At 40.0% G+C, this 52,975-nt stretch overlaps 4 protein-coding genes across 4 annotated transcripts; 3 read left to right on the top strand and 1 right to left on the bottom strand.

The window, feature by feature from the left end:
- Positions 1-3,767: 3,767 nt before the first annotated feature.
- Positions 3,768-8,875, bottom strand: atcaya (ATCAY kinesin light chain interacting caytaxin a; the record flags this gene model as incomplete). Its single annotated transcript, XM_079221476.1, is given in 9 exon segments — positions 3,768-3,807; positions 4,005-4,103; positions 4,409-4,495; positions 4,820-4,951; positions 5,229-5,331; positions 5,457-5,630; positions 6,328-6,544; positions 6,697-6,754; positions 8,799-8,875. Coding segments are annotated over 9 exon segments (987 nt in total).
- A 3,180-nt stretch (positions 8,876-12,055) lies between these two features.
- zfr2 (zinc finger RNA binding protein 2) lies at positions 12,056-30,212 on the top strand (the record flags this gene model as incomplete). The annotated part of the gene is made up of 19 exons (XM_079220477.1): positions 12,056-12,108; positions 15,402-15,657; positions 16,082-16,196; positions 17,118-17,339; positions 17,973-18,292; positions 18,496-18,684; positions 18,909-19,146; positions 19,538-19,716; positions 20,093-20,212; positions 21,071-21,216; positions 21,829-21,955; positions 22,079-22,284; positions 23,025-23,193; positions 24,442-24,616; positions 27,007-27,095; positions 27,347-27,442; positions 27,783-27,894; positions 28,134-28,231; positions 28,694-30,212. The coding sequence occupies 19 exons, from the start codon at positions 12,056-12,058 to the stop codon at positions 28,865-28,867; spliced, it is 3,084 nt and encodes a 1,027-aa protein (XP_079076603.1). The 3' UTR covers positions 28,868-30,212.
- A 1,367-nt stretch (positions 30,213-31,579) lies between these two features.
- On the top strand, positions 31,580-39,548 carry matk (megakaryocyte-associated tyrosine kinase; the record flags this gene model as incomplete). The annotated part of the gene is made up of 12 exons (XM_079221420.1): positions 31,580-31,684; positions 31,765-31,878; positions 31,972-32,087; positions 32,859-33,078; positions 35,361-35,454; positions 35,568-35,633; positions 35,775-35,874; positions 36,091-36,175; positions 36,737-36,810; positions 36,989-37,184; positions 37,762-37,848; positions 39,327-39,548. The coding sequence occupies exons 2-12, from the start codon at positions 31,765-31,767 to the stop codon at positions 39,546-39,548; spliced, it is 1,374 nt and encodes a 457-aa protein (XP_079077546.1). The 5' UTR covers positions 31,580-31,684.
- An 8,124-nt stretch (positions 39,549-47,672) lies between these two features.
- rx1 (retinal homeobox gene 1) lies at positions 47,673-52,621 on the top strand (the record flags this gene model as incomplete). The annotated part of the gene is made up of 3 exons (XM_079220498.1): positions 47,673-47,982; positions 51,224-51,477; positions 52,142-52,621. The coding sequence occupies 3 exons, from the start codon at positions 47,673-47,675 to the stop codon at positions 52,619-52,621; spliced, it is 1,044 nt and encodes a 347-aa protein (XP_079076624.1).
- Positions 52,622-52,975: the final 354 nt, after the last annotated feature.

The raw sequence follows: 52,975 nt of genomic DNA on the forward strand, positions 1-52,975 counted from the left end.
TGCAGCTGAAAATAGTTGGAAACACATTTTTAAGTTAATATGACAAACCTGTTAGCAAAGGGCTGCCTAATTACACATCCAGGTAAAAACTGAAACAAATTTTGGGAGGAACAGTTTATTCAGATATATGTACAAGGCAGAATCGATCTAAAGCACAGAACCATGAATGATAGATCATCTTTCCCATTTAAATCTGAGCAAATGTTTTACAGCAGACAAATGGTATGCAAAGAATTTGTAATAATATAAATATTGTGCTTTTATAGTCAAAATGAACATTTGGACTTTTGGAAAGGTCACATAATCCATTTCTATGCAAACCGTGCTTATATTACTGGGTGAAATTTGATATAATACACCTGTAAACTACAATAACTATGAATGTAAAGGCTAGACTTTACATCCTGTCACTTTTTCTAGATTTTTTTAAAAATAATTTGGTGCAAAAATAGGCACTCAGTGCAAACAAACCTCAAACACAAAGCATGGCGAGCTGCAGTAACTAAGCTGTTCCATCAGGGATGGTCAATATTTGATGAAACTGCTCATGTTTGGTTTACTGGTTTAAAAACAGCTGAACAGGAATAAAAATGATTGACAAGTTGAATTTAAAAAAATGCAAAATAAGTGAATTGAAATGGCACTTTAGAAACAAACATTTCATGAGACTAGTTTTCTTAAAGAAGCATAAACATGTTCATTCTTTACTAACCGCTACACATGCCATCAGCAACTTCTACTTAATAACACAAAATATTCTTTCGGAGAACTTTTCTCCACCAAAACATAGCAAATCCAATAGTGCAAAAAAGGTAGGCAGGCATTACAATTGATGCAGTTCTTTACAAAAATAAAAAAATCTTACTTCTCTGCCCTCCTGCTACATTACGTTGAACAGATGGAAGACACGAGAGGAAATCAATGTAACCCCAGAGAACATCCGGTCTCTAATGCATAGGGATGTTTGAGAAATGTTAAAACGTCGGTTAAATATGGGAACGTGTGGACATCGTCCCCAATGCTCATCAGACACAACCACATAAAAACATATGGGGATGTCGCTCTGCTGAAATGTACAAAACCTTTGAAATCATAAACAAAATCTTTACATAAGCTACACAAAAATCATGACCACTACTTCATCAAGTTTGTGGTCATGAACATGTTTTCACAGTCTAAGCTGACAGTAAATGTTCCCATCTGAAAGAAATCAATAGGAATTATAGATATGCACAATTTATAACATCATTATATGCAATCATATGTACAATGTTTGTGTATTGTGTCTTGATTATTGCCACTTTCATACAAAATTATTGCAGATGTTTTGTCTACAGTGGGTTAGAATTATATTTGTCATATGTAATATGATTACAGTCTAAATGTTAATATAAAGCGCATGTATTTAATGTTGTATGACATATATTTGCGTGGCCATAACCATGTTTCACAAAATAAACACACATTGTATTTTACAACACACATATGTGTCTTAAAGATTTTGTTATATGGGATTTCCAGCTCACAAATGCAAATATTGATCATGTTCCTGTATTTTCTACACATGAGACGACTGCGGCACACTATTAACACGAGGTACAGTACAGATGTTAGTACATGTGGACATTTTCACAATGTCACTACAGCAAAAGAGAGAGCGTGTGAAGGCCTTATGATACAGCTGGTATGAGGCAAAACAAATAAAGTTGAAGGCATCCGATGCGTTGTTATTTACATCTAACATACATTATATTCACACAAACCAGCATGACTATAAATGTATGTCTGGTCCCGTGATCACAATCCGACCCAAGATCAGTTCCTGCTACATCAATGATGTTTCTGTTAGACATCTCTGGTCTTGCCAAATGTTGAATATTTCATAACATATGTTCACATCAGTTGTGTCAGGCAAAACGCTGATATCAGCAAATGTCAGATTTCAGTTAATTTTGTATATTTATTTAATTATTAACGAAAAGATTTTGAAGGCAAAGGAATTTTGTTTTGCATCGTGAGTTTCTGTCAATGACCTGGTTTTCCAGAGCATCACGTTGATGTAATATTACAATGTGGGCTGTATAACAGGTCCGATCACAAAGCAGGTTAATAAGTCAATGAACCCAGCAATAGTTTCCAGAATGAAACACTTCCTGCAGTCTTTTCCTCTGTACATTTTCAAGTTGTAATATTAAACCCTGTGGAAGAAGGGGTTCCACACAAAGGGTTAATGTTCATCATCTTCACAGCACAAATCTACAGCTGGATGTTGGTAAAATGAGGAAGCAAGACTTGTTGGACCCACTGCTTCATGCGGGTACAAATCCTAAGGTTCATGCTCCAGACGTCTGTCACACTGCATAAAGAGAAGGAAACGCTTGTGGATGACGAAAGCATGACAGGACAAAACATCTGTTGATCCTGACATTTAGAAGTGAACCAAAATCACAACTCCAGTCTTATTTTAATCCTGAAGTTAAATTAGGTTATTGTTACTACCATAGTAACAAGCAGCGTTTTGCTATTTTATCCTGCTTTCTGTTTTCAGCTGTATATATTTAATCTTTTTTCATTTTGTATATACACACACAACCTTTTTCAGAGACAAGCAATTCACATCCCTTTGGCTCTGGAGGGTGTGTTGAACTTTATTTAATACAGGGACATGACATTTTGCTTTGTATTTTAAATCAGTGCAAGCATGAAGCCTACACTAAAATATACAGGACCATCAGTATGAAGATTAACTCATTGGAAAAGGGAACTCCAGAGAAGTATCAATGTATAGGTCAACATCATTATCTCTACACATTGTTGCACACTGCAGTTCTTTGTTGAATACTCAACATGCCCAAGGCCTTTTATTCAGCTAAAAGTACACTTGAATATTCTGTTTGATTATTTCTGTTCAAGAAAGAATTCCCGCAATTAGTTTCCAAAATGGATAAATATGATTGCTTAAAAAAGCATACCAAGGCAATCTAATAGAATAAATAACATTTGGTTTACTTGACAGAAAGTCTGAAGAGGAAGCACATCCTGAAATATCTGACTTTGATCTTAATCTGATTGTCGTACTTAAATATATGAAAACAGTACACTGGAAAGTGGAATTATTGGCCACTATTTAGACATCTGAGTGGAGCTAAAGGGCTTTGTGGCAAATAGAACAGAAAGCCACACCGGGGCTCCTAAAAGATGTACAACAGTGGTTTATATTCCGTTACCTGCGAAGCTGCACTTCTCATTACTTAAGATTTACATACATCGATTTCGGCCTGAAAATGAGAAAAAAAAAACACTGTCAAAAAGTTGGAGGGATGACAACATACATAAATTACTATTTAAAAGTTCGATGTGAAAATCGGATTTTAAAATCCAGAGTGGACCAGTACCTCTCAGATTTTTTTATTGGCTCCTGTGGGACTGGCTGCGGTGGGTCCTGTTGTCTGTCCTGCTCCATCCCACACACACACACACACACACACACACACACACACACACACACACACACACACACACACACACACACACACACACACACACATACACATACACAGAGAGAGAGAGAGAGAGAGAGAGACAGACAGAGAGAGCGACAGAGAGAGACAGAGAGTTATTGTAGGCATTTGGGCTGATGCCCATTTGGTTGTGAATCTAAAGTCTTCTGAAGCCAATTAATGAAATGTAAGTGCTTTAACCACAGTTCAAGTGCATTCTGTATGAGCCATATATATGTATGAGAGGCTGATCTTATCAAATGTATTTTACCTTTCCCTCCTTGCTTTAATCCTCTCCTCGTCAAATCTGAAAATAAGTAACACTGTTAGATCCTTCAGTAAAATCAAGTCCTTTTAAAGAGTAGTACAAATCGTATTTTACTTTTATTCAAACACATTACTCTTATTCTTCGCCAGATGCACATGAACAATCATCTTAAGGCTAGACAGGCTGCTGCCACTGCTACAGTTCTTTTATTCCATCTAGTGATCAGAGATACTTACTGCACCACACACTCGGGGACATGGACATGGTCCATAGGGACGATCTCTGCCAGTTCATCCAGGCTGTGGACATACTGGATCTTATTCATGAACTTCACACTGCAGAGAGACAACAGGAAAACCACAACGACAATATGGCCACCGTTACAGTCGCTGCATCACTGATGTCTCAGTTACAAAATCCTCATGATCAAAAGCTCGGCCTGGTCACCCCATTAGTTCATTACTAGAAAAAGCATTTTAACTTGTGCACCGAGTTTTGTGGATTAAGACATAATTGTTCAGTTGCTGGTGTGTGTGTGTGTGTGTGTGTGTGTGTGTGTGTGTGTGTGTGTGTGTGTGTGTGTGTGTGTGTGTGTGTGTGTGTGTGTGTGTGTGTGTGTGTGTGTGTGTGTGTGTGTTACCTGATAAAGGGCCTGGATATAGCCAGGACGGTGCGTATGAACCAGGTGGGATGAGCGATGACCAAAGACTTCAGGTTCTTCCTCAATCTACCGTCACAATATGTAGAACATTCAGTTAACACAGTTTAGTTAGTGTTTTAAAATATATATAATTATGAAAGTTTTTCTAAGCAGAGTGCTATAAATGTAAACTGTGAGTCATCCTCAGGCTCGTACTGACAGCAAGTGACAACTTCCATTAACCTCCAATTTGTGTCTGTCAGTTTCAATGTCATGCATTTCTGTATATTGACGCAGAGCAATACTCAGCAGCTAATTAATTAGTAGGTTCGGCCTAAATCATATTTTAGTTGTGTTTTATAGACAGTATATCACAAATAATAATATCTGAGTAGTTTCTCCTTTTACCACCTTCTGTCAATCATTTGGTAGCATTTCTTGAGCCAACTGATCCCAGGCATTTTATTCCGAGGAGTGGCTCCGTTCATGTAGATGATCAGGTAGTCTTCAGCCACGAGCATCTCCAGACTGCTCACCACATATCTGGAGGAGAGGAAAGGCTGTCAAGTGTCATATGAAAACATTCAACGACCTCAAAACAGTGACATGAAAGGGTACAGCATTATGCGGATTATGAGATAACAGACACTGGGAACTTAAAAAAAATAACATGATCAAGACATGCCTGCTTTTGACCGAGCCATGTGGCTTTCCTCTCAGACATGATAATACCGAGCCAACTAAGTTCAGACTTAGGCAGTATACACATTCATCTATTTACATTGTCAAAGTATGTTCTTGAAAACTAAGAGTCACTCACAGGAAGAGGTTCTCCATGATGTAGTGGTAGTCTGCACAGCTGCTATCAGGCAGGTAACAGGCAGAGAAAACAATGATGGCATTAAGACCCTCGCCATAATAACCTGATGGGAGAGAGTTTCAGTTAACAGTGAATAATGCTTCTCTGCATACGAGTGAAATGTGAATGACTGAAGCCATCTTCTGGACTCTCATGAGATTGATTTAATTGGTCTGTCCTTTCACTGACCTCCATGTGTGATGACCCGGAGGTAGGGCCTGATGACCTGCATGTCAATACGATGCTCCTGTTCTCCGATGATCACCGTCCTCCAGAGTCGTCCGTTGTTGACATTCCCCTCCTCATCCATGTTTCCTGAACCGCCAGCGGGACCTGCTTTGGCCGAGGCCACCGGCGTGTCGTCTGGACGAACACAGAGACAGATTTTGTTCTGAAATATCTGCCACATTGCATCGCACTGGTTCCCAGAGAGAGTGAAATATGTAGTCTGTGTGTAACCTAATCTTAAGTAAATGTTAGATAGTTTTTTTTACTTTTAGTATGAACAAAACTGCAGTTAAATTTTGTCTTACTGTCTGAAGATGAACATTTATTAAGGATTATGACTCAGGCTTGTGGTTTAATTTAGAATGAGTTATGGTGGAAGATATCCTAACAGTGTCTAAAAATACTCCATTGAAAGTCTTGAATTCAAAATGTAAAAGTAAAACGTACTAGTGTCAAGTATCAACTACTCACAATGTAGAATGGGTAGTTTTACAGTGTTGTATTATTGGAGATTCTTATATTATATTTCTTTGACTGACAAATATATGTAAGAGTATTTTAGTAAAGTAATTTGTCAATGTGGATGGAAACTTTGTATTTAACCGGAAAGAATTAGCAGGATGGGACTGTATCATATCATATATTCTGGAAAATGTAATCAACAACCTCAACAGAAGTGTAAAATAAATGTTGTGGAGTAAAAAATTATTAAATAATTCAATTAATAAAAGGCTATTTTTTAAAGAAAGGTTTCAAGAAGTGATTTAAACATGTCGCTGATTCTGCAAACTTCATATATATATATATATGCATTTGCATTTTAACCAATTACCTTCCCACTCCAACTCGTTGCCATTGGTGATGAACTCCAGCGAGTCTGTCTCGTCAGGCGTATCGATGTCATCAACGTTGATGTCCAGATCATCCGGTGTATCCAGAAAGTCATCCGACAGCAAAGAGCCCTCGCTTTGGTCCAGTGAAAGGTTCATCTCCGGGGCAACCAATGTACGCCGTTTACGGTGGGACGAGGACATCCCGCCTCCTCCTCCTCCTCCAGGTGGGCTTACATTCAAGGAGTTAGGGGGAGCTACAGAGGACAAGGAGAGAAGAGACAGATCAGAAGATGTTAGTGATGTCATAATATAGGGTTATTATGGACCTTCCATTATTGACCAATCAGTGACCCCTGGTATTACTTACAGGCTCTGTTGTCTGTGAGACCACAAGAGGGATCCATGTCTCCGTACTCTGGTAGTGGTCTGGAGGGAAGCATACAACCAGCATGAGCATGAGCAACCAGCACTGAGCTTGTTGAGCATAATATATCATATAAAGCCAGTCATGAATCCGCTGAGAACAGAGGTTCAGCAGGACAAGCATGACTCTTACTGGGTCTTTCATATATGCAACCATAACTTTTGAATGTAGTAAATGTATCTGAAACTTCACTCTGTTCTCCAGCACACAGCAGCCTGTGACAATGCGATTAGGATGGTGTTCAATGGACCAGTACATGCGTGGGTGTTATCACTGATCAAGCTAAGCACTAAAAAGAGGAGCAAGCAAAATATGATGGTAATTAACTTCTCTCTGGGGAGAGAAAGGAGAAAAGAGGATGAATGAAAGATAGAGAATAAGTGGAAGAGAGAGAAGAGCCGAGAAGTATGTGTCAGCATACACAGACAGAAAGGTGCAGCTCTCTTTCCCTTAATGCTACTTGTTATTTACCCTGCGCAGCAGGAGGAGCGAACTGGAGCTGCCGTGCATATGTTTGTGTAGCATCTGCCCATCTGTGTGTTGTTGTTTTTTTAGATTAGGCAAAACTATGCACATTATTAGGACAGACGTGTTTTGCATATGAGCAACAACGCCCAATGCTATCAGGGACCTGGAAACAGGGTTTTACAATGAATTGGTTTGAATGCAGGAGAAGCAGAGACTTACAACGCAGTGTCATTCGGCAGAGAGCATCTTAGCTGCATTCCTGTGAAAGCCAACTGCCTCTTCCTCCCATGTAGAGGAGGACAGTGGGTGCTCCCCAGAGCCAACAACAATGGCTTTAGCTCAGAGAAACAGGGACTGATGAACGGTTCGACCCCCTGAACCCCTGCAGTGATTATAATCCAATGCTTCCTTTGTCAGAAATGAAGCCAATTCTATGAACAGATTCATGGGTATTTCTTCTTTTAACAAAGGCAAGATAATCTCTTTTGTTCCGGTTCATAGCTGCATTGTCCTTCAGCTACAAACAACAATAACAGGACGAATCAATGATGCTTACCTTCTGGAAATAGCACGGGGCTGCTGTTGTCAAGGCGGATTCAAATAGCTTTTTAAGATGACACACCTTTGGATTTAGTTTGCTTACTCATTCCCTGTTTTCTCAGCTAATAACAGACAGTGTAGGGCAGAGCATCTCTCAGACGAAGCCTTGATAATCCATTTGCTGCTGGCTATTCCTGCGTCTCTGTCTGGATTGAACCAAAATCTGCCACCATTTTTCTGGCGACGCTGTGTTGTTGATCGGTGACTGCTCTTGCGTCAAATGACGTAGCCTGAGACCATTTACAGACAGAGCTGCACCTGCTCCTTGGCTTCCTGCCTCCCACTCTGACGGAGGAGGAGGAGGAGAAGGGAGGAGGAGGTGAAGGGAGGAGGAGGGAGCCCAGAACCGACTGTCATCACACTTCTCCCTTGCTCTTTTTATGTCCATCAAGCTCTGCATCTCCATCTCTGAACATCAAATTCACACACTCTCTAAATGCTTTTAAAACTTTTATTTTTTCCACCATTTATCTTCTTTGTTTCTTACCGTGAGCATGAATTTAAACATCAACATTACAGTTAACATCAACACAATACGCTTATGTAGATCCACTGTTGCTTAAACAATATACAGAAACAAGTTGATGGCTATCATATATATAAGTAAGCGTTTTTTAAGTAAAAAAGTGTCAATATAAAAAAACTACAGCACTGCATCTCAATCCACCCAGACAACATTGGGAGCGATATGGTGCAGCTGGCCCATAAAGAAACCCTGTTTGGAAATGAATCCATAATTAACAGCACAATTAATCCTAAATAATGAGATTCCCATCCATAAATGAAAAAGTGCTGCATATTCATTAACTTAACACACACATTCACAAGAATGTGCCGTTAAAGGCACACACACAGCTCTAAGAGATGACATAATGACAGATTTTTGCTCAGCTGTTTCAGAGTTTTCCACTTTCAACATCATCTAATTGACATCAAAAGAACAGTTAATTAGATTAGTAGAAAGTAAAAGAATCCCACCTGGGGAAGTCTTCATCCTGCCACTCGTCTTTAACCTCCAAGTTCTCCATTCGTAGAGTTGCCTCTGTGGTGCCCATCCCTCTGGGAAGAGAGCAGGGGCCTAGAGGTGTGAAGAAAACTGTTTATGATTGAACTCCACAATAGCAAGGGAAAACTGTCACATCAAATGAGTGTACTTACTAGACAGTCAGCTTCATGGCTGCACTGCAGGAACACGTGTGACTGAGAGGGAAAAGGGAAAAGTCAGCATTGTTGGAGGATTTTATTCAAATACTTTTCCATGACTATTTGGGGGCTGTAACCACTAGTTTAGTCAGATGTTCTTTTTATCCCCGACCCCAGAGGAGCTCATGAGAGAGGCATGTGACTGACTCGAACAGAGCCCACTTTGAGCTCAGCTCTCCTCAAAGTCAAATATCAAGTACAAATTTCTTTCTGGGTGGAATTCAAGAGGCCAATGAGGAGGACGACAAGCACATTTAATCCTCCCTCACTGCTCCTTAATCCTTCCGCACTGATGTGACTGCTGCCTTTTATGCTCAGGCCTCATGTCGCCAATAGTATTACCGGAAAAAAAACCGTCTCTTAAGATCTAATATTCATTTCTTTGCGCTCAAGAGTTTAAAGAGAATCTACATTCTGGTGAATGCCTTTACAATGATTTCACACTGACTGTATAATCAACGGTGGCATTAAGATGCACTGCATTCTTCTTAATAACAGGATTTAATGCAATTCATGTGCATTATCACACCATAACAGTGACACATTATTAACAGCAGCACAGGTCTGTTTTGGCTGGTGACCCGCATGAGAGGAGCACTGTGGATATTTAATTGGCCTTAAAGTCCTTTTCTCTTTGTACTTCTCCACTCACGTATATAATCCACAACGTCTGAGCAGGTTTTGCTGAGTGACAGAGCATTCCCAGGTTTGTGTTGGAGGTTATCCTTTCAGATAAAAGGCCCATTATAACTGCTTGTCAGTGTCACATTAATGCAGTTCAGAGCGTGTTAGGAGAGCGCAACAAAAATACTGTTGTGGGAAAATAAAATACAACAAACCCAATGTGAGCCTGACAGTCTTGTCGGCAGTGCATCATGTTGCCATGATATCATTACTAAAAGGAGTGGAGTGGTTTTGGCAGCAATACTTGTGGCTTAACTGGAAGACAGCCATGTCTCACATACAGGACATAATTCATGTTTACAGGCCACATAAGGAACAAAGCAAAGATAATAGATTGGACCATGAAGCAAAATCCACTAACATAAAACCCAAAGAGGAAACACCCCATAAAGAAAGCGGTTCAGCAAGAGGGAGAGCAGAATCAATCATGTATCATCATACAGAAATGTACCTTTAGCTTAAAATACTCTGGTTGTATTATGCTACCCATGTTCAATCATTCTGCTTGCAAATTCCAATATTGCAACAACAACTGTATTAAATGAATTGCCACCAAATGTGCAAAACATCACAGAGTAAAGTGTCCCCACAGCGTTCCTGGGTCATCCCAAATGCAAGCAGTCTGAGGTGTCTGATTTGTGCAGCGAGCAGAATAGAGATGCAAGGAGGTTAATTCTATACTCACATGAGCGGTGTGAGATCCCCTCAAAACCTCTCGCTGGTCTGTGTGTCCTCCCTCCTCCTCAGTCACAGACGCAAAGATTCAAGGGGAGAAAGTCCTGATCCTCCACATCCACAGAGAAGCAGAGGTCAGGCTGAATTTCTCTTCTCACGCTTCCTGCCTTGCACTCATTCACATGCGTGCACACACACTTGTACACAGACACAGTCCTAGTGTCCTCGATGTCAGCCGCTAGCCAGCAGCAGGTGTTTGAAGACAGGGGGCACCTCTGTGGTGGACTCCCCCTCTTCTCCTCCGCCTCTGGCCACCTTTGTTGGGGAAAGATTGGCCGTGAAGAGCGAGCCGACAGCCTCCCTCTCAGCTCGTATACGTCCACACCACCAAGACACAAAATTCTTTTAATCAGAATGCATCTGCTCTGGCATCATGATCTCCCTCCCTACCGCCTTCTTTTCCCTGCTTGTAACTCCAAATACCTTTTTCCTCCCCCAAATATCAATTCAAACCCTCTCCGTGAGGGAAAAATGAGCACCAGTCTCTGTGTCCCTTTACCCCATCAGATAATCCTGCTGTTGTTTTCAGTGGTCCTCTACGTGGCTGCTGTTCCCTGGCAACAGCATCTCTCGCTCTCTCCATCCATAGCTTTCCCCCTCCTTCTCTGTCTCCTAGCCCCACTCTCCTTCATACACCCCAAGTCTTCTCACACATTAATTATTCAGTCCCTTTCTTCACTTTCACCCAACCAATCATATCGCCCCTGCCCAGTTTCCCTGCAAAGTGTGCTGCTGGCTGCCCATAGGCCTCATAGGGCATTTTTCCTTTTTCCTCTGGTCTACTAATCACGTCATATATATAAATATAAATAAATATATATAAATATAAATATATATATATATATATATATATATATATATATATATATATATATATGTATATATATATATATATATATATATATATATATATATATTTATTATATGGAACATTATGGTTCCCAGGATGTTTCATATACATCTGAATATGATGATATGTTGATATTTTTTGTCTACAAACGCAGTGCCTGGTAGTTAGGTTTAGATGAGATATATTGTCTTGATCATAAGTGTGCCTGTCAGCATGACTGACAGGCACACGCGACATTCAGCAGATACAGCAGAACGAGATGAGTCCTTATACGTTACTTCCGTCTTCGCTTGAAACCTGTTTTTTTTACGGTTAGAGTTTATACAGGCTAAGATTAGGTGGCAGGAAAAGAAGTATCTAGGATTTAGCATTTTCTTTTGTAAACCAGGCTCAACGAATTGACTAGATTATTTTTAGTTGTGCTTTTTTTTTTTAATACATTTAAAATAATTTGTATGATCATCCTCTTTATTTGTCCTCTTTTCCCTCTTTATTTATTTCTGTTCTTTGATCCCTTTCACATACTCCTAACTTTACTCGATACATTTACACAACATTTTCTTGCTGAGTTTTCGTTAATATCTCACTCACTGTCTGTAAGATGTGTTTTTATTTGTTATGTTTTGTCTTACGCAGTTCCGGTAAAGCAGAGGGGGCGTTCCCATTGGTGGCAGTAGAGGGGGTGAACTATCTTGACGGATAGTTTCAGGGTTTTACTGCTGGCTGCCAAGTGCCAATACCGTACTGTACTGGAGATGCCAAGATGGCTGCAAGCAATTATTTCGGGTTCACACATGGTGCCGGTCCACAATACAGGTAATTCAAGACACGCAGGTTGATGTCAGTGTGTCTTTTGTGTCACATGCATCGGCCTCCGGGGTATAACGGTCGGTGGTGGGCTCGAAAAGACGGGCCACAGCGCGAGCTCCGCTTGACCCGCTGCTTCGGTGAGCTAACGTCAGCTAGGTTAGGTTAGCTGAGTTTGCAGGCCAGCTCTTACCGACACGCTGCTTGACTCAAGTGAACCCCAGTGCGGTCACCTGCGGGTGTTGACGGGTCAACGCTTCACCACGTGAAAGACTTTAACGGCAGCTGTACTAAGCGTCCCCAAGCTGGTTTAGTTAATCGCTGTGACGGATATTTTGGCCGGTGTTTAGGATTAACAACCCTGGTCTAGCTGTACTGAAGCTGTCTCTCAAACTGTGTACCTGTTAAGAGTTAACGGTAAATAACGACACAGAGGATCATTGAAACAGATTACGTTACTTATGTTCAGGTAGGAAATGAGCACCGGTCACCTGTCAAACTCTTGCTAGGATGGATTGGTGTTTGGCAACTTTGGTTGACAGGTAAATCGTTCAGCTTGTCATCTTGACAGGTACTCTAATATAATTAGCATATCGTGTAATGATCAGGTTTCCTGTTTTGTCTGGTGTTTTTATTTGTTTGTTTATTTTTTGACCAGCAGTCAAGCCAACACACCTGTCAAACAGCAATAGACTAATATTTACAATACAGAGTGCTGCTGTATTCATCTTCTATGTTCACATGTTTCCCTTCGTCCATTCACCAAAGTCTGCATTGGTGACCAGTTTTAACTTGTAATGCTAATTCCTGATTGAACATAAAGCCTCAAACATGGCACTGTGTTGGAGCTGCAGTAAGGCTTTTGTCTTCATGAGACGCACACTCGGTGCAAGGTTCCAGTATTGGGCGATATTGATCAAATCTGCTCACAATGCTGCAAAAGCAATAATTAGTTCAAGACAGTATATTTTCTAAAATTATTAACATGACCTGACAGGAAGGGCTAATCCATCAGACTAGCAAGAAATAAAGGTGCATGATAGCTTTGATGCAAACAACCTAAAACAAGTGTGCCCAGAGATATCTAAGGGATAGCAACAGCAAACAAGTATAGCTAATGAATAAAGAAACCCTGTCAAAGTAAAAAAATTTCTGAATATTCACATTCAATGGAAATGTTTGAAAATGGAAATGACTCCTCAAATACCGTGAACAGTCTTCAGTCTTCTACCTTTGGGTAAAAGACTACGCAGCATCAAGACTAGAGCATCTCGGCTCGCTTCCACAATAGCACTTACCCTGAAGCAATCTGCATCCTAAATGCTTCACCGGTTGTATAAACAAGCACATGTAGTTAAACATGTCACTTTAAGTGCATGAACCATCTGGTTGCACTATAGTTTGCATTGTATAGTTACTGAGTGCTGCAGGGATGAGGTATTTTTGTAGGCCAACCACAGAAGTTGGAATTGCACGGGTTCGATCGGCAAAAAAAAAAGGGATTTCTGTCTGGCTATTGCAGAAAATAACTTCTCTGACAAACACAAACGTATGTTCAGCTTTCATGATTTTTGAAGCGTGAAGGCAATCGGCAGAGGTAAAAAGCTAAATGTTAGGCTATAAACACTACACCACGGTAGCATGTGCGTGAGTATACACAACAAGCACTAGTTGGCGTTATGACATTTTGTTGTCTCATTTTTTGCTTATAGCGACCGCTAAGTTTCAGATTTGACGAGGGCTATTTACTGACACATTTTTAGCGTAGAACATAATGTTAAATTATCTTAAGCTTGTCTGATTTTAGTTATCTAACCAAAAACCCCAAATAAAATGATTGACTCTGCCATATGCAAAATGCCATATGCAAAAATGTCAACAACTTTCCAGTGTTTAGGACTCCTGTGGCACTTTTTTGTTGTGTGTGCTCTGGGATTATATGTTTTGTTGTTGAGCGCATCAAAACAAATTCTGAATCAACTGCGATTGATGTGGCAAATAATAAAATTTACTGTAATGAAAAAGCCTAGGCAAAAAAACATTTCTCCAAAATCCCGTCTTGGTACATTCTGTTTTTTTAAATCTTTTTTATTCAAACTGAGTTTCCTGCATACATTCTATTGTGCAAGTGTTTTTTTTTTTTTATTTTCCCCGGATCCAGTATATTTTTGTGTGATAATATGATGTCTGGATTACTCCCACAGCATTTTGAGTCGATGCTCTTTCGTGACCTTAAGAAGTCATTTAATTTGAGCTCACTCGTGTTTTGTTCATGTAGGCACTGAAAGCTTTAAAAAGATGCTGATATCATCAGTTACTGATGCCGTTGCCAGTAGCTGCTCCGCATCCCAAACCATGCCAACAACAAGGCTGCTGCAGATTTGATCAAAATGAAACCGGTGGTCAATGCTAGGCCGCTTAGTCAATCATTTAATATTCTAAGTGATCACAATTTTGACCTCAATGATTAATTAATCTTGCTTGGATGCACATTTTGCATTTAATTTGTGTCCCTATTTTTAGTGCCTATATTTAGCCATGCTAGCGGCATGACCACGCGGCAACCTCCGGTGCTGAAAAATAAAGTCAGAGAACTGAGTCAGAAACTGCAGTTCTCACATGACTTCCCCATTTACATTCAATATTTTATATATAGTTATACATGGGCATAACTTATATTGGGCTGCTGGTTAGTTAGTTAGTTGGTCTGTTCACTATTTTAGTCCAGACTGAAATATTTAAGCATCTATTTGATGGATTTACATGATATTTCATATAGATATTCATGGTGCTCAGATGACGAATCTGGCTGACTTTTGTGATTCCCCGACTTTCCCTCTTGCACCACCATGATGTTCACGTTTGTGGTTTTGAGTGATTTATCTCAACAACTACTGGATGGATTGCCCGGAAATATAGTCCAGAGCACCGACATTCATGCCCCCTCAGAGTGAATGGGGATCACCTGCCTGTTCTAGCTTGCCAACATTAGCATGTAGCTCAATGCACCAATCTTCTTCAGTAGAAGACTCTTCATCTTTAAAAAATATCCATACACTTGAATGTTTTGTTAACTATGAAGTGAGTGTTATTTAGAAATACTCAAGTGCAGTTTAACTATTGTTACAAAAATGTATTAATTCTAACACTTCTGACATGGATTGATTCCAGCTCTATTCAATGGTAGAATATTAAATAGACACTTTTCTGAAGTTTAATGTTGTTCATAAAGATGCCTATTTAAAGCAGTTTTGAAGTTCACCTTTTTGCATTACTAAATGCTTCTCTCTCCTCTCCTTCAGTGCCCAGCCTCCCCCGGCCTATTCCCATCCCTCTACAGCCAGTTACAGTGTCCAGCAGGCTCCAGCTGTGGCTCATGCAGTGACTGCGTCATATTCTCCAGCTCCAGTCCAGGCAGCCAGGCCTGTGGTCACTGCCCCTTACCCCACCTATCAGAGCCACCAGGCTCCCCCTGACTACGCATACAGGCAGCCAGACCCCCCGGCACCTCCACAGCCCACCACCACCCCACAAACGTACCAGGTATACCCGGAAACGGTCAGTCGCTTTCTGCTTCCTTTATTGTCACTTCTTCTCCGTTTCTTAGAGTGTGTGTGTGTGTGTGTGTGTGTGTGTGTGTGTGTGTGTGTGTGCGTGTGTGTGTGTGTGTGCGTGTGCGTGCGTGCGTGCGTGCATGCGCGTGCGTGCGCGTGTTCATACTGGATGTAATGTATAGAAATTAGTTTTGGGTCAAATAATGTGATTTTTTTTAAATTATTTTTTGCCACTAAGACACTGGTACAGACAGCAACGCATGCCTCTTTTGTACCAACGTTCACTGGGATTGTCCCAAAATGCATACCGCAGGGATGCTTTAATTTGACACACAGTGGCTTTAATGCAGTAATATAAAAATGTGTTTTTTTTTTTAAATCTTGCTGCCTTCCAATTTGATTAAATGCTCTCTTGTAAACACCAGCAGGACAACTACAGCTACGGGCGTCCTGCAGCTGTGACTACCTATGACAATAAACAGTACTACCAGACGAGTATAGCTCCGGCTCAGAGGACACACACAGAGAATTACTACCAGACTGGTGAGTCAGTTTATTTCTTTCTTTCATGTTGCATCCACATTTTCAATCAGTGTTAGCCTATCTCTTTACAGCTGATGTACTACTTAATATATAAACCCTTTAATGACTCCACAGGGAGCTGCACAAAATCTTATAAATTGCCTCGATTGATGTCACTTTAGTCAGCGTTGGTTGGGGCTTAAAATGACATGTTTGAAATTGATAAAAATCAAATCAAAAGGGGTGGCGTAAGAAAGCAGCGAGTTTACCAGACCTCTGGAGCCCGCTTCTCATCTCTGATTGAGGCTAGCAGCTTGATGTTATTATTTGTTTATTATTATTATTATTATTATTATTATTATTATTATTACATTAGCAGCTACGAGTATATCACACCCAAAGTTCTGATCGACTGGTTAAATTGTGGATAATGTTGGTGCCAGGTTTTGACAATAAGGTTGAATGCGTAGACTAGATTATTTTGGAAAATAATGGGATGGGTTATATACCTGCTGAATAGTTATGAAATTATTGATTACTGTATGTTTGTGTGTTTTAAATGCATACAAGTTCATCAGTTTTACAAAAAGATATTGTTGACTGTTGTATAACCAGAGTTTCAGATCTAATTAACAGTGTATATCACTGACATACACCCGTCAGTCTTGCTGGGGGATTTGTGAGTCATCAGTCCTGGTATTTTTTATTCTTATTCACTTTTAAAGATGTGATATGAAATACTGTATGTGGGATGTGTCTGTTGCTCATTTGCTTGTGAAATGAGGATCCTTCCTGTGCTGCCAAACGCTCTCTGACAAGCAGTCCCAGAGGACAGGATGGACGTCTCAGATTTCTTTTGCTGTGCACTCTTCTCACTCTAATACCCTTCCTCTCCACCTCTACCCCCCTCCTCTCTTTGTCCCCTACCCTTTCCTGTATCAGTAGGAGTAAAGAGCGCTTATAGTCCAGCCCCCTCCACCGTGTACAGCCAGCCTCCTCCCCCCCAGAGGCAGGTAACGGCCCTCAAGCCTCTGGCCCCCTCTGTGTCCACCAGCTACAACATCTACCCAGTGTCCACCAGTGTCCAGCAGCCGCCGACATCCATTTCATCCTACACCCTCGGCTCCTCCTTCGGCTCCACTGTTGCGGCCACCACCTACTCGGGTAAGATGAGACAATATATAAGATAGCTTAGTGCATAGCTTTTTATTCAAAGCCTTGACATTCAAATTCTAAGTCCATATTCTGTTAGTTTTTTTCTATTATATGCAAAGTATTTGAAATATTCCTTCTTTATATACTGAAAATAGTTTATCAAAGTTGCCAAAATGCTGCCTCGCTCCAGCAGAAGGATTCTGTCTTGCACTACTGGCATATCGATAAACATTGTCTGTGTGCAGTCCAAATAAGAAAAATGGGTGCACTCGGAAAGTGTCACAGGGAAATGCAGTGCAAGTTTGTGAGCTACTGTACCTGGCGAGCTAAGATATCACTCTGCTGGTTCTTGAGATTATCAAGTACCTCCTTGAGAGAGGTCCGAGAGAACAAAGGCATGAGCTGATTCTGAGAGGCCGGGACAGGTGGATACAAACGTATAATACCTTGATAATTCAAGCTTAAGTTTCTTATGATCTGTTTTCCCAATTTTTAAGAACGAGTTTAGGATTGACTTTGTTGGTGCAATTGCATTGCCGCTAATTGCTTGACGACTGATTGATAAGTGATTCATATGTTGAACGTTTCTCTCTGATAACTCTTCGTCCTCACTGTCGTCGTCCTGCTCTCTCTCACCCTCAGGCATTAACTACTCCAGTTATGACTCAACTGGCTATACCTCCACACCCACCCCCTCCTATTACCAGCTGGCGCAGCAGACTCTCACCCAGCCGCAGCCTCCACCTCAGCAGCTGCAACAGCCCCCCATCCAGCCACCACCGAAGCAGCTGACAAGCTCTTCTTGGAGCAACTCAGGCAGCAACATGGTGACGGCTCCGACTGTAAACACCTACAAAAAGCCCACATTTCACCAGAGCAAGCTGCAGAAGCCCAAAGGGCCTCCTAAGCAGCCCCAGCTCCATTATTGTGACATTTGCAAGATCAGCTGTGCAGGCCCTCAGGTAGGAGTTTATAATGAGTTTTATGGAACGAACACAAACATTTTTGAACAAACGCATTACAATATTTACATTTAAGACCAGAGAGTTGTCTGACTAAATTGGATTATATTGAGTTTATCTGATTACAGAATAAAATGAATATGAATGTGTCTGTATGTATTTGGAAGCTACATCTTGCTAACTGGTGTGATTTACTGCACCAGACGTATCGGGAGCACCTAGAAGGCCAGAAGCATAAGAAAAAGGAGGCAGCCCTGAAATCTGGGGGGCAGACTGGGACCAGCAACGGGCCCAGGGGTGTCCAGACTCAGTTACGCTGTGAGCTTTGTGACGTGTCCTGCACCGGAGTGGATGCTTACGCCGCTCATATCCGTGGAGCCAAACACCAGAAGGTTAGCACAGCTGTGATACGTTTTCTCAAATATTGGCGTCTCTATACGATATTGACATAAAATGCTTTCTTTATTGAACATGATTGTGGTTGTAGTCGTGTGATGTTCCATCTCAGCTGCAGAGTCTTGGAACAAAACCTGCCTCAGGGATTTGGGATGGGATTAAGTATCAGCAGGCTTAAATAGTTGTATCTTCCTCTGTCCTCTTTGTCAACCTTGGAAAGGTGGTGAAACTTCACACCAAGTTGGGCAAACCAATACCTTCCACTGAGCCAGTGTTGGTGAATTCGGCTGCAGTTGTCACGACATCGACAGCTGGGAAACCTTCAGTCTCTACATCCACTTCTGCTTCCGTCTCAACCACTTCAACTTCGACTGTCACACCCAAGCAGGCGGCTGTAAACGTCACTGCCAAAACAGCACCAATCAAGAAACCAGCGCCTTCCAAAATAACTGTCATTTGTAAGTTTCCCAATTTGTTACGTTGATTATTGGAGATGATTTTCTCCCCCATCTGACCCATTTAACTACCAATCTGATAAGATCTACATATATAACACATCTATCAGACATTTAGCCAAATGTACAGCTATATTGAAATTTAAAATGGATATAATTTTGACAGCTGCAGCCTGCAGTGCTCACAATGAGTGTGAAGGCCAGAGTATATGAGCATATCAAATGACGGGTTGTCTGACCATGCTGTATTTGTTTCATGTTTTAAAAATGGGGATAGCGGCACGCATTTTTACTATCCTCTGGAATAGAACAGGAGATAGAAATGACTAGAAATAGATGTTTATTAACGTTTTTTAAATGAACTCTAATCTGTAATATTTTATCTGTCGCATAGCCAATAAGCCGGTCAGCGCTCCAGCAGCTGCAGTGACGGCGGCGGTGGCAGCTGCCAAGGTGGAGGAGCCCATGCAACAGTCAGTTCAGAGAATGGACTCTCAGAGTGACGATGAGGACAGTGACAGAGCTGGAGGACAGGGAGACATCCAGCCAGTGGGACACGACTATGTCGAGGAGGTACGCAGGAAACGGGAAGAAAATGTCTGACAGCCTATCAGTATATCGGAGTGATATATGTTGGTTTTTATGCAAATAGAAGAACAGTTATAAAGTCAGGCGTTTGGAGTTTGATATAACACTTTGATCTTAATTGTTTACAGTACATATGAGTTAGAGATATTTTGATCAAAGTCTTAAAATGAATACTGTTTTATAATCTGCTTACAGTAAAGATTGGTTTCATAATTTCATTCATGTTTTACATCAGACACCCCCCAAAAAAATCTTCTATATCAAATATTTCTTGACTTTTTCTTATGATTACAGTAAAAAATCATGCATGTAGGGTTCGTTGTCCTGCATGATGTGTACTTACAAGAACTGTCTGTTTCAGGTCCGTAACGATGACGGAAAAGTGATTCGATTCCACTGTAAACTGTGTGAGTGCAGTTTCAATGACCCGAATGCTAAAGACATGCACCTGAAAGGCAGAAGGCACAGACTCCAGTACAAGGTAACAACAGAAAGTTTGAGCATCACTGAGTCCATTCCTGTCTGACTAGTTATACAGAGAGACATGCTGAACAGGGCTCCGATGCATACTTTCAAAGGTTTTTGGTGTTTTTAAATGACATGAATTGTTAATCGTTCTGTTCACAGCAGATGATTTTCCTAAACAGTGCAATCTCAACAAAACAGGGTATTTCATATTCGTATCATATCTGATCAGGAGTGAGTTGGAATGGATCCACTGTGTTGACAGACGCACAGACACGTTGCATGGTTTCAGCAGACTTTCTTTCTGTTGGTTATTTTGTGTGATCACTATAGCCAAACACGATGCCTCCGTTACATATGTCTATTTTGTCAGATGGTTGCACAATAATTAAATGGGGATTTGATCATTGGTTATAGATGCTTCTTTTAAACTGTACTAGTGTAGGAATGGAAAGCTAACGACTACATACATTGAGACAATGAATGAAATTTATGAATAAACACGTCAATGGCGACAACCATATTATGTGATTGGCTGTATTGATGCACAAAATCAGCAACTAAGATAGAGAAAAGTTGTCCTCTGAAAGGTGGCGTGTGGAGTTGTTGACCTCTTTGGAGTGGGTGGGTCTACATTTAGTTGCACACGTAATACACAGTTCTACCAATGGTGTCATACTGTTAAGACGCCAAGCCTTGATCTTGTCTCTAAAGGTTGCTTTTTTTAAAGAAAAACCGCTTGGTGTGGATGGAAGCCTAAAGAAAAATAAAATGTTATTTTAAATTTAATCTGCAGGCTCCAATGTGCACAGACTTTCATTACATTTGTGTTGCATTCCCTTTAAATCTCTTAAATCTCTTTCTCTGTCTTTAGAAGAAAGTCAACCCAGAGCTTCCTGTGGAGATCAAGCCTAGTAACCGGGCCAGGAAGCTGCAGGAGAGCAAGCTGAAGAAGCAGAAGCAGAAGGCGGTGTTGAAGAGACAGAGAGACGATGAGCAGCGCTGGCACATGGAGATGAGGTCAGACTCGTGGCCAAAGTTAGTAACCTAAAGTTCTTCATACCTCTGACATTCAATTTGCAAAATTCCATTGTTGGCAAAATAGCCGAAAAGATGACAAATGCATTCACAGGTAATATCAGTAAAGGGGAAGTCCTCAAGCTGACTAGCATGTACACAAGGGAGAAAAGTGAATTTCTTCTTACTGTTTTCTTGTCAATCACATCAACTTTCTTGCATGACTAGTAAAATATATTATCTCAACAGCCAGAGAAAGTCATATTAATCAAATTTATATATCATGAAAACTGTACAGCTAGATTGGGGTGTAATTCTGTAAATGTCCTAAATGCAAAATGAAATGTTTGACATCTCAGTCCTATGCTTTACTTGTTGTTACAAGAGTAAATGCCCGTTTTGTAACCTAGGAATACCTTCAAGTAAGATAATGCTTTTGAGATAAAAACCTCTGTATAATAATTATCTTATATGATCAACGGTACTTCAGAGTTAACATTTAGTTAACATTTCTTTTGGACTAATTTGTACCATTAATGGCAGCCATAACAATCCCCTTTTTGGAATAAATTACTTTTAATGAATGACAATTAAAAACTTTCCCTTCTCCTGCAGACGATATGAGGAGGACATGTACTGGAGGAGGATGGAGGAGGAGCCGATGTACTGGGGGGAACAAAGACGCAGGATGGCTCCTCCACCCCTGATGAGCCGCCCTGGTATGCCAGTACCCCCTCTACTGGTGAGCGCCGCAATTGCAGTTATTTTCTTTGTTTTGTGTTGTATGAAAAAACAGAAAACAAACATTCACTCAAACATAAATCCAAGTGTGATCAATCTCTCTATTTCCTCCCCCACTCATAAGACGTGTGTGCGCCGGCCAGACTCTCCTGATGACCGTCACATCATGGCGAAACACTCAACTATTTACCCAGTAGAGGAAGAGCTGCAGGCTGTTCAGAGGATTGTCTCCCACTCTGAGAGAGCCCTAAAACTGGTGTCCGACTCCCTGCTGGAGAAGGAGACGCCAGCTGTTGAAACCGCTGCTATTGAAGGAGAAGAGGAAAAAGGGTAAAAAGTTATCTCTGTCAGATAATGCACATATATATATATATGTATATATTATACAGTTATTTAAACAAAGCATCATGTTGTTAATAGTTATGTTTGAATATCACCACTCAATAATAATAATAATAATAATACATCAGTTACAGACAAAAAAAAATTGCCACTGTTAGCTAGCTAGCGTTCCCTTGGATGCATACACAAAATCGATAGCTCTTTTTCTTTTTTTTTTATGAAAAATGTATGTGGGGGATGACCTGCAACAGTAAAAGCTCCAAAGTGTGTGGAGAGGAAATATGAACCTGAATACATTGCATTTATCAGGCAGTGCCTATTTTGGTCATTACAGCTGATAGTGGCATCACATATTTACAGTCTAATTTATTTCTCCCACTTTTTTTACTCTTTATTTTTCCTGGAAGATGATGGTCCTTCTTTTTATAAATCAAAAGTGAGCCTGAAGTTATAAAAGGTTTGAGATCCTCTGGTTTAAGCCAATGGTATTGTACCTTTTGCTTGTGGCTTTAAGGGCGTTTTTGTCATGTGCATAATGGAACATTAATTCATGAATTATAATTAAACAACCTTATAAATTATGTAAAAACACAAACAATATCTAAGGTTTCACATGCCACATACATACATACATTAGAGCTACAGGTGTATGCCCATCGTTATTGTGAGCAGAGTCTCTGTGATCCATCAAGAAATCACTTCAGCTGAATTGTTTGTTCTCTTGACAGTACTGAGATCTCGGGACGGCTGCTAAAAGGTGTGATGAGGGTGGGTATCCTGGCCAAAGGCTTGCTGCTTCGTGGAGACAGAAATGTTGAGCTCATCCTGCTGACGGCTAAGAAACCCACCATCTCTTTACTGAAGAACATCGCCAAGCATTTGCCCAAAGAACTGGAGGTAAGAAACGCCACCAGTTAGTTTAGGACATCGGTTGAGGTTGAGGGAGGGAAGAATTGTGTTAAACTTGGAGTTCACAACACTAACAAATTATTATCGTATTTCGTGACACATAAACCTGGATGTGGGATCATACAGATGAGCTGTAAATCCTGACAAAAATGGCAGGATAAAGCTTCCTTTGCCAGTTTTAGCAGTAGGATGTTGTCAGACAAAAGACGCAGTAGATTTTTTTTTTTAAAGAGGAAATTGTTATCCACTGACTCGTGACTTGTCATAAGGGGTGGATGAAAAGGTTTAATAGTTATGTAAAAATGGAATAGGAAACGAGAAGTTGACCCTTAATACATAAAATAACAAACAAACGAAACATCGTGATGGAGTATTTGTAATACTCCCACGCGTCAGCAACCAAAATTCAAACCCACAAAGAAATTCCACTGCTAAATAACTTAATCCTAGACTGGTTTCTCTCATATGCAGAGCATCTTATTCATCATTGGTGAACGTGGACAGCTGTCCTCCACAGACAGAAACAACACAGCAGTTTGTCCTCCACTCTTGAATCAATGATTATGATTAACATCTTAACTGTGAAAGTAAAATCAACTGAGTTGACGCTGTCATTTTAGCTCTCTGTAGATATACAGTAAAGTTAATTGTGTTAAAACAATTAAGTCAGTTTCCTTTTGTTATTAGAGGAATTCTTCATCTCAGAAATACTGTGTGGTTTCTAGCTTTGGGAGAGATGTTTCCATGGGCACAAATGATTGAACCGCTTCCAGCCTAAAGAGAAAAACTCATGTGAATTTTTTAATTTACTGGCCATTTGAGCTCCACGAGACAGAGGATTGGCGCCAAATACAAGGTTGTGATGTGTTGTAATTCCACACTGTTCTTCCCTCCTGCTTCAGCTGTAATGAGTGTTTCATTAAAGGTGCTTTTGACTGATCTTTAGATTCACTGCCTGGTTATGACACATGAATCCTACAGAGTGAGATGGGGCTTTTTCTTAAACTGCCCCTTTGCTTTACTAAATATTACAACAATTTAAGGAATTGTTGAGAAATATATTTGTGAGTACGTCACAGACCCTGATTAAATAAGAGAACTCTCTTAAGAAAAAAACAATTGCACAACCCGGGGTTAAAAACATACCGGTACTTCCTCGCCAAACGAGGCGATTCTCTGCCCCTACACCCCGCCTCCTCTGTAGTGAGTAATCCCAAGTGTCCTTTTAACCGGCAGACATTTTCTGAAGATCAGTATGAGGTGCAGGCTCACCCCGAGGAGGCGAACATCGTGATATTTTCAAGCAAGGAGCCCAAAATGCAGGTGACCATTTCTCTCACCTCGCCGCTGATGAGGGAGGACCCTGCTACTGAGAAGGACAAGCAGGCAGCAGGAAAAGCGGCTGAGAAAGGTTAGAGAAGCCAAAGCTTTCAGTACCACGACCAAATGTAAGCGATGTGTGTAATACACTTATATATATTTATACATAGATATAGATGCCCCTTGCTCCACCTTTCCACCCATAAGTAGCCTATATGTTGAGGCTGAAAAGCTCCTAAATTACATAAAATATGAAGTGGGACTTTTAACCAAGCCCACGTATACATTTTTTTTTTCTTTAACCCCTAAAATAAGGATTAATTTACATATTAATTTGTCCCACTTTTTTTCATTTCCCCCATTTTTTGCAGTTACACTGGTCCCCAATTTCTTTATTTCTTTTCCACAACATGGGAATCAAAAGCCGGGCTCTCCGACCTTTCTGTGCCACTAGGGTGTGTGTTTATCTTGTGAACACATGCTCAGATGAGACCTTTGGGACACTATAACAAAAGACTGAAGGTGATGATCAGTGTTCAGATAATGCCTCGGGATGAAAATGCTTCAAATGATGATACTACTTTCACAAATATCCTTATTTTTAAACTTGATAATTGTTGTGCATTTTGGTCACAATACTTATTTGGGGATCTTGAGGTCCAGCGACTTCCCATTCCCTCGTCTCTCATCCCTGTATCATACTGTGGTGTTATCAATGGCGAGGTGTTGGAGTGTCATTTTATCGCCTCACAATGATCAGTATTGAAATACTAAGATGACATTATTAAATCCATTGTCATTGCTTCACCCCCCTTTCAACAGTAAAGATAATCAGATCATTGTGTGGCAAACACTCCTCCGCCTGCGCCAATAACTGTCAGTATTTTAATGTGTTTTTTCCCAATTTGGAAAACATGGTAGAAATGTTTTCTGTGGCCGTTGTGTTTTATTTTTAACATTTTGTTTGGGTTTGTTGATCAGTGCCCCTACTTCTGTATCAGCAGACCTAGGCAAGCCAATGGCTGATCTGAAGACCACACTTGTTCACATACCACTAAGAACAGAAACATTAAAGGAACCAGGTTGCCCATGTTCATTAAGCTTTTTAGAGGAGGAACCCCTTCTTGTTGGGGCTCAGCTGCTGCTAAATCAAACTCCCCTCTCTGAGAGGCATGATCAATATGGGTCTTTGATTCTAAGTGGTATGGAAGTGTAGACTTCAAAAAAGTGGCTTTGTCTTTGTTGTGTGTTTTCCCTGTTGTTGCTCCAGTTCTAGTGAACATAGAAGTATGGAAAGCCTCGAGGCTGCTCTTGGGAAATATTACGTCATCGCAGTCGTCAGAAACCAAGTTGAATGTTTTGGGACAAACCTGTCGTTTTAAGTTGACTTTCGTATTTCCTCAAACTATTTTATTAACATCTAAATCCAACACACACACCTGTTTTTAGTACTATTAATCAACTTATCTTGGGCTTTGTTATATTGATCTGACATCACCTTAATTGGTGTTCTTTTTTATGTTGGTATTGTCTTTAAAATATGGCGCCATGAAGGATAAAGTATTCTTCCTACTTTATCTGCTTAAGAAGTTTCCTTTTAAATATAGTTGCAGAGGAGTAATGGGAACATTTGCTACGATTTGTTAAAAAAAAAAAAAAAAAGAAGTTGTATTTATTTATTTTGAGGGAGAAATGTCAAAAGATGTGACTCAATGATGAGTCAGTCCTGAACTGGAGAATGTTACAACATATTGAAGAGATCTTGAGAGTGATAAGACTAATTTGAAGTAAGAGGAATTTCCCTCTTACTTCAAATGGGTATATGTGAGTAAGACGGAAACAGGCTGATCGTCATATGATAAAATGCTGTTAATGCGTCTTTCTCATGTAGATATTTTGACTTGGCATAGCAGGAAAACGATTAACGATAACTTTATTTTAGCAGCATGCTCAGTAGCGCGTCCTGGCACAGACACACCGAGACATTAATAAGGTTGTTAGTCACGTCTGTGTTTGACAAGTCAAAATGTCTTACTTAGAGAAAGATGCAGTCAGGGAGACAATAATGGGGTCACTATAAAACCAATAGGTCTTGTCTTGTTTAGTCGTGTTAAACAAACAAATTATTATAAACTCCATTATTCTCTCTGAATGCCTTGGATTTCCTTCTTTTTTGCATGCCTCTCTGTGACTTTCTATCTGCAAAACACAGAAACACTATAGACTTCCTTCTTTTTCATTTGATGATCAAATGCTTTAATTTTTTCCTCATATCTCCCTCATAATTGTTTTCACAAAACAGACTGAAACAAACCGTGTATTTAAGGACTCAAGCAAATGTCTGGACAAATCTACATGAACGTCCAGTGTTTTTATAATCTCGGCGACTGCACATCAACACTTATAAATTGCATCGTCATCATTTGGGGTTTGCATTAGTTTGAATGCAAGTCATGAGCTAGTGCATGTTATCTTTAATAGGTGTGGCTGAAAAGGACCCTACTGACCTTCTGAACAAGAAGAAATGTCTGGAGTACCTGGCTGCTCTCCGTCACGCCAAATGGTTTCAGGTAAATGCATTACAAATATGTCAAAATACTTATAATGTATTACATTGCAGAAGTGAAGGAAACTGATGTCACATCCTTTTCAGGCTAAAAACAGACAATGGGATTTTGTGTTAAACCAATAAGTAGGTCACTTGTAAGCAGACATTACTAAGAATCTTTTCTTCTCTGTGGCTTTACAGAAGCGAAACCACACTGTTTTACCAATGTGGCACTTTTTGTGAATGTTTTTCTTTCCCCCATTATTTCTGAAGGCTCGTGCCAATGGGCTGCAGTCTTGTGTGATCATCATTCGGCTGCTGAGAGATTTATGTCAGCGGGTTCCCACATGGGGAAAGATGCCTGGCTGGGTAAGAGGCTTCCACTCTCTGTTGTGTTTTTACTTTTTCATTACATTTTTTGGAGTCGTAGGAATCTGCTCCTAGTGAGATTGTATAATATAACGTGTCATATCTGCATGCATGTGCATTGATGTACTCTTGATTAGGCTTTTCTGTCCTTTTTTTTTTATGTTGAGAGAACAATAACTCAAAAAGTAAATTTACAAACATTCATCACGCTATCAGTGCTGAATCCATGCCGTGTGAGGAGATTACCCCCCAAATTTCTTGACCAGGTGTTTTCTGCAGCGTTGAGACAGGTAGAGGAGTAGCTCTAAGGGTACTTCAATCAGTGCTTTACTCCCTTCAGGCGATGGAGCTGCTGGTGGAGAAGGTGATCAGCAGTGCTGCAGGTCCACTGAGCCCCGGAGAGGCCATGCGCAGAGTCCTGGAGTGCATCTCCACTGGCATCCTGCTCCCAGGTCAGACAGATGTTAATGTGATGTGAATAGGTGGATTATTTCACAGGATACAGAACTTGTATCACTTAAAAAACAGATAGTTTCGTTTCCATCTTTTTTCATTCTATTATTATCTATATTAAATCAGCTTGTGTCAAACTTGAACTTTAAAGGAGAATCATTCACTATTTTCTGCTTCTATTAGCTATTGTTAACTTCTAAAATCATATTCAAATGTTATACTTATTTCCCTTATTCAGATGGACCAGGTTTGATGGACCCTTGTGAGAAAAACACTACGGATGCTTTGGGAAGCATGACGCTTCAAGCCAGAGAGGACATAACTGCCAGCGCACAGGTAATCAGACGGCATTACTGCCATGGCTACTGAACAGCATAGATTCTGATTGGAGGTGTGGATTCACTTTTATAATAATAATAATAATAACGGGACACATTAGTTTGTTTTAGGTGTTTAGTTTTCAGGACAGCGCCAGTGTGAGGTTTAGCTAAAGAGCTTGATTAGAGAGTTATTTGTGTTAACACCATCAGAACCACACACATTTATTGTTTTTTTGCTGACATCCAACATCTAGTAATGGTCAGAGGACATTTAAAATAACATTATCCAAAGTGAACCTGGTAGTCTGAGGGACACCTGCTGCAGGGGAAAGGAGAGAGGGACACACTGTTTGCTGCATGTCATACCCTCTCCTCTTGTTTTCTTTGTGCCATCAATTGTCAAATAAAATGCCAATACAATTATCTAAAAAGAAGAAAAAAAACCTACATTTATCCTTCCTGTTTTCTCTGGTTTCAGCATGCTCTGCGGCTGCTTGCCTTCCGTCAGATCCACAAGGTTCTGGGTATGGACTCACTGCCGGCATCCAAGGCCAGCGCTCGCAACCGCAAACGTAGGCGGGACGGCAGCGACACTGGCGACGGGGAGGGGGAGGGCAAAAAAGACAAGAAGGAAGAAGCAGAGAGCGCTTGACCTCTGCCTCCAGAGCAGAGGCGTGTGCTTGTTTAGAGACTGGTAGAATGTCACAACTTTCAACTTTTCTTATCTTGAAAACAATCTTAACACGCAGCTATACATATATGAATATAACTGACGGTACATGTTACATGTCATCCTTGATTTAAGAGGAGTAATGTGTGGGGAGGTGACTGAAGCTTGAGAATCTGTACTACAAATCCTTCTCGTATAGCAATTTCCCCGCAGGTGTAGTGTCTTTTTAAAGTGTGCAGAGAAAATTGGCACCGTTTAAAAAACAACAACATGTAACTGACTATAATTGCACACTAACTACTGACCCTCCCTCCTGTTTATTCATAATAGTTTAACCACTACAGTCAAGTAAAGTTATATTGTTATCGATGATGTTAAAGCCTCCAGTTAAATCATCAGCACCTTAAGCTGTATTTTCAGCAGACTCTGAACTCAACTGCTTGAGTCCGGACTCTCTGAACTAATGTCGGTGCATGACATTTGTAAAACGTTTTTTCAGTGTGTGTTAAACAAAAGATGGGGGTTCAAGTTTAGAAGCTTTGAAACTGTGGGAAAGGTCCCAGAAGACTGTTTGTTTGAGATCTACATAAATACAGTCCTGTGATGTTCATTGTGCCTAAGATGACACAGTAATACAATAGTGTGACGCTGTTGAGCTCACCTCTAAAGTCGAGTTGAAAGGCTTACACTAAAATGATTTTGCCTTGAAAAATATCTCATCATTAAGGTTTTTGCGAGAAACTTACAAAGACACAGAATTTCTGCTTTTAGTGTTTTTTTTTCTGTGTCACACTGGAGAGCAAATCTGAGGAGAGAGAGAGGGGTCTTATGTTGCACAGTCTGTAGCATGCTGAGGGAATGAAGCACTTAAGAAATGACAATGTTACTGAATGCAGCCATAATTTTATCATTTGAATAATATGCCTAGTAATCTTTTTTCTTCCAGAGTACGGTTAGCAGAAGAGAGACGCTTTATTCCAAGAAATAAGACTGAATATCTACTGTAATGATAAAGTACTTTGACTTTCTTCCTTGTGCCTGCATCAAGTTGTGTATTACAGAGAAAGGGGAACATTTATGAGTCGTTTTTTTTTTTTTAATGCTATAATTTCACAAAGATGTGGGACAGTGAAGGGGGCAGTTGTACTTAAAAGTTAACGAGAGAATTAATGTGCCGTTTTTAGTTTGATTTTCATTTATCAAGAGCATCACATAAGTATTGCTTATTTTATTTCTGAAGGAAATCTATTTTGTGTTGTTTAAACGGAAAGTGTGAACGTTGCTGTCCTTTTTATTATTTGAATGTCTTTGTAGTGTTGCCTAAAAATTAAGGGGAGATATTAAAAACCCTTTTAAGCCATTTTGTGTCCCGGGCTGTTTGTTGAACCAAATAAACGCCTTCAAGAGACGCGGTTTTTAACAGGAGGAGGAGGAGGAGGAGGAGGAGAAGAAGAAGAGAAGTCGCCTCCAGCGTCACTTCTTGTGTCGCCTCATGAAATATAAACCACATTTTCTTAAATACTGAGGAAGTGGTCCGACAGACGGAATCTGCACCGCTACACTGAGACGTGAACGTTACAGTATCGCTTCCTGCAGAGAGGTTTTCAATGAAGACATTTGACAGAAAATCCCCGCCGGTGGAGTCGAAGAGGGTTTTGAAGTCGTTTTCAGGCTCATGTTCACGGACCCAGCTGTCCTGAAGGAGGAATGCTCAACATCTGCCGGGAGAGCTGCAGGTACTGAAACATTCATGTCCAGTAACCAGACTGAACAAGCTGTCCGCGGCCTTTCACTTCACATGTCTGCGACACGAGCAGCCGCTCCGTCAGCATCCTGCAGCCCGCTGACGTCTTGAGCTTTGCTCGGTGGTGCGTTTGGATCCTCAATGTCTTCACAACAAGCTGCTCTTAAACGCGCCATTTATGCACTGAGTTTGATTACAGTTCATGTTATGTCACTGTAGTGCAAAGAGTTATCCAACCCTCCTGCCCTGCTGATGGCGAAGGTAAGCCTGTGTTTACTGTGTGCAATCAATTATGTGCTGTAGCTTTATTTAAACATCAGTCGGCTGAATGAAGTCCCCTTTAATATCTGCTGCGATGTTTTGGTAAAACATTGGGGGCTGTTAGAAATTAATATTCAAAAAGAGGGAAAACAAAATACGATGTGATTATTATAAATTAAGAAAACTGAAGTCTGAACCACACTCTAAAGTCAATTAAAAATAAAGTTGAGTAATATTTTAATAAAATGTAACGGGCCGTGAGATGGTTGGGCTATTTAGCAGAGTGCATATTGCATTTTAAAGTATATTTCATGTGCAGTTCTCATTGGTTTAACATGGAGCATAATCTGGATCTGGATGCGTGTATCCTATAAACACCATTACTGATTAAAGTAAAACATTGGGAAGCCTATTAGGCAGACGTTTTGGGGGGAACATATCATGTTGAGACAACTCCTAGAAAGACTCGTGTGACTATAGGTACAATAGACACGTCTTGGATTTAAATTACCCCCCCACCCCCCCCCCTATCATTAAACATAACAAATTACATAGTTATTTATGGTCTTGTGAAATATATATGCACCATTTGTCAAGTTTAGTTGTTTAACTTCCTGTTGTCTTAGGGTCAAAAATAACCCATGGCACATTTCCCCATCTCTGGTCGAAATGACCATGTGTGTATTCCCACAACATCCAGTTGTCCTCGGGTCACTGTGAGTCACGTCTATCTCCACTTCATCCCGGTGTCCTCGGGTCAGAATGATGGGACAGTTTGACCCACAGGACACAAGGTATATATGGTGAAGACATCACAAGGGTTAAAACAACCAGCCTGACTATTATAATTATGAATGTTCCTCTGCTCCTGAAGATGAGCTGGGCTGCAGGTACACAGTGTGTGGCCAAGGGGGACCACAGGAAACCCAAACCTGGAGAACTGGTTCACCACAAAGGAGACATCCTCACTATTGTTGATGCCAGCACGGTACTGTTACAATCAAAGGAGCTACAAACTGCTTGTTCAGTTCATTGTGTCTTTATTTCCTCCCATTTGACACAAGACCTTGCTTTTTTCTAGAAGAAGGGATTTTACAAGGCCAGACTCAACACCACAGGAGACGAAGGACTCATAAACGCCACCAATGTGCGTGAAAGAGAGGCCCTGCGCGTTGACCCCAGCCTCAGCCTCATGCCGTAGGTCTTCTCTTCCTCTCATTTCAACACTTTTTTTTCCTCCTTCGTGCTGCTCCAGGAGAGCTTGGATGAGTGCCATGACTATCTCACATCAGTAGGATGCAGCCATGTTCACACAAGCAATGTGACTGTGACACAGAGACATTATAGTTTCTAACTTTAGCTGTTTGCTTGGTCAATGTTGAAAACTCATCTTGTGACCACATGGTGTGGTTTGGACTTGCTATAACAAACATTGACTCTGTATTAATCACCCCAACTTCCTTTTCTGTTGTGTAAACCTCTGACATGGATGCACCTCCTGTTTGTTAGAAAATGATCATCTGTATTTGGAACTTATGAGACAGATTGCATGACATTACATTTAGCTGACGCTTTTATCCAAAGCGACTTACAATAAGTGCATTCAACCATGAGTACAAACTCAGAACAACAAGAATCAAGAAAGTACAATTCATTCAAGAAAGCTAAACTACAAAGTGCTATAAGTAAGTGCCATTCAAGTGCTACTAAAGTGCTTTTTTTTTTATTCAAGGTGTAGTCGGAAAAAATGTGTTTTTAGTTTGCGGCTGAAGATGTAGAGACTTTCTGCTGTCCTGATGTCAATGGGGAGCTCATTCCACCATTGAGGAGCCAGGACAGCAAACTGTCGTGACTTTGTCGAGTGTTTAGCTCACAGTGACGGAGCTACAAACCGATTGGCAGAAGCCGGGCAGAGTGAACGAAGATGTTTTTTTAATGTGTGTGGCCCACTCTGCTGTCTTTCACCAGTTGGTTTCACGGGAAGATCTCGGGTCCAGAGGCGGTGTGTAAGCTGCAGCCGGCCGAGGACGGCCTGTTCCTGGTCCGAGAGTCCATCCGCCATCCCGGCGACTACGTCCTGTGTGTCAGTGTCTCTGGAGATGTTATCCACTACCGGGTGATTTATCAGGACAAGCAGCTGACCATTGATAACACAAAGTATTTCTACAACCTCATTGACATGATAGAGGTAAGCGGCTGGTTAGATTACATTTAAGTTGTGTAATTATATGTATGCAGGACACACACAAATATATATATATATATATATATATATATATATATATATAGCTGCAACATGCCCAAAATCCCTGAGAAGCTTTCATATAAAGGTGAAGGGAAGAAATATGCACATTGCTTCAAGACTAAATGTGCATTATTAAACAAATCAGTGTCATTAAACAGATGCACCTGTACTTAATAACTCAGGATTTCAGGAACAACATTACCACAACCACATTTCAACTTGTGAACTTCATCAAATTCAGAAACCCCACAACCTGAAACACAGTGGTCTCATATTAAGTTGTTCTTCCTACTTTTTTTTAAACTAACTAGTTTTGTTGGAGTTTTTACCTTTTCACTCAGAATTCAGCCAGATGTTGCAGCGTATGTAGTCAGTTCACCTATTCGGTGAATCGGCCATTGGTGGAGCATCTGACTCTACAGGTGCTGTGAAGCTGGTCATTTCTGACCATGTTCACCATCTTAGTTGATCGTGTTAGATTTGCTTATTAGCACTAAACACAAAGTTTATGTGAGGCTGGTGGGAATGTGATTAGTATTATAGTTATTTGTTAAGTATGATAGCACGAATGTGTGTACCAAACTGAATGGCGAACCTTCCAATAGTTGTCAGGACATTTCAGTAAAAGACATAAATGTCAACCTCATGGTGGCGCTAGAAGAAACGTCAGGGCAATCAGTAAGACCTATTATATTATATTAGTCGGAATGGATTCAACTCTGATCTGATATGAAAATTGGGTATTTCAAAGCAGATCCAAAGAATCCTAATCCTGAAGATCTGGATTCAGATTTGGCCGAATTTGACCGAATGCTGCATTTGGGTATTTAAAAACTAAAGGCACAGCTCTGGGCCAATTAGATGCCGAGATTCAGGATCATTTGGATCCAACCTCAGGTGGATTTTATGTAGATTGACAAATATTCTAGGCTTCTCTTCTCTCAAATATTGTTACCTAAGATGTTCATTGCATTAAACAAAATCTTGATAATTAGTTTAAAGTGTTTTAATTCCAGTTTATTTTGCTAGTTTGTGTACACTGTAATTGGAAACTGCTGTAAATACAACTGTAACAAATACAGGCAACATGTTTCCAAAATCATTCCACATCATTTGTACCAAAAAATCCAAACATATGTTTTTATTTGTGGTTCACATAGCAGGCCAGGAGAGACAACAGGAATGAGGGGTCCAAATGAAGTTTTCATTTAGCTTTTCATTGTTCAATTACATCACCAACAAAGAAAGTACATAGTTGGCCAAGAACAAAAAATATTTCACAATGTGGCCTACAGTAAAACTGTGACAACTGTGACAAGTGTGACAAGGGGACATAAATACACACTTAGTCTTGTTAGGGGGGTTGGGGAACACGGCACTCTACTACTACTGTATTTTTGTGTAGTCTGAGTGTTTGTCAGTCTGAAACCAATCAGCATAACTGATGCTAGTGTAAACATACATCTTCTATGTGTCAAAATGAAGCAGAGACAGGAAAACACACAAAGCCCTTTTATGGTTTATCTGTATTTGGCCGGCGTCTGTGTGACGGTGCATTTGTATCTGTGTGAGGGTGCATTGAATGCTGTGCTGCAGTGACGTTTGTGGATAGACCCCACAGAGATGGCCAGCTCTTATCAGCGAGCCACAGATGGCTTCATGCCTGAGTCAGACCGGCTGACTTACTCCTGCGAGGAAACAGACAGGACTCCCAGACGAATATTTTGGCTGAATCATGTTATAAATGCTATTTTGTACATACAAATGCAAAACCAGGCTCTGATGGGTCACTGTATCATAATTTACTTGTGTAATTTAATTCAGCTGCCACCCCTTCGTTGCTTTGTATTTTGTCGTTAGCAAACCTTATTGTGACATTGAAGAGTATCCCTACACAAACTGTGATGTGCAGTTTTTCTAATGATGTTCTAAGACTAAATATAGGTCTTACTCATTGCTTTTTGTGTTAAACCACAGTTCTTCAAGTGGCTTGCTGAGTATTGTGAAGGTGTTCATCTCTCTTTGTCAGAGTGTCCATGAGCTCATTATTCTCTTGAAAGCTAGAGGAATATTTAAAGTACTCTTCATTCATAAAACGTATGTATGTGGCAACCTTTACACAGCACTTCACACACAGACTGCGGAGAAGGAACTTGCCAAATATCTCACATAATAACATCTACTGTAAATAACTGAACAGCTGTTGTGTGTTTCCATCTTTGCAGTTCTACTCAAAGAACAAAGGCTCCATCGCTACAACTCTTCTGAAGCCCAAACAAAAGCAAGGAACCAAGTCCGCTGAGTTGGAGCTGTCCAAAAGTAAGTCTGAGGTCAAGAAAACTGCATCTATGCAGATCAAATATAATAACAAGAATACTTATGATGGCTTGTAGAGGTGTAAGGATCACAGTTCATCTCTCTCTCCTCTCCAGCTGGATGGCTGCTGGACATTACGAAGCTCAAACTGGGAGAGAACATAGGAGAAGGGGAGTTTGGTGGTGAGCTTGTATTTGGTTTTATTTAATCCGTTTATTATCTTTGTTCCCAACATCCCAACATTTATAATGAATGGTGTCATCAAACATTTGTCTTAGTATGTATGCACTAAACACTAAACACTGTGTGATTCTCAACCCCAGCTGTTTATGAAGGAGACTATATGGGCCAGAGGGTGGCAGTAAAGACCATTAAATGTGATGTCACTGCTCAGGCCTTCCTGCAGGAGACCACAGTCATGACGTGAGTCTGAAGACTTCCTCAATTTAACTTGTTCACGTCTTGACAAAATACTTTGACAAGCTGTGAATTCAATACTAATAAAGCCAGGTTTTAGTGAGTTTGCTCAATTAATAAATTCACAATTTTAGCTTATTGTAAAAGTGATCAAATCATTTTTAATCAAATGTAACTTGTTAGTATTTTTCAGTGTCTTTAATGACAATTCACTCCTTACAGGAAGCTCCAGCATAAGAACCTGGTGCGGTTGTTGGGGGTCATTCTTCACAAAGGGCTTCATATCGTCACAGAGCTTATGACTAAGGTACAGTTAACACACCATTTAATAACCGGGAGCAGTACAAAAAAATAGGTAACATAGTAAATTAATATTAAGTGTGGCTTGAAGACGCCTTGTTATATCACACAATAAGGCAGAAAATATGCTTACATACTGTATAGTAAGTGAAAGCATAAATATAATAGATATCTGCAAAAATAATGATGTCAAGATAAGTCATTGGTGTGAAGCGCATTATATATATATATATATATATATATATATATATATATATATATATATATATATATATATATATATATAATCTGAACTGAAAGATGGACTCACCAGCTATAAATGTATCTACAATTTACTGAAAATTCACCAGCAGCAACCAGTCAGTAGAAATAGTTATCAGCTCATTGTAGTTGCTTGGCCTCAAGTACAGTCACATAATTTAGGTGATTTTTTTAAATGTTAAATATTTGCACCCTGCTTGTTGTATTTCTGTCTGTATTTCTCATAAAACTAACTGAGAAATCTTAGAATATAACCTTATTTGGGTATTTTAAATATGTAATATATGCATATGTGTTTATGTTGCAGGGAAACCTTGTCAACTTTCTCAGGACAAGAGGACGCTCAGTTGTAAACTCAGTTCAGCTTCTCCGCTTTGCTCTGTGAGTTCAAATGTCAGCGACAAACTTAAAGATTTTAACGAGACATTACATTGTGTGACAGCTGGGTCCATAGATGCAAAAACTGCTAGTAACTGTATACACTTTACACTGTTTGTATACAATAATGCACAACATTTTAATGACAATTGTTTCTGTGTGTTTATGTGTATGTGGTCAGTGATGTGTGTGAGGGGATGGAGTACCTGGAGTCCAAGAAGTTGGTTCACAGAGATTTGGCAGCTCGCAACGTGTTGGTCTCTGATGACAGCCTGGCCAAGGTCAGCGACTTCGGCCTGACCAAGGTGGACTCGAAGGTGTCTGATAATGCCAAACTGCCGGTCAAATGGACCGCCCCCGAAGCTCTGAAGAAAGAGGTCGGTTTGAAGAGTGTCACTTCCCTTCAACCTGGGATTTGTTTTCATGTATTTACATCTTTTTCTGCCCCTCTGTGAAATCTTGGTCTATCTGAGACCTCTTTTTACTAATAAAATATGTCATATAGGATACAAGTGAAACAGGTTTAGAATATTGCTCTATTAATGGTTAACGTGTAACTTCCCTTGCCGGCCAACAGATTTTCTGTAACCAGCGTGACCGATAGCATGAAAACAAGTTGGAATTAGCAAGCTTACGTTAGCCAGTGGCTAAATGAGTAAAATTAAACAACTTGATGCTTCATCTACACACACTTTGGCGTGAAACCATGAAATGCCAATTTTTATAGATTTAGCATTGACCAGCATTGATCAGCATTGATGTGTTTATCACAGTATAGTGTGCAGTTACTCTATAGCTTCAGTATTAATCCATCAATAAGGAGTAAGTTGGTGTAAGGACCTGATGCATATCTTTCAGAGTTTAATTACTTACTGGGTCATAACAACATATGAACCCTAAAAGATGTATTCGTCTACATGTTTTGAATGTTTCTATATTGCTCCCATGATGCAGAAATTCTCCACAAAATCAGATGTTTGGAGCTACGGGGTTCTCCTGTGGGAGATCTTCTCTTATGGCCGTCAACCTTATCCTAAGATGGTAAGTAACACAGAACATTTCACTGTTATACTGTCATGATATGTGTGTGTGTTTTATACATGGGGAATAAATCCCAAGATACATAGGTGCTACAACCAGATGGTTAGCTTAGCTTAGCAAAAAGACTGAAGACAAGGAACAGCTAGTGTGGCTCTGTCCACAGGCAATACAATCTGCCTAAAACTCATGAATTAACTCACTTTTATTTGTTATGAAGAAAAAAAAATCAAGCAGACAAAATCAAACTTATATCTGTAAAGTCAATAAAAAGCTGATTTTGAGAAATGACACCCTATAAAGAATACAAAAGGAAAAAATTAAGACTTCAGATAAATCTTCCCTCTCTGTCCTGTAACCAACAGGAAAGAGTATCAGGCTGGTAAGGTAACTCTGTGTCATGTCAGGATTCGTGTCTTTAGCGAGTCATAGGTGTGTCGCTTTAAAGCTACATTGACCTTGAGGTCAGTTTCGTCTCCAGACCGTCATCTTCTGGATCGTCTTACGCCGTCTGAGCAGGAAAGGTCACTGAGATCATAGAAGTGCGTCAGCAAGGCTAGAGGTTTACTGTACATTGTGTGCGACAATTCCAAAAAGTAATCTTGTTGTTTTTAGCCTAGCTAATCTACTTTATAAAGTGTTTTGGCATGGAGGAAGAGGAAGCTACATTGTACACACAGACTTCATATAGCAGGAGATAACGGGCAAAAACAGACAAAGCAGGTTGACGTAGCATGAGAACTGGATCATGTCGTAACTGTAATAGATAGACTTTGGAAAAGAAGAAATAATGCTACTTAAACACCACTCTGTTTGTCATACTAGGAGCTCTCAGGTAATCCGTGCTCAATGACTGCTGAGGCCGGCGGTTCAAGGAGGACATCAGGATCAGCCAGCATGAATAGAAGGGACAGTTACCTTTGCACCTTACGCCAGGTGGTGTCCTTTTAAACGCTGATGATTACCTCCTAATTACAGCCAGTTTGTAGATATATATATATGCGGGTTGATTTATTTGGGTCAAGTTTGTGCTCCCCTTAATTAAACTCTTCAGCTGGTAATTTGTTTTCTGTTGGCAGAGAGACCAAGAGAAAAAGTGTGTTTGTATTTCAATCAGGAGAGACAGTGAGTGATTAGTAGTTAATGTGTATTATGCCAGATGATGCGTTCATGGGTTACACAGAATTTATTTGGCGCTTGAACTCCATGAGGAGATTGGGATCGCGCTATATATATATATATATATATATATATATATATATATATATATATATATATATATATATGTCTCATTATATATATAATGAGACGTGCAATGACACAAATGTTTCATTACACACACACACACACACACACACACACACACACACACACACACACACACACACACACACACGCAGTACTGATAAGAACCTTTTTTAATGTAGTAATCAGGATTGTGAATATTTATAAAAATCCTCCCGTTGCTCCTGTTCATATAGTCTCTGAAGGAGGTGAAGGAGAAGGTGGAGGGAGGCTATCGAATGGAGGCTCCAGAGGACTGCCCCCCAGTTGTTTATTCGCTGATGAGGATTTGCTGGGAGCAGGAGCCACGCAGAAGACCTGCTTTTCACAAACTGAGAGAGAAACTTGAGCGAGAGATGGGTAAACACAGCCCCGGGTCTGAGTGCCGGGATGGGATCAGGTCTGGTTCTGGATGCTGATCTTTGTTGTGAGTCTTTAAGCTCACAATGGTTGTAAGAGACTGACGGCTGATGGACAGGTAACACACACAATGTTGCCCGCTTCTGATGGTGTGCGTCACACAAAATGGCCCGGTGGAGTTCCTACTGGATTTCCTTTAATCTAGCGGATGGAACAAGACAATCATTATGTAACTCTGGTCATCACATAATGCTGATGAGAAAGGGTTTTGCGGTTGGTGCCATGAATATACTAAACTTTGCTTTGTACATACATCCATAGTCCCCAGAGGATACATCCCAATGACTTTGGTGACCCCACAACATTCTGCCACAATGACACACATACAGACTCACAAGGTGAAAACAAGGTGAATACATCCACACCTGATACCACTACGGCCATGTGATGTTAACCCTGTCATCAGTTGAGCCTAATTGGCCGCCCAGCTGCAATAATTACCTGATGCACAAACTGGTTACATACGTCAAAACAAGCAGCCACCAGTTCACCGGTCCAAGAGCGTTTGCAGCCACAATGTTGCGCGTGTTGTTGTGGAGAGATGCAACTTAAAGGTGACAAGTTGCTCCTCTTTTAACATTTTACTACAAAGAGTTATTCTCTGTTTGCATCAGTAAAACATAATGTGGAAAGTTAAAATGTTAGCAACAGCATTATGTTGAAAATCCTATTTGTCACAGCCAGAAAGTGAGGAACGTTTGATTAAAATGTAACATGATTTCAAAGTCATTGTTATAACTGTAAGGGTATTATCAAGTACTCATGTCAGTACTCTGTATTGTTGATTACTCCTCAAATGAAGTACTTGTACTTCAGTAAAAAGTGGTATCAGTGTATCCCTCGTGAAAACCATACCATACCAGCCCACTCACTGTCGCAACGCCAAATTGGAGCAGAGGCATAAAGTGGATGGAGGGGTGGGGCAATGGCCCCTTACCACTACCTAATAACCCCGTACTTACGGTGCCTTTGTTCAGATCACACTTTGAACTCGGCCCTCAGTTTAATCTCAACTACATACCTGTCAAGTGTTGTGACTACACCTTGCACAGTCCACAAAATCTGTCCTCAGACAGGAAGACAAATGAACACTTGGCAAAGAACTTAAAGCAGCTTCTTTGGTAGTTCCCATTACCGAAGGTGTCTCCAGGAGCACATATTGCCATGATGACAAACACACACACACACACGCACACAGACACAAAACAATATCAGCCACACATTGTTGCGGCTGGTAATCAACCCACAGGACAATGCACAGCCACTGTCTGAAGTCTGTTGACACTGTTTGTACCACCAGATCCTATGAAATTCTAAAAACCAACAATGCATTGCTGCACTGAGTAGCCAAAGACAATGGTGAGTGGCAGTACAGCGCCATAATGTGTTGGAAGTACTGTACATTGAGTTTGAATCTACCAAAATGACATAATATGTTTGAATGTCAGTTTAGTAGTCAGATTTTTTGCCAAATAATATATGGTACCTGTATGATCAAAGATCTACGTTATGCAGAGTAAACACAGGTTATTTGTATTTAATGTCAGGAAGACACGTCTGATGAAGATCAAACATACACACGGGAAAGAAAAAGGAAAAACGTTTATCCGGGATTTAGTCACAAATCACCCAAATCTGCTTGTGTCCTGGCATTCATCTTCAACAATATGCCATGGATTCGGGGCTTAATATGTAACATATTTAATATTGAATGTTATTGTTGGTTTCTAGTAAGAGAGAGATTTACATACTTTTAAAAAGCAGTCGGCATTTTTTTTCTTTTCCAGATTTGTTTTTTAGAAATCGAATCGCATACAATTTTTGACACTTTGTCCGTCACACTCTACCAGACAGCATACTTGGGGCGGGGGCTTTGATTCAATTCATTCAAATTTAATTTATTCCGTAAGACTAAATCAAAAGGAAATACGGCATTTATTACTACTTTCTCTTCCCTCTTTATGAGGATTTAGAGATTATAAGATTGACTTTGTGTTATCCACCGTCCTCTTGGGATATCTTTGGATTTTTGCAGGTACAAGATGTTTTCTGTATTCCTAATCTTGGTCATCACATTATTATGTTTTATCTACCTTGATATATATATATGTATTATATTTATTAATGTATAACTCATGTCAATGTATTTGATTATCAGCTGCTTTTTAATAGAAATTACAATTAAATATTCATATTACTGATGACACATTCAGTTCTAAACTCACCACAAAATGAAACCCTTTTTTGGATTGTTGTCACGTCCCAAGATCAAATAAAGATGTCATTTGACTTAAGTCTACGTAAGCCTGGTATTTGTCTCTGTCCCAGGAGGTGGACCCCAAATTGAGGCTTGATCCTCCGTCTCTTGTTCTCCTATGGTGCAAGCGAGGGTCTGCCACGATTTGTTCAATCTGCTCTGTGTTTTCCTGGAGCTCTCTAATGGGATGAGCAGCAATTTTCTTGACAAGGATTTATAAAGGAACCAAATGTAAAAAAAGATAATAAAAGATTTGACGCTAGATGAGTTAGATATTGTAACAGATTTTTTTCTGAATACCAGTGGTTATTTCCTGTATGTCAATGGGTATTTTTATAGCACTAATGCAAGAATATCAGGACAACGCTTTTATCCTGGTAAAAAATTGTTCTAATGTGAGTGCGCAAGAGATTTTCTTGGAGGGTTTTATGTTCTAGTGCGAAAGTGATGACCTTGAATTTTAGGGTGTTAAAATGCAGTTTAACGCTTTTATACTAACTACAGTCCCCAAATTATTAGCAGACCAACTGTAATAAAGAAGATCCTTTAAGATCCCCTTAAAGTCCTCCTCTCTAATATTTGGTGGTAAATCTTTTGGCTGACGTCTATCACCTGTAATGCTTTGCCCATACCGCAGCCACCCTCAAATTTTCCTTGTTTTGGAGGATTTTTGCCTTCTGTCTGGTCTCAGATAGCTGTGCCTGTTAAAGATGTGTTATGACCCTCATCAACAGACTCCAAGTGTCACTGTTCCACTTCTTCCACTACTTAGAAACTGCACCATATAAGCTGTTTTTTTTGGCCTTCGTACAGCTCCAAATGGAGCCAATGCGGCACAAGACAGGCAATGGGTACAAGTATGGTTGCACTTTAGATTAACCTAGTGGGACTTAACTTGTTTAGGTTTCAGTAGATTGTGGTCACTTAAGATTAGATCAAACCCAGTTATTTCAATGACCTGCTGAGATCATGGAGTTACAAAAAGAACTGGATACAGCGTTCATGAAAGTGGCTCAGTGGTGCATGAAGCAAAAAGGTTTGACTTCCAAGTATATAATCACTAGGATCTTCCCTTAGTCTGCATATCCATGGGCAGAATACTGAAAGTTGCTTCCAAAGGCTGTGCGTGAAAGTGTTATGACTTGGAGTTCTTATTAGATATGCTTAACATGACTGCTGTTTACCTCCCTGCCTGAAGGTGGTGCTGTTTCCATTGTTTCTGTGTTTTGCTCTCTTGTCTTGCAGGTGATTGGACTGATTATGAACCTGTGGAGGCTGAGGCCTATTTATACCACAACTGTTCCAAAATAAATAAATATTGTGGACTTAACGACAGCAGCACCGGTAATTATTGGGAGAGAGGGAGACCCAGGGTTATGTTGTGCTCAGACTTTCCCCTACATGCCGGGCGTAACATAAGTGGGGGCTCGTCCTGGCATGGCAGCCTCTGCCATCAGTGTGTGAATGTGTGTGAATGTTGACGTTCACACACTCCTCGGAAGACTATAAAGTCGCTATATCAATATAAGATAATTTACCTCAAAAAGAATTATCCAATAGTTTACGGACGTCTGTTCCCAATGTAAGTCAATGGGGAGAAGTCTTTTGGGCTAACGTAAAATGCTAATGCTAGTTGTAAAATTTGCAGGGCTTGGCGGTCCTACTCACACTAGTATTTGCTTCATGGTGAGACTTCAATGGATCCTAATAAATCATCCTTATCCCTCATTTTGTTATTTCAACTTTTTTCTCGAAACAAGTTCTCAAAATATGACATTTTTCTCCCTAAATATATGCATTTTCCATAATATTGTGATATTGTTTGTTCTCATATCAGTTTTTCCATGAAATTCAAATTGTATTATTTCGACATCACTCAATCATACGGTTCTGTTTTTATTATGATTGCAGCTTTTATTATTATGTTGATTCGATTTTTGGTCACTTTAAACTAAATCAATGGTACTATTGTAGATGCCCAACACCCAAATAAACTAAAACAATTTCACATATAAAAATTACATTCACCTCACTTCATTACCTCATTTTACATTATACCATGAAAACAATCTCAACATAGTTTTATGGAATTCTCAACAGCCAATCACAGCCGAGTGTTCTCTCTTTCTGCCTGTGTGCGTTTGCATGACAGAACCAGAAATCACATGAATGTTACCTTCTCCATCACCGTTTCTCTCCCCCTTTCTGCCTCCCTCCCCCCTCTCCACTTCCCTCAGTAAGCTGACACTTTGCATTTACACGTTAGCTGCTTTTACCTCTAATAGGATCAAGGGGACTTACATTGTCATCTGATAAAACTAAGCAGCTTGATAACTGCACTGCTCCATCTTAACCAATTTATGTTCAATAAGGATAACAGAGAAACAGAAGGACAAAAATGTATGAACAAAATCATGAGGGGATAAACAAGCACTATCATTACTCCGTCAGCTTGCTGGCAGTGATAGTCATTTTGTAAACAGACTGGTGACTCCAATGGGAATGAAGGACTGTTGAGGCAAAAGTGTGTTATTGTGTAAATACTTTGGTTTAGATGGCTTAGATTTAGATGATTACTCATGATGTTAATCTCTTTCTTTTTTAAATTTTGGATGTTTGATTATAAATTGCTAGTATTAAAAGTAGTTTAACTGTAAAGAAGCAATGGATTTTATAACCTCATTCCACTCCAATGTTGTTCCTTGAAACATGTTTTATTATGTTATTTGTGTTAAAATTATCTTTACTAATTGGTTTCACTTTATAACCAGTGAAATCAATTTGGGTCAAATGTGTGACACATTTGGATGGAAACCTGGCTAATGAGGATCACAATTCATATACGTACAATAATACATAATTATGATTCAAATGTCTGATCCAAAGAACCAACTTTTCTTTTTAAATCAAAGTATTTCGCCTTCAAAATATTTACTTTCGCCATGAAAACCAACCTTTTCTTTTTCATTTTAATTTTTTCTCGCAGATTTTGTTTGACATTTTATAATGTACACAACCTTAAAGACTCAACTGCATCAGTTGTTAAATTGATGTTTGTCGAATTTACCTTAGATATGTTTTAGGTCACAGGTAATCTCGTTACCGACTTTAGAGTCGCAACGGATTTCTGTGACATTAAGCCGCGTTAAAGTCCACTGCCTTAAAGCTGCTAGCAGACTGTTAAGCTACAAAGACACAGCATCCGAGAATGTGATGATAATGAAGCAGCAGCAGACCTTTTGTTTCCAGTCAACATCAGCATCACAACCTCAAGGAGTTTATTGTCACCATATCATCATTGTCAAATGCACTTCACAGCAGCTCTAAAAATGAATTGTTAGAAAGCCTTCCATTGAAGGCCATAAAGAAATTCTGCACCAATTTTAATGTTTCCTTTCCAGCCATCTCTTCACTGACTGGGATGCTGCACTGAATGTGACTGGTTTACTGTTGCATCACGCTTCTCCTCCACCAGGTCAGTAAACCGGTCCACAACATTGTTTCCTTTTTTCCTCTAACAGGAAGTTCTATGAAATCACTAATTGTTTTTGGCTTATTGTTTGGATAATTAACATCAGCATACTGAATACGAGATACATCTCATAGTTTCACTCATAATGTGCTCTAACTAAAGTATTTCAATATTTACCTAAATAAATAATAACTTTGATACATTATGTTCATTGTTACCAAGCATGTATTACATAGTTTCCTGTCTGCAAGTAATTATCGTTCCAATTTACCTGACATGTATTTATTTATTTGTATTCATGTTGTTTTTTATATATATATTTTATAATAATACCATATTATATACAATAATATATATCATTATATACAATAGGTTTTGATACATTTCCTAATTATCTTTAAATATTTTTTAAATATTGCAAAAATAAGTTGCTGTATCTGCCCCCTACTTACTCTTTTTTGTAAATAAAGTTGAATTTAGTTTTAGTAAATAAAACATTTCAAATTAATTAATTTGTTCTTGTACCAGGATGTCAGATTGAACCAAAACACTCTTTCTTTGTAATAATGTATTTTACAGTGTCATTTACATTAATATAAATATGTATCACACCTCTTTGAGAGAAAAAAAAAAGTATATTGTGAATTAATTGGTCAAGATAATCTTTATACTGATAATAGTTTCATTCGATATAATTTCCCTTTTTTAATGTAATTCCACATAATGTGGGGGTGGGAGGCTGCATGTGCTTCGTGAAAACGTTCAGTGGGCCTTTTGTCTTTAAAACAATACATTTATGAAAGAAAGTCTTGTCCAGGCTTCATTAGCCCGGGCCTCCTGCTGTGGGGGTGAATGAAAATGACATTTAAAACAATTACTTGAGCAGAAACCAGCTGCCAATCACTCTTACAGGGGAAGGATTCCAATTATTAACCTTCTCTTAATCCCCACGATTCACCTCATACGCCCCCCTCAGCTTTGTCCACCTCTCCCTCTCTGTCTTTCCCCTCTTCCACTCTCCTCTCCAAGCCGGAGTGCATGACGTCTGAACTCAGTTGTTGAATGCTTTTTTGCCCTGGGTGGCTTCAGTTGCACTTTATCGGACTGATTCTGTCAGGACTGTTTGCTGCATAGAGAAATTATTCAGAGAGAGATGCAAGGTAAAAGAAGCCGGCTGAGTGATTGCGAGCGCTGCACATTGCGGATCTGGGAAGAGTGAAGTTAGAGGGGGAGCTGCTGAGAGGAACAGGTGGAGCGCTGGCATCAGCAACTTTAACAGTTCAGCGTAATTACTCCCTAAAGGTAAGCTCTACATCACTGCCTAGTTTTATCATATTTGTCAGTGACACTAACCTTAACTATGTTACATGTCCTGCAACTGGAGATGTGTGAGTCCAAAAAGATAGTGGTGTGCTCAGTAGATGAATCTCAGGATGCACTGAACAAACACACACTGGTGTTGTTGAAACTGAAGTCTTTTTATGAAAACTCCACATCTTCTTAGTGAGCTATAATCTGCTCTTTTCACATGATTTATTTCTATTGTATAGCGGAACTCCAATAACAGATGTATTGCACACATCCAACTGCAATCCAGTCAATTCACTTTACTTAACTTACTGTATAATCATTAACATGACTGTGCTGTACTTGATGTCTCAGATTTAAACAAAAGGCTATTTTTCATCTTCCTTCTTCTTTTGTATTTTTTCCAACAAATGTCCCAATTTTTTTTTTTTATCAACATACAGAATTTTACCCAAACCGTATGAATTAATTGCTATATTGAAACAGTCCATATTACAGACATCACACTTGTGATTAATGGTTTCTTGCTCTTTTAAGATTTGGATCCTAGCTACAGCTAGAATCTAGATTTAGCGAACATAATATTGACACAAATACGACTAATTTATGTAATGAGTTTACAAAGTATTTGGAGGCTACGTTATCAGAAAAGTGACAAGATATGTCATTGGTATGTATAATGAACCACTAGAGGCTTTTATTTACACAAACAGATTTGGATGTGTTTTTTATGAGAAAAGTGTTCTTTGTTTTGTGTAAATTAAAAATGTTGCAGCTCACATTCATAATTGACACTGTATATAATTGATTCATAATATGACACTGTATCCATTAGTGCTGATCATATGAAAAAAAGGTAAAAGTACGGATTTAGAAGTAACTCGTGTCATTAGTGTCCATCAGTGTGTCTCGTCAGTACTGTAGCTCTAAAGGATAGAGCTACAGTCCTGACTCTGCAGAGGATAAGCTGGTTTAGATTGAGAGACAGAGAGTCATCTCTGGTCACCAATGATATCTGACTCACTACTGTACCTTCAGCCCTTCACTTAAACCCCTTTCTACTGGTTTCAGTGCCCAGACGCTCGAATGCATCTATCACTGGACACCATGAGCATGGTGGACGACAGCTGCCTCTCACCCAGCAACTTCCACGAGATGGGAAAAGGTGGGGGCGTTGCTGTGGGGGGCCGCGTCCACAGCATCGATGTCATTCTGGGTTTTAGCAAAGACCAGGACCCCCTGCTCAGTCCTGCTGGGGCCCCGCGACCCCACAAAGTTGACGTAGATGGCCTGGCAGAGCCTGGGAGGCAGCAGGAACCCTCATCCCACCTGGCCTACAGCGGGCACCTTTCCTCTCTGAGAAATGGCAGCACAGAGCAGCAGCAGCAGTACCACGGTGAGTCAAGCTGCTGCTGAAGGTCTCTTCCTGTCAAAGCTTTCCACACTAACGTCACCCATAAGAGCATTTAGTTAGTAGTAGTTTCACATCACCATTAAGTTGAGTTCCTGCAGTGCAGACGTTTGTCAGAGTTCGTTATTGAAGATAAAGTTTACGAATCATCTGATCTTTTGTCTCAAAACATATGAGATGGTCAAGAATATTGATTGAACAGCAGGACCTCAGGCCTTGGAAGGCTGGATAAGACGGAGCTCTGGGTTCAGTGTTTCAGAGATTTTAATTGGATTTGATAGAATTGATTCGGCTGCTATGAAGTTAGGATATTGATGCCTGTGAGCAAACATAATAAATCTAACTTGACCGCTGACTATAAAGTTTTCTGGCCACAAACACAGATTCAGTCTTTCAGGGTTCAAAAAGAACAACTTGTGATCTAATGAAAAACTTCAAAGCTTAAATTAGAGTTTATAGCATTAACATTGAAGTGTTCTATAAAGAAGCACATCAAACAGCATATATTGCACGCAGAGCATGCACTAAAAAGACATAGACAGTAATACTAAAACTTTTAGATTTACAAACAGTTTCTGACACAATAAAACCACTTAAATGGAGGTATCTTCACAAAACAGTTATTATTAAATTTGCTGATTTGCAAAATGTTCCATGTTGACACATTTGCACTGTAGGCCTATAAATGTAATAACCGCAGTGACAATGAAAAAAAATGAACCAAATAATGGAAGATCCTTTTGGGATTGTATACTATATTTGACTAACAGTTAACTGATGATTACAAATCTGACCTATTTAAATAAGGGTAAGGTAGCATTGGATTTAATGTGTTGCATTCATTTAAAACCAGTCACATGCAGATTCAGACCCACTGTGTCACACACTGTTGCCATGTGGAGCCTGTTGCATGAACTGTGTGTTCTGAGATTGGGAGATAAATCGCAGGACAAGATGGTGTAGGGGGTTTATGTCCCCAAGCCCAATCCCATCCCCTTGTGGAATTCCCCTAATCTTCTCTTCTGTGCAGATTAGATTGTACAGTAGTTCATTCGGGTGTTATCGTTATCGTTTGTCTCAGAATCAAATTCATCATGTTTAATCTGAACATGCAGTATCTGGCATCTGGCAGGTTGTTAGTGATTTTGTGTCAAAAAACACCCCAAAAAAAAAAAATATATATAATATATATATTGTTCAGAAAAACGAAGCGATTCAAACGCAATCACTGAATCCAGGCAGACATTAGTTTTTCTTGATTAACATACATCAACATCAATGACATCACTCTTTTGTATGTAACTATCCTGTGAAGTCAGCCCAGTTCCCCCTGAATGAGTCATTTTTGTGTGTTTGGTGTCAGTCAGCCCCCTCCTCTACTCTCTGAGATGTTCTGCTGGCTGATAAACAGTGGGCAGCCTTCAGACCAGTGGCTGTGATGGGCTGACAGGCCAAGAGCTGGTCACTGAACCAGACCTGACCTCTGCCTTTGTCAGAGCCTGGCCTTTGTCATAGCTGCTTAATGAGAGGTGGATAAATGAACCCCTGAAGATCCTGCTTTGCCTTCGCCTCGGCTCCCGTTTGCCAGTTGAAGGACCACAATGACCTCTCCCCCCTCCCTCCTCTATCACCATACACACATCTCAGTCACAGAAACATGCTACATGTTTTGACCATGATATTGAGAAAACCTCAAAAACTAACTACCATAATCAGAAAATAAAATATTTAAATCCATTTGGTTAATTCTTGACTTTAGAAATGCTTATTTTTACATTAAAACAAATGTCAATCAAAGCAATTCTAATCAAATTTGGTATACTCTATCACATGACAATGTAAAAATAATATGTGAATATGATAGGGTTTATAGTGCGCACACAACCAAATAATCTGAATCTGCAGCTCCCCTTGGCTTTACGGAGAGTTTCTGTGAATCTACTGTTTGGTTTGCTCTCACCTCGTTTCAGTGAAAAGGCACAACTGTACACTACCTGCTCAGCACCAAATGGCAGATTGACAGAATGAGTGATAGCTGGTGAACATAATGGAGCATAAAGCAGCTCAAGCCAAATACTTCCCTCAGAAGCGGCTAGAGACCAAGTACAGAGCAAAGAGAGAGTGAATATTGGACTTACATTTGCCAGGTGGACACATTAATGATAATGTTGCTCCATATCTGCTGGTTGTGGTAATATACAACAGTTTGCTGACTAGTTCACTGTGTAAACTTAAAAGGTGATAATATATAATTGTTGTGTTCACAACTTGTTTCTTTAGCCCCCCAGAAAAACTATCTTTTTTTCTGAGGAAATCGAATCCGCTAAAGAAGACAGTGGAAAAAAAGCTAGTACATTTTTGGCCTAACTATATACTGTATGAGTTAATTTAGAATATATTGACGGACAAGACAATATGTAACATAGTCAATTCTGACCAAAAAATTATTTATCTCTGCTCTGAGGCTAAAATTGCATTTCTTACACAGAATTGCACTGCGAATACTCATACTTCTACCAGGAACATAATAAAAAGTAAATGAAACCTCATGTGGCACCTCATTCAGGACAAAAGTACAGCTTCACAAGAGATTGATCTGATTGCCAGATCATCATCGTTGTACTTTGATTAATTAAATTACTTGCTGGTTAGACTCATACTGTGAAAGATTGAATTATTCTCTGCGTCATTTTTTCTGTACTTCCCTGAAGCTGAAAGTAATATCCAAAAATATAATGGAAGGTTAAGAATGAGGGAGAGAAAGAACAATTGATAGGGAGACCAAGGGAAATTGTTTGCCTTTGAGGATTATCATGAGACAGTTGCACTTAAACCTATATTATTAGCAAACAGTTGCATTTCAGTGGCTGGTGCTCACAAATGTTGACTGGACGTGGATATTTCTTTATGTTTTTTTTGTGACTACAAGATGGTTTACCTTTTAGAGAAGATCAACACTGGAAACAACGTTTCTAAATCCGATTAGGAATGTTTTTGAGCTTCATTGAAGTTCAAGGGATTGCTTGCTTCACTGACCTACAGTAGCCTATTGTTGCAAGTGTCAAACTAATGTCTGCTCTACTGGAAAGTGGGCACTACATTCTTCATTTCCACTAACCGCTCTGCTTGTTTTTTTCCTCTAAATTATTTTTCATGTTCGTAAAATATTGCCTTGATAATCAAAAAATGTTTAACTCCTGATTCATTTTTCCCGTGTACTGAACAGATATCGGCTTTTTCACAAACAAGTGTGAAGAGGAGCTGAGTGAACTGAGGAAGAGTGTAGAGAGTGATGAAGGCAAGTCTCCAGAGTCATGCAAGGACGAACAGCCCAAGAAGAAGCACAGGCGCAACCGCACCACCTTCACCACCTACCAGCTGCATGAGCTGGAGCGTGCCTTTGAGAAGTCCCACTACCCGGATGTGTACAGCCGCGAGGAGCTCGCCATGAAGGTCAACCTCCCAGAAGTCCGAGTTCAGGTAGGAGGAACCACAACATCACCACCTGAGTCCTTAGTTAATACAGTCAACATCACAGAGATCCTTTGACACATCTGAAATGAAACAAAAGTTATATATATCTTTTATTTTGTTTATTTGTTTACATGAATAAGTATTCAGGTTTGTTTTTGTTTTTCTACTTTACTCCTTTATATATCACAGCAGTAGAGTAATCCGACAGCCACAAGTCAAGAGCTGACAGGTACCTTAAGACTTAAAGACAGCCCGCCAAGCTTTTGGACTTTGGCCATTAGGTATTCAGGTGAGGAGATTGCATAGGTTATGCAAGCTGTGTGTGTTTCCAAGTGTTGTAACACACAATGACAACCTCACTTGTGAGGACAAGAAGCTGCACTTTTTAAACTGTACGGTGGCTTCTTTAGAAGAAGAAAAAGGGTCGGCAGTATTTCTGTTAGTGTGGAGCTTAAAATACATTAATGTTTTTCCAAATATTTTCAATTGTATTTACAATTAATATTTGGATCACTACATACTTGAAGGAGCATCATTAACCACACATCCAAAGTGATGGCATATGACATGTAGTTTCATTAAATGTACATTTCGATACCAGTTGAATTTGAAGTGGTTTATGTCCCTCATATATAGACACACCTCATGAGAACTTGTTTTTGTCCTCCAGGTCTGGTTCCAGAACCGCAGAGCTAAATGGCGTCGGCAGGAAAAAATGGATGCCAGCACCATGAAGCTCCACGACTCGCCGATGCTTTCCTTCAACCGCCCACCACCGGTTCATACTGGCATGGGTGCGATGTCCAACTCCCTCCCCTTGGATCCCTGGCTCTCCTCTCCCCTGTCTAGCGCCACACCGGTCCACAGCATCCCGGGCTTCATGGGTCCATCTCAGGGCCTCCAGCCCAGCTACCCCAGCCACAGCTTCCTCAACTCTAATCCTCATCCGCCTCATCCTCACTCTCATCCTCATCCGTCCATGGGCCAGGGGATGCAGAGTATGGCTCCTCCTCCCTACCAGTGCACAGCACCGTACCCTGATAAATATCCTCTGGAGGATGTGGACCAGCGCAGCTCCAGTATCGCTGTTCTGAGAATGAAAGCCAAGGAACATCTCCAATCCATGGACAAGACCTGGCATCCCATGTGACTAAAAAACCAGGCAGTCCATGTGAATGACATTGGGAAAGTGAGGTGTTGAAGTTGTGTCTTGGGATTCAGGGACAGTCAGTGAGTAATATGTTGAACAATATGGCTGTGACTTGTCTGATACCCACAGAGCAAAGGAAATGGATTTTGAACTGTGAAAACAGAGGATTTTTTTGGACTTCCTTTTTTTTAATTCTCATCTCAAGGACATGAAGCAGACAAGTGAACTCTATAATATTGTTAAATTGTTAGTTTTAAACCATCAATTACCAGATATCTGTTTTCTCTCTAATATAAAAGTGTTTTGCATTGAAAAGAAAATGTCTTCTTGCACGTCCGGAAAGCAAGAAAAATG

Source organism: Taurulus bubalis (genome assembly GCF_910589615.1).
Source record: "Taurulus bubalis genome assembly, chromosome: 7".
Lineage (NCBI taxonomy): Eukaryota > Metazoa > Chordata > Actinopteri > Perciformes > Cottidae > Taurulus > Taurulus bubalis.